Source organism: Polyodon spathula, unplaced genomic scaffold (assembly GCF_017654505.1).
Source record: "Polyodon spathula isolate WHYD16114869_AA unplaced genomic scaffold, ASM1765450v1 scaffolds_764, whole genome shotgun sequence".
NCBI lineage: Eukaryota > Metazoa > Chordata > Actinopteri > Acipenseriformes > Polyodontidae > Polyodon > Polyodon spathula.
Window position 1 is genome coordinate 1 of NW_024472252.1, and position 57188 is coordinate 57188.

General features: G+C 42.6%; 2 protein-coding genes across 7 annotated transcripts; both read left to right on the forward strand.

Moving 5' to 3' along the window:
* Positions 1–733: 733 nt before the first annotated feature.
* On the forward strand, positions 734–12559 carry limk1a (LIM domain kinase 1a). The gene is made up of 14 exons (XM_041241187.1): positions 734–877; positions 3265–3374; positions 3661–3867; positions 4130–4235; positions 4399–4568; positions 5002–5188; positions 5911–5997; positions 6777–6908; positions 7295–7354; positions 7701–7766; positions 8001–8172; positions 8275–8330; positions 8460–8617; positions 9178–12559. The coding sequence occupies exons 1-14, from the start codon at positions 803–805 to the stop codon at positions 9338–9340; spliced, it is 1749 nt and encodes a 582-aa protein (XP_041097121.1). The 5' UTR covers positions 734–802; the 3' UTR covers positions 9341–12559.
* A 711-nt stretch (positions 12560–13270) lies between these two features.
* Positions 13271–51748, forward strand: LOC121308663 (septin-4). 6 transcript variants are annotated; one of them, XM_041241196.1, is made up of 13 exons: positions 16191–16437; positions 17701–17708; positions 43129–43437; positions 44182–44278; positions 44596–44682; positions 44762–44885; positions 45253–45387; positions 45936–46053; positions 46510–46611; positions 47507–47603; positions 47904–48066; positions 48865–48964; positions 51346–51748. In XM_041241196.1, the coding sequence occupies exons 1-13, from the start codon at positions 16392–16394 to the stop codon at positions 51412–51414; spliced, it is 1455 nt and encodes a 484-aa protein (XP_041097130.1). In that variant the 5' UTR covers positions 16191–16391; the 3' UTR covers positions 51415–51748. The 6 variants fall into 6 exon arrangements, with proteins under 6 accessions (XP_041097134.1, XP_041097130.1, XP_041097131.1 ...); XM_041241200.1 differs by lacking the exons at positions 16191–16437; positions 43129–43437 and adding an exon at positions 13271–13403; XM_041241197.1 differs by lacking the exon at positions 43129–43437 and having other exon boundaries at positions 16196–16437.
* The last annotated feature ends 5440 nt before the right edge of the window (positions 51749–57188 follow it).

The following is a 57188-nucleotide window of genomic DNA, read 5'->3' on the forward strand; positions in this document are numbered from 1 at the left end:
CAAAAAACAAAAAAGAAAAGCACTTTTTTAGAATAGCAGTTTTTTAAAAAGTGTTAAAGATGTCCTCCCTATTCTATTTTTAAATTTTCCTTTAAACTCATGATAACACACAAACCCATTCGCTTTGTTAATTACAGACTCAGTTTTATTAATCAATTCTTGGTTCATGGAACTTTTTTTGAAGAATACGCATTTTCAAATCAAGTATTACTTTGATTATTAGTTTGACTTGGCTGTTTTTTGTATTTATTATTATTATTATTATTATTATTATTATTATTATTATTATTATTGTTATTGTTATTATTGTTTGTAATGAAGAAGACTGCCACAGTTCAACTGCTTTCGTTGTCTGGTGTAGGGAAACTACATAGAACTGATTGTAAAACCGATTACAACAATAAGATTCAACACTCACAGCCTGCTGTCATGTTGATGGGAATTAACCCTAAACCTCAAGGCATGGCGAAGGCATAGTCAGGGTTGTGTCAGTGTTACTAGTATAAGATACTAAGAGAAGTAAAAGTTTGCCTGTGATTGGGGATTCCTGTTTTGCTGTGTGTTGTTAATGTTGCTTTAAAAGGGGAATTCTATACAAATCTCTGAAGCAAAGTGAGACAGAATGTGGGCAGGGCTTCACTATTGCAGCAGTGCTCTGAGCGCGTGAGAGGGAGGGTGGGTGGAGATACCGTGATGTCATCACCGCAGGGGTCCAGGCATTGTTTCCATCTGTTGGCTGCTCTCTGTGTTGTGTTTTGAGAGCAGCTCATAGAATGAACGAGAGTGCCGAGTGATTGATGCAATGTTAGGAGGAGTTGTGTTTGGGGATTTAGAAGCGGTGTTCTGCTGTTTGAAATGGCTGAGACCCAATAAAAAGGTAAGGCTGCCTTTGGCAAGCGTGTTAATTATTTTACATAGTGTTTTTTGCTTTTAAATTCGTAAAGATGAGATCTTATCACCATTTGACCTCCTGTGTTGTATATACAGTATGCTGGTATTCTAACCCTTCAAGTGTCTTAGTCCAGTTTAGTTTTATGCTAAAATAATATACACTCTATGGATTAGACACCAGACCTTGTACTGTTTACACATACGCTGTACTTTTACACTGTTTTAAGGCTGTCACCAAATTTCCCCTAAAGGGAAATGTAAATGCAGGAAGGTGTGGCATTGAATAGGATGGTAGGCGAGTAGCTTGAAGTGTTGCTCGCATGGAGAGTCCCTTGCCTGGGGGCTGCCCAAGACCCTGTGTTTTTCAGGCACACTTGCATGCTCCCCCCGTGCTTTGTGACATTTACCAGGAGACTGCACGGTAAAGGTTACCCGCCTTCAGAGACACTGTCACTGGGTTTTATGCGCCCGTACTCGACACTCGGTCCTGTATTGCTAACTTACAGTGCGGCCCACTTTTATAAGGCTATAGTCGGGAGCCGTGGTTACAGGAGTGTGCTATTTGTTGCCTTTTATAATGAGTGGAATGGCATTATGGGGCAAGTGGGGGCCACAGCCATGCTGTCTTATTACTGGTTCTCCACTGTTCTTATGATAGTGGAGGTACTTTTAGGGGCTCATGTACTTCTACATTGACATTTGAGGACCGCTCTTCCAGTAGGGATGAAAATGAGCCCAGGAATTCCTTAGAGCATCTGTTCTTGGGGTATAAGCATCTAGATTGGCTGAGCTTATGAAGGTAAGGGTTAAACGCTTCAATTGTCAGTTGTTCAGGGTTCTCTCTCGCTCTACTATTGAATTGTCTGAGCCTGTAGAATCCCAGTTGCGGGCTACATTTTGAGTTCTTCCTGCTTTCCAGAGAAATAAAGGACTTGTTTCATCCAGGTGGTACTCAAAAGGAGCTGGCAACTCGGATTCTACACAGACAGGTAATGCAAGTTGGAGTCTGATACAGACACAGATGATTAGAATTCAGTAAAAAGCAACAGAACTCTGAATCACTCGGAGAAAATGACATTTGATACGTTTGTTGCAGTTGTTGTGGAGCTGAGGACTGTGATGTATGATTTGACAGGAACACACAATTCTTTCGAAGTACAGTTGCGGTAAACTGCAAAGATGTGTTTCTTACTGCCGTTGAGAATCATTGTAGAAATTACAAGGATAAGACTCTGCTTTTTTAAACATTCATTTAATTGACATGCATCTAGGGATACCTCCCTTTTTAAAAAGGGGAAGGGAAGGTGTTCCTTTTAACCCTCCCACCTCGTTTCCATAGAAACCTTTCTAGACGCACCCAAGGACCAGTTCACCTGTCCTGTATTTTGTAATCCTGTTAGACTTTGAGGACAAATAGAAAAAAAATAAACACTATTTTAAAATGTTATTTCGGAGTACTTTTGTTGAATTTAATTTATTTCTGTATTTTTTGTTTTTTTTGTATTCAAGATGCATGTGTAGAAACAGAGCAAACGCTGTGTCCCCATCAGCAGAGGTATAAATCCAAAATAGGATGGAAATAGGGACGAATATTACATATTACAGTAAAGGCAATCTCTCTGGAATAAAATTAACAGGTACCCTGTCAATTTAGCTGTGTGTTATTAATTCATTCATATTATTCATAATCGCCCTCTCACAACTGTGTTTTTCTGTTGCTGGTTAATTTGTGTTAGTTTTACATTTCAAACCCGCTGTCTCCTCTCTCTAATCTTTTTAATCAATGATTATTGTATTTTGTAACTGCTGTTTTCTCGTGAAAATGCATAGGATTGTATCTGAGCAAGGCTGATCAAAAAAAAAAAAAATCTACCTTCGAGAGCCAGTGGAAGAGTTAGGGTTGAGGAACAAGATCAGCTTTAACCAACACATCAAAACGCGACTAGCTTAAAGATATATATGCAAACTGGCTGTTTCAATGATCAAACTGTGCAGTAACCTCTACAGTCTGCTATAGCACTCTGAATGACAGTATCTTAGATATCCCACGAACTCTACCCTACTGCATCCCTTATACAAAAGTGCAATAGTAAAAGCATTGCAAAGAAGCATGGTGAAGCATAGGTAAGCATTGCAAAGCCCAGAGAGTACAGTATATTAATTTTTTTTTGCAAAACAAGGTAAACTATAGTGAATGCATGTGTAACGTGCAACACTATGGTAAACTTCTATAAGGGATTGAACAGTTAGCTTTGCTAGTTCTCCTGTGTTTCAGCTCTGTCCACGCCACCAGTAGAGGTCACTGTTGCGTAGTTCTCCAGTGCTGAGTTTGATTCGCCCCCCTCATTGTTTGCTGTGCTTTTCGTTTCCCAGGTCGCAGGAGAGCAGAAGTATCACCCCGAATGCTTCACCTGTCTGAACTGCAGGGCCTTCATTGGGGATGGGGACACGTATGCATTAGTGGAGCGCTCCAAGCTGTACTGGTGAGTGCACGGCCCTCAACACTGCAGCTAACAGAATCACTTTAACCCCATTGTGTCTCTTCCTGCTGGTTTATTATTAAGAGGAAGCACGATCCTTACTGAAAACAAGCAGGAGCAATATTAGAAAACATGTTTTTTTTATATCTGTTTTATTGATTTTATTACTAATCAAACAATACATCACATGAATCATTGAAAGGTTTATGGGGGGGGGGGGGGGGGGGGGGGACTTGTTTTCTGTCCCACGTCCCTGATCTTTGCTGTGTTACCTCCTCCTTTCCTCTAGTGGGCGCTGCTATTACCAGACGATTGTGACTCCGGTCATTGAGCAGATCCTGCCGGACACTCCGTGCTCCCGGATCCCGCACACTGTCACTCTGGTGTCCATCCCCGCCTCCACCGACGGCAAGCGTGGCATCTCCGTGTCCATCGATGAGGGCTGCAGCTCCAGTGGGTGTGCAGCCGACCACACACACACAGTCAGAGTCAAGGAGTGAGTCTATCAGCCAGGGATCCTGGTCCTCGGGGTTGTGCAACATGCTTCTATTAAAATAAGAAAGCACTTCTTTCTTTTAGCATGTTTTATAAACGGCTACAGTAAAAAGAACAGGTTGGAAATCTGTATGACAAACAAGTGGTTCTACATTTCTGAATGGAAAGAGGTGGTTTCAATGGCCCAGCCCGACAGCCTGCAGATCCTGCAAGCATCGTGACTGCTTGAAATAAACGTTACCCGTGTATTTTACCTTTTACAGATTAGACACGGAGTGCATCAGCCCGGATGTGAAGAACTCGATCCATGTCGGGGACAAGATCCTGGAGATCAACGGGACGCCGATCCGAAACGTTTCTCCAGATGAGGTGAGACTCTTAGCAGGTCCTTAGTGTGCAATCATTGGGGGTGAGGTCACAAGCTCTGACCTCAGAACAGACCTCGGAGGAATAGTCGCTCTGGAGAATAGACACTTGGGTGCAGTGACAATGTGTGTTTTAATCCAGACTCCTGCCTCCCACCCCCCCTCAGATCGACCTGTTGATCCAGGAGACAAGCCGGCTGCTGCAGCTGACCATAGAGCACGACCCCCACGGCTCAGGGTCAGAAGCGAGCCCGCTGTCCGACCTGTGCAGCCCCCTCAGATCTCTACCTCGCACCCCCTGCGCGGATACCAGCGGCACCCACTCTCGAGCCATCACGTAAGGGCAGCTTCACCCCGGGCACCCCGCAGGGTACGGGAAGGAGAGATACAGGGAGACAGTCAGTATTAACAGTGTGACATGGGGGGTAGTATTTATCAGCAGGTATTCAATAAGTCCTTTTCGTTAACATGTTGATTTTAAAAAAAGAAAAGCTGTCCTCCCTCACATTTACAATGAGAGGCAAGTAATCTTTCAGTCAGCTTTTAAAACACTCAATGCAGGAGTTAGTTGCCATTGATTGGCACCCAGATTGTAAACATGAGGGAGGACAGATTTTCTTGTTTTCAAATCAGTGTTTCTGCACACCCCTAATACGACGCATCCTGTTTGTTTTGGTTCTTTGTTTGGTGAGGACCCCAGAGGGCGGTGCTGACCCTCCTGCTGCCTGTGTTTTCTGACCTCCCTTTTCCTCCGTGTTTCGCTTCTCCAGGAGGAGCTGCAGTATTGACAAGTCTCCCTGCTCCAGCCACACAGCCTCCCCCCATTCCCAGCGCAAGGATATCGGCCGCTCCGAGTCCCTGCGCGTCGTCACCACCCAGACTCACCGCATCTTCCGCCCCTCGGACCTCATCCATGGGGAGGTGCTGGGGAAAGGCTGCTTCGGACAGGCCATCAAGGTACTGCACCTGCCTCGCTCACTGTTCTGCAATTGTGAAATGAAGACCAGGGCCCTTGTACTGTAAAGCGTAGTTAGAAATAAGACTCCTATGCATAGCAGTTTCGCCCATTCCAGGTTTTAATACAAGCTTGATTAGCCACAGCGCATCAGTAACAAGCTCAGGTGTGTCTCATTAAGCCCGTAGTAAAACCAGGAATGGATCAAAGTGCTCTGCAATGGGAGTCTTATTTTCATCCTTGGTACACATGTACAATTTACTGAATTTCAGCTCATGTCTTCATCAGTGTGCTGTGGTTAAATCATTAGCCAAATGCTTGGTTACCTTCTTATACATTTTACACCAGAACTTATGATTTTAAGAGTTTGAAGTTATGTATAGTGGATGTAGAATAAGTACAGACAGCAGGTGGCGACAGGTTGAGGTCGCTTGTTTTGACTCCCATCCAATTTTAACTAGAAGATTTAAATGTGTATTTTCAGTTAGAGTACATAAAAAAAATTCTTCTGAACTGCTTGTTTATTGTAATGTGTCATTTTAGGGCATTCTTTGCTGGGTGTAACCAGCAAGCCTACAGTATAAAGAGACTGAAATTCTTCATTTGAGAGTCCACTTTTCTTTGCCTACCAAAAAAACTGTGCAGAGGAACAGAATGTGCTAAGCGAGGTCGAAGAGGCTACCGCGAATATGTCATGCTGATGTCACTTCCTTCCCGCTGCTAGGTGACGCACAAGGATACTGGGGAGGTGATGGTGATGAAGGAGCTGATTCGTTTTGATGACGACACTCAGAGGACCTTCCTAAAAGAGGCAAGTCTTCACCAAGAGAAACCGTTGTTGAATAGCAGTGCAGCAGTAGTGCTGTCTGAATCACGTTCGGGCAGTTTAGTAGTTTAATATATCCTGGAATGCAACATCATTTATGGGTGTCACTAAAACATGTCAGTCTGGTAATAGTTTACTGCAGAGTGGCCAAGTCACATTACATGTTATAACCCTTACACTGCAGGGTGTTGCCTGTGCATTGTTTTAAGCACCATGCTTGAGACTACGCAGTTATAGATAGCTGTGCGTTCAATTACAAGACAAAATAAAGAGGATAATGTCACTCTATAGCAAATAAAGTCCTTTTTATATAGAAAAAGCAGACGCTCAGGTTGGACTGGGAACAAGTAGATCAATCAGCAGTGAGCGTGGATCTGTGCTCTGGGCTTTTTTAAATTGCATTGGTCTTCCATTAGTTAAGCCATGTTCAGTTTGTAGGCACGTTTCATTATTAGCTCCAGAAACTTCCCTGTTTTAGAGATTGTTGAGATTGTGGCTGTTTCCGGTACTAAACTATGCTTTAATTCCCAATTGCTTTTAAGCCAGGCCAGGGCATGCATGCAGAGTCAATATACATATATATTTTTTAACAGAGATAGATGTTTGCATTGGTATTTATGTCACCAAAACAGCAAGGAAATGGATGTTAATAATTGTTCTTGTGCACAAGACGAGACTCTTAACAGAAGTGTAGCTGCAGCTGATGGGATCCACTGTGGACGTGACTCCTAACCCCAATAAAACCATGTGCTCCTCTCCCCCAGGTGAAGGTGATGCGTTGCCTGGACCACCCCAACGTTCTGAAGTTCATCGGGGTTCTTTACAAGGACAAGAGGCTCAACTTCATCACAGAGTACATCAAAGGAGGCACCCTGAGGGACATCATTAAAAAAATGGTGAGCATTGAACTTGCTTTCATTTTCATTCCGGGCACATATTTTAACCAAAGGCAACGCAGCGAGGGCGGAGATGCTGTGGGCTAGGACCGCGCTGTACTGTAGCCTTATATTAATAGAACAGGAAACCATTCAGAAAAGTGCAGTGGAGACCAGCCTTTGCACTATGATAGATAAATTCCGTTATTTAATTTTGGAGCTGCTACCAGTTTTGAAACCACTGCATGCACAATTTGTGCTAACCTGAAAATAAAGAACAGTGAATATAGAGCAAAGGGGTGAGCTGATGCATCCGTTTGAAGCACAGCACCGTGCATGTGATAAAGATAAGTAGAAATAACTGCACCATCTCCTTCACTGTAGTATTGTCTTTATTTCTCCTTTAGGAGAGCAAGTATCCATGGAATCAGCGAGTGAGTTTTGCCAAGGATATTGCAGCTGGAATGGTATGTTTGTGCGTGGGGGGGTTGGTAACAAGGCTGTCTGTGTAATGAGCCTTACTGAACTTTTAAATGCCTCATGCAAATCAAACAAATATGTTGCTGCTAAATACAAACTGCTGTCTGTTTGCATTACGCCCCTCTGCACGTACACAGATAGAGGAACAAATGTGACCATCGGAAATGCACTCCTGCCGCTGTGTGGTTCTACGCAGTACTGCAGCTGCTTTTTTTTTTTTTTTTCATGATCTGAAAGAAAGAAAATGTCAGTTTTAAGAATGTGCACCTGCACTAAATTGTTTACCAAATGTGCTTTTGATTAATATTGTTGTTTTTTTTGTGTGTTTTTTAGACCTACCTGCATTCCATGAACATTCTCCACCGGGACTTGAATTCATACAACTGTCTTGTTCGAGAGGCAAGTCTTTCTGCCTGTCTGTCTATTCTAATTGCAGTCAAACCTGCCCCTAGCAACCATTCAAGAGACTAGTTTCACAGACCCTCGCTGGCACGAATCTTGGACTGCTTTACCTAAGGTAACATGAGGTTGTCCATCAGTCAGGATCTGTGAAACCAGTCATGGAAGTCTAGAAAGGGGTAACATTTTCACACATCAATGACCCCAATGCATTCCTTTCTCCTGCCATTGCAGAACAAGAGCGTGGTTGTGGCTGATTTCGGGCTGTCCCGGCTGATGGTGGAAGACAAGCACCAGACAGACAAGCTCTCCGCCAACAAACTGCCGACGCTGAAGAAGCGGGACCGGCGAAAGCGCTACACTGTGGTGGGGAACCCTTACTGGATGGCTCCTGAGATGATCCACGGTAAGAAGGGTTGAGTTACACTGCAGTTCAGCAACACACGCTGTCTTCCAATAATCACATGAACCGGCTTTAACCTCCGCGTTGCATTTGACATCCCTGCAGGAAAGAGTTACGACGAGAAGGTGGATGTCTTTTCCTTTGGGATCATGCTGTGTGAGGTGAGCGCATTCGGGAATTTGAAAAAGGAATTTGTGCTGAAGCTTGCTTTTACAATCGGTATGGGCTTAATGAATGTGCTCCAGCGACGCTGCATGATAATAAACACGCATTCAAACTGATTGTTTCAGATCATTGGCAGGGTCAGTGCAGACCCAGACTACCTGCCCAGGACGATGGATTTCGGTCTCAATGTCAAGGGCTTCCTGGACCGGTTCTGCCCCCCTGACTGCCCGCAGCCCTTCTTCCCCATTGCAGTTCTGTGCTGTGACCTGGACCCAGAGAAACGGTAAGAACCTTGACTATAACCCCTTGAAGAACTGTGTTCACAAAACACATACAGTGCGAAGTCTGCACAGTTTGATTGCGAAGCAGAAAATCGAGCTGATGTAACATCATCGTTTTTGTTTACAAAGCTTTGTGAGTGTAGCCCATACTATTTATATATCCACCATGGATCTTTTCAGCATTCTTTAGCAATAACACTGCTCTGGGTAAACAAGAGAGGTTTAGAAACAGTATTTAACCCTTTGAGGTACAATGTGTCCCACAAATACAAATGATGCTGACTTTATTTTTTCAATGAAGTGAACAAAACAGGGTTTCAAATGTATTGACTGGTTGGATTTGGTCATCCAAATTTGTCAGTTTCCTAGAGCTACTCTCAAATGTATTTTAATAAGAAACAGTTTAAACAACTGCTCAAATCCTTGTGCACCATAAGGGGGTTAATGAAAACAGAAACAGTAACAGGCACTTTCCTTAAACAGTCTCCAGTGAAAGTTTCTACAGCCGCTGACCTGTGCAGTTCCGACTCTCAGTTCATGTATTTTCTCATTGTCCTTCCAGACCCTCGTTTGCCAAGCTGGAGCAGTGGCTGGAGAACCTGAAAATGCACATGGAAAACCGGCGTCCGTTGACCTCCGAACTCGACCGGACCACGCAGGACTTCTGGCAGAGCCACACGCGCTCCGAGAACGGGCTGCACACACACCCCGAGCAGCCTGAGTAACTGGTGGGCAGGCTTGAGCTGAACTGGTAGCAATGGACATAGGAGGTGGGGTGGGGCAGGGGAGAGGGGTCCACTCACATCAAACTGTCTGCCACCATACAGGCAGCTTGCACCCAGGTGTAGCTAATGGAAGGTGGAACTGGTTTTCACTGAGACAGACTCGGACTTGGCTGTCAATTCTGGGGGTTCGAAAGCTAATCAAAGCGCACTTTCGTTATCGAACACAGAATGTCACTTCACCATCACGGCTCTAGTCTGCTGAACGTTCATTTTAATGTTGTTATCTTCTTAATCATAGTACAGGAGTAGAGAAGTCTTTTAAAAGCTCCCTGTTACTGGAATCAGTGGGGTTTATTTATACAAAAGGCACCTGTGAAACACTAAAAGTGTTGGTTTAGGTTGTGTTGAGCTTAAATATTTAGAATTTTGACATTCTATTACGTTTTAAATAGAATTGTAAAATTTAAAATATTTAAATGGGGGGGGAAAAGTTTTACTTTTAAATAGCCCTAAATGGTAGATAGCAAGATGCTTTGGTAGTTTCTGAAGATTACAGTAGAGGGCGGTATAGCATCATAACCTCAAATAGAATTCCACAGCCTCTTAGCCCCACGCAACTGTGTCTAATAGGTTATAATCATGCATTGCAAAGCACGATTATTTGTGTAACCCGATCATTTCTGATTCTGATATCCAGCTTGACTGTAAATAGTTATCGCCATCATGTAAATGTTTAAAAGATTATAACTGTACAGAAATATTTTATATATTAAGGCTCCATATTTTTTCTTAAGCTATACATTACATGAATAGCCTGGCTACACTTTTAAAGCAGCTTGCCTGGCAATGAAGTCTGCACTGCATTGTAGAGACATTTCACTGTAAAAACTAAACTGGAACTAGCCAGAAATAATGCATCTTCTACATATGTCTGTATATACAAACCCAACTACTGTCTGTTTTTTGAGGGGCACCTATTGAAATGGTTACAGTTCTAGTGCATAGATGGCACTGTGATACCAAATGTTTTCATGAGGAGTAAGGACAAAGATACTGTATCCAAGTTAGAAACCTTGTTCGGTCATTGGCCTTTCTTTATTTCAGCCCTGGCTTACTAAGGTTATTTTTACATTGTAAAATGCAATACAATTATCCCTCGATAATTCACACATCTGGTTAAGACAGTGAATTGTACAAGTACTGTATGAACCCTTTGTGTGTGTGTGAAGGCTTCTGCAAAATAACATCTGGTTTGCGATGCTTCCTATAAGCCTGTGATTCTTATCAACATTGGTGACGGCTTTGCAAAAATCAGAACTGAGAACGAATCATCCTGGAACGTGCAGAATTTCACCCCTGCGCAGAGTGGCAGCTGTGTTAAGAGCTCAAGAACACACGAGCGTGGCTTTTTCATTCATCACTACACACAATACCTAACTTTTAAACACTCGGAAGACTTTTGAGATCTAGTCATTGATTATTCAAAGCCACACTGCCTGATGCAAGGATGGGAATCATAGCTGTTGCATATAGCGACACAGAACTGATTTTTCAACTGTACTGTAGCTCACTGCGACAACTTTCAATAGACAATGTTTAAAAAGCCAGATGACTATAAATACTAATGTAAATATCTGTATTTGGGTGTATTTACACACACAAGCTGTGGATTAGCGGCATTGCATGTTGGCTTAGTGTTAATACTTCCAATGCTTCAAAGCTGTTTCTGTAATCTTTAGCCGCTTATAAACTAAAAAATGAAGGAATTAATTTAAAAAGTTGTGTACAGAAAGCAGAGATCAGCTAAAAAAAAAAAAAAAAAAAAAAAAAGTCAAACACAGAATTGCTTTAGAAATATAAACCACTGTTTTTTGTAAAGGTTTTTTTTTTTTTTTTATTTGATTTGCACCAACCTTGGAGCCTTTTCAGTTAAGGGAGACAGGTGGAGTTTTCTGTGTTAGAGCTACATTTGCCTGAGATGAGGGCTCAGGGAAAGCAGCACATTGCCACCTGCAAGCCATGTGTTGCATTTGCTTACAGAGCAGAACTGTAGAGGGGAAATTTGTCTTTCCACACTTCAACAACTGGGACGCTTGTAGTGTAGCTGCCCTTTTATTCAGTCATCATGTCTGTGCCTCCTGATTTAGCTACACAACCTAGTTTGCCAGCTATTGGTATGCATGTGTTTGCATAACCCTGGAGTCTAAGACAGGTGAACTCTGAATGCAAGACAACCGAAGTGTACGTCTGCTACAAACTGGAAAGCTCTCCTGTACTTCCTAACACCTGTAGACAGGTCCCCTATGAAAGCTGTGCCATGGTAAGCCTGCGTTCACTATAGCACTGTTTAATAATCCGTACTGTTACGGCCTTTCCTCAAACAGACTTCCCCGTTACTGAAGCACTTCAAACATACACTCGTCGAAATACTAAAATAATAATCTATAGCATTACAAGAAATAGCACTCTAGATGCACACTCTAGAAACTTTGCGTGCACGTTCATTAAAGAAAGTTAATGTTGATGCCTCCATTGACGCACGCCATGATATCAGAACTACTCGTGGGATTGTGATGAAGCTTCATGTACCAAGTCTTTACCACCAGAGATTATTGTTTGCCCATAGCCAGGGGACTGACAGTAAAGAATAGTGTGAAACACTGGCTGACATTTTGCAAGGTTGAAACATGACACCTCTTCATAAGGGACCATTACTGCTGAACGGAGCTGTGCCTTTCTGTTAAAGCTAGCCTTACCAACTACTTGTAGTTATTTTATATCATAAAATGTCCACCTGTATAGGTTTTATACCATTGCTAATAATTATGTTTTAATATCTTCTGTACTGTAACTTGTTTTTTTTTTTTTTTTTTTTTATTTGTCATATTTCCATCGTCCTGTTTTTTAATTGGTTGTATTTTATTTTGTTTTGCACAAGCTGTGAAAATAAGAATATGCGCACTTTAATCTGGGAAGTGAAGATGAGGAGGTCCAGGGACAAGTCTCTGTATTTTAGGGATGGGAAAGAACTCCCATTCCATAGCAGTTTGATCCATTCCTCGTTTTCCTGAGTTTAATAGCACACACTTGAGCTTCTTACCTTTGCACTGTGGCGAAGCAAGCTCGTAGCAAAACCTGGAATGGGTGAAACTGCAATGCATTAGGAGTCTTATTTCTGGTATTTCACTGCAGCTGGAATAAAATGGCCGATCCCTCAAAGCCTTTTTTGTGTATGCCTGTTTCTTTCACAGATTGTGTTTGTTTACTGCGGTGTGTTGGAGTTCACTCTCCAGAAGGATGCAGCATATATATATATATATATATATATATATATATATATATATATATATATATATATATATATATATATATATATACACACATGCCTTTGTGACAGTAGTTGCAATAGTCAACCTCAAACCCTGGTATTACGTCATTTGTGTATGTGCAGCGTTCCAAAGTATTCTCTATTTATTTGCTTATTTGCAAGAAAGATGGGAATATACAGGAAATGATATATTTACCGTTACAAAAAACAGGACGTAAACAAGCGTGGGAAATGACCAGGCGTTTGTTTATATTAATTGGACATTATTATTGTTATTATTTTTTTATTTAAAACACACGCACACACACCTGGATACTTCTGTTGCACATCGATGCCGAACATGAATGGGTTTACTGTGGCACTACCAAATCTTTAATAAAAAAAAAAAAAAAAAAAAGCTACAGTAATAACACACACGACTTAAGTATTACCCGGTCACAGCAACCCCATGGCCATGGTGAAGTGCCCATGTGCTATTGTTTTGCTCCTCCTGCTGCTGAAGTCCCGGCTTTGTGACGTCGGCAGAGTACGGCTGTATCTATCCCCGCAGAGCTGCAGTGGAGGACAGAGGCACCGTGGACAGCAGCTGAGTGTAAACCGCCATCTGCTGTGTAGACAGGGAGGAATTACTGCAATCAAACACGAGAGAAACAAACAGAGCATTCGCTTTGAACTGTGTGTGTGTGAGAGAGAGAGAGAGAAACGGCAAGAAAGCCTTCGCACAGATGTTCAGCGGTAAGTCTGCAAACTATATATATATATATATATATATATATATATATATATATATATATATACACACACACACACACACACACACACACACACACACAAGCCCCCCAATGAGGTCGCTGTGGCCCCTTTAATTACAGTAGCTGCCTGAGTCTTTTCAGGAGTTATTTTCCCATAGTAGCTACACAACATCCGTTCCCAGCACTCTTTTATGTGGTCGGTCTCTCTCTCTCTCTCCAGATGTTTGTGCGCTCGCTTTATTGCTAACAGCAACATCTGCAGCGTGTCGATCCTTTCCCCTGCCTGTCGGTTTATTGTAATTACCCACAGCCAGCAGAATGGACCGTTTTGTAGACGGTCACTTGAATTGAATCTCAGCAGTTCAGTGCAGTTCCTTTAGCCGAGTCAATTTTTCTTGTTGATAATTTAAAATCCCCATGTTAGATTTATTAAGGCGTTGCAACAGCAGCCCCTGCTGGTCAGACGCTTAGGCTGAATTTTTACACCCGATAATGGGATTGATGAACTGACTGACATTCATCTCTCCTGTGCGGATTGCTGTGGTGAGGGAGCATAACTGGACACTCTTATAAAGAATAACTGCCTCTGTACATTTAAAGAAATTCAATTAAAAAGTAATAGATCACGTAGCTGGGTTAAGAAATACAGTAAACAGATTTTCTTCAGTTTAATTCAGAGTGTAAGGTTTTGTTTCTCTTCATATTTGTAACTGCGTTCCACGCAGCCCTTAATCTTCTTGTGGAATCTGGTAAAGTGTATCCAGATGCTCAGAATGGTGTGAGCCCCCCGTATTCTGTCGTGATATCAGCAGATTGCAGGAGATGTGCGAGTGCTCACTGCTGCACAGCTCTGTGAAGTTATTCCAGTTCTAGAAATACAAACTCAATGGACAATAAAGAGCACTGGGTTTTCTACAGGGCCGTTTTGCAGCCGTTTACTTCTTTTGCAGTTCGTTTCCAGTACATTAGGCATAATGATCCAGGCTGAGTTTAGTGAGCGGAGAGCATCGTGCGTAGGCTGCATGTTATGGTTTACTACATCAAATCAGCCAATCAGAACGTGTGGTGCTTTAAATACTGTGCATGCAGGAATTGCGTTACTTTGTTTAACAAAGTTTTATGCATCAGACTGTTTCTCTCTCGTAGTTTGGGAAGCAAAGGGTTAAGGGCAACGCGTTATTCTATTTTATGGGGGACTTGTCCCCAATCACTGTTTGATTGTAACTGGGTAGCATTAAACTAATTGCAAATGGCTGTGATCTTCCGAGAATATCACATTAAATTTGCAAAGGTTGAAATGATCTGAGGCTAGTAGATGATTAAATGCGATCAGCTGGTGCTGTACATTCCCGTCTGAATAAAGCCCTGGAGGCAACGACTGATTTATAAAAACTGGATTGCTAGCTGGGACAGTTTTATATCCCCAAGTAAAAATGTCAAGGAACGACACAGACACTGTATTACACATCTGGCTCCTTATCCAATAAAGGGGAGGGACCTATTAACTCCACCTTGAGGCCTGTGTTTCGTTTTTTTCTGTCAGGCCGAAGATGAAAGTAACTTTTTTGCTTTCACATAATACTTTAATGATACCAAGAGAAGATTCCATAAAAGCTTGGGCTTGCTCCTAATCTGATAGACACTGTGTGCCATGTTCAATTGAACTGTAAAAGCTACAAAAGCATATCAATCTAAATTAAACCCAGCCTGTGTTTGTCCTTCACGGTGGACCAGGGAATCATTCAAGCTTCAGGTTTCTAATGGCTAAAACTGTATTTAACAGATCATGTCCTTGGTTTGGGTTGTAGGGATAGAAACAGAGCAGCATGCTATGAGATTACCCCTTATAATGCATTGACATCTCATTGAATTGAACAGAAAGGCAAGGGCTTGGATGCACATCTTACCATTCAACTGAAGAGCAAGGTCTAGCTGAGAGGCAGATACGGGTCTGGTAATGTCAGCATTGTTACTGGGAGGAGATTCATTATACCCTCTCTCTGTGGGTACATAGTGGGATCAGTTCATCTGATTTTACAGTCCATGATGTACAGTAATTCGCTGCCATTTGGACAGTCAGTAGGAGGATATGCACAGAGGCTCTAGCAGTAAATCAGCTCCATTCTTGTGTGTAGAGGAATTGGCTTTTTGCGAACCTGCCAACTTAGCGTAATTGACACAGATGGGAACGTTCCCATAATAATAAATACAAGCTCTGCCTGTTTTGAGAGTCTGGCTAATTGACTGATTTGCAGGGAGACCAGGGATTAATTCTAATTCTTATTACGCAGACTTGTAGCTGCACTGTGCCAACATACTATGTTGAATTTAATGTCTAATGCATTTCTTAACTGTTTGGAAAAATAATGCACCGCTAGTTAAGGACTAGCTTTCAGCTACATTGCCTTCCCTTGTATTTCAATAATCTTAAATTGATCTGATTATTACTGTGGAGATTAAAACTTGAGACAATGTTGAGCTGCCACCCAAACCCATCCTTAAAATACACTACCTTCCAATTCACAATCCAGACCCATTTGAAGTTTGTGAGAAAAACACATTTAGTAGATTCCCTTAATTTGTTTTAAAACTGTGCATGAATAAGGGATTGAACTTAATTGCTTACCAAAATATATCCAAAATATACAGGTAAGCACACATAGGCATGCTGGAGTCCCATCCCCATGTGCTTTTGTTTATATCCAGCTGTGGGCAGGTGATGTCATCGCTGGGTGACATCAGCAGCCTGTGGCTGTGCTTCTGTGCGGCGCAGGCTGGAACTCCAGAGAGTCCAGCTTGAGACAGCAAACAGAACTGAGCTCCCCCATCTGCTGCTTTTACTCCACCCAGCAAAGCACAGAGCAGAGGGGAAATCCAAGCACACTGCAGACAGCAGGGAAATACAGTCCCGGGCAATCGATAGATCTCAACATAAAAGCGAAAACTGTGAAATCAGATTGAGAACTGCAACATGAATAACGTAACGACCAGCGGCAGATTAAGAGGTCTGTACATGGGTAAGTTTTAAATGTCTAGACAGACGGATAAGAAAGGTGACCTGCAGTATAAAACTAATTGAAATAGAAACCAGCAAAAGCTAAAATAGCGTTAGCAAATTGTGCAGTAGAGACGAGTACTGTTCCTCTCTAGGTTTAGCAGTTCCATTTGTTTCACACAGTTTGAAATCTAGGTCTCCTAATTAAAGAAATTGATCCCTTGCGGACAGATTTACTGGAGAAAGGTTAGCTTGCAGTGGCTTAGGAAAGGTGCCTGTAAAAAAAATTCAATGTGACAAAAGATATACTGTATTGCAATTCAGACGTTTTACTAAGTTTCTGCCAAGGGCCGGCTGTAATAACAATTGCAGGTATGTGATAAGTGTATTGAGAACTAAAAAAAAGAGACGTGTAATGTTTGCAAGTTAGTGTGTTTGGAAAACTTGTGGCTTAGCTGGATTTGTGCTTGCTGGTCCACTGTTTGCATGCAGAAGTAAAATATGTTCTTGAATACATACTTTTGAATGTGTGCATTAGCAATTGTTGGAAACAATGCACACATAAATATACATGATAAGAAGTTTGTATTTCCTATATGTGTTGTACTGCAGCAGTTTCTTTGTTGCGAACAGCCTGTCGCAGTAAAACCCTTTTTTAAAAGCATCAGATTGGCTGTGCTTTCTAAGAGACTCTTTGAAGGGACTGCAGTTAGTTGTCATTTTTTTTTTTTTTTTTTTTTTATATTCTGTGTAAGTGGCTCAGCACATGAATGCTAAACTCCCTTACACATACTGTACAAATAAACACAGGACACTGAAACTGGGGTTTAGGAAATAAGAAACCTTGTTCTGGATTGCAGATTTAATTCCTACCATTGGGGGAGGCAGCGAGCAGACCACACTGCAGTATGCAAGTAAAGCTGATCTGTATTTCTGGAAGTGACACGGTTCCAGGGAACGGTGGTTTAAATCCCTATGTTTAAAGCATTGCTTTTCATTCCTGTAATGAAATACTTGGTTGGGTTAAGTGTCCTGTGCTAGTGTTATTTTGAGAATAGGAAACGCACAGAGATAAATGTGACGGTATGAAACGCACCCTGTCGCAGTAGAAGTGCTTTTTGTTTCTTGTTTTTAACGTGTTCTCATGTTCTTTGTTTTTTTTCCCCCTGATTTTTGTAACACGACTCTTCAATAACCTGCTTCTTCTCTCTCCTGGGTTTTGGGATGCTCTGCTCTTCTTCTACCTGCGGCCCTCTGACTGCCTGTGGAATCTCCACTCTTCCAGATACCGAGGTAGGAAGCTGGGGGATTTATACTTGATAGCTCAGTTTTTATTAAGATGCGTGCATAGTTGCAATTCCAGGAGCTACTGCTGGAGGAGCACGTATGAGTTATGCCTCGCCACCATGCAGTGTTTGGGAAATTGCAGCCAGCATCAGAGAAATATTCTGTGGGAAAACTCCATGATATTCCAGACAGATATAACCAGTATTTAAATTTCACAGGATTTGCGCTACAGATTTGCTTGGTTTATTGCACAAACTTACAGCTAACAAGTGCGTGCAATTGCTCCAAAGGTCTGGTTTTGAATGCTTGCTACCTGTACTGTCATTGCAGTTTTGTTACAGTGTTCTGAAGTGTACAAATAAAGTGCTGAGCAATGCCTGGTACACATTTGCTTGGTGGTGCATGAACAGGTCTTTTTCATGTTGAATGGGATCGTCATGTAATACTGGCATAGTGCACAGACAGATGAGAAATTGTACAGTAAAATGTTTTGTATTAAAGACTGCAGCCCCAGCGATGTTGTTTATTGGTTTCATTGCCATTTGTCACATCATAAGGGCAGACCTGTGATGGATCTCCCTTCAGGCTTTCAGAGCAGAGCCTTGCGATCGCAGGTGTTGCTCACAATTGGGGACAAGCAAAACAATGTGGTAGAGACACATGCTGTTGGAATTTTTTTTTTTTTTTGTAATAAAAGGGATATGGTAATTTGATCCTGATCTGCTGCTGTCAGTACACAGCCTCCACACCCCTTCTTTGTTTCAATGTGTACTCTAATGGTAAGCTCTGGGGTATGTATTCTGTTTAAGTATAGACAACAGCATTCTACATGCAAGGTTTTACCAGATACAAGCTTATTGTATTAAGTGTTCAATCCCAAATTTTATATATATATTTTTTGATTGCACAATTAAAGTGTGTGTAATATAAAACAGTTCAGTTAGCACAAATGTTTGGCTATGAAAACATGTCCAGTGCAGATGGTGCTGATATGTGGGAGGGTTATCCTTTGCAGAGAAGATTTAAATGGTTTTCAATGAAGATGCATCGTATGTCAAGGATTGGTATTTTACAATGCATTACTTGCATAAACCCCACTGAGACCAAGAGATCAACAGAGAAGCTCCTGAAGAGGGTCCTGCCTTCCAAAATCAAGTGTCCAGTAAGCAGACTCCCAAAGTCAAGAACATCTGGCTGCTGCAGAGGCCGTCCTTGATTTGCGAAGGTGTTGTGTTCTCACCTTTGTGCAAAACCCACATGCCTGCGTTTGTGTTTGCTCTGCACTAAAAACAGGACTCAAGCTGGGTTTAAATTCAAGGCTTTACTTCCAAACTTTACTATTGTAGCAAACAAACTAGTGTGAGAAAAGGCCTGCGTGTCAATGGCAGACACAACCTTGAAGAAAAGGGATTTCTGTAGAACTCTGGCCCAGCCCTGAAAAGGTGCAGCGCACATGTAATGCTGTTATTGTCTCAAAGTTTGCTACCACAGAACCATTGGAAACTCAAATTAGACTGGTGATTTACTCTGCGTAATGGCTTAATGCAGCTGTTAGAAACAAGATAGCCTTATTTGGTTCTCTGTCAAGACTGGGTTAGATGTGGTTGACGCTTGGAGGCTGGGTGGCAGAATGGATTGTCAATGGGATGCAAAGACTTTCCAAGTTAATGGTGTCTTAGTTTTGGGTGGTCTCCCTGTTTAACAGGTGATCCACTTCATAAAAACTGTCAGCTTTGCAGAGAGACAGTAGACTGAACTACCTCTGTTCCCTCTAAGAGGGTAAAAGCTCCCACTGTGGTTCCCAAGTTAAAATAATCGTACACATTGACATTATTTTTAAATGCTGGCATGCTTTAGTTTCTCCGTTTAGCTCATGCAACATGCCAGCCAATGAACACATTCACGTTTTGAGTCAGATTGGCCATAGCTTCTTGGAATGTACAGTATGCACTTCGTTACCATGGTTTTCCCATTGGCAGGCTTCTTCAATGGGGACGGCTTTCAGAACTGGAATCTGAAATTCGCATTCCATTTGCCCCCACTATGACATAACTATGTTTACAGAAGTTGTGTATTTTAAAGTGACAGGGCAGAAGAGATTTAGTATTGTTGAAGATGCCCCCGAAGTGTAACTGACTGTTACAGCTTGCTCTGCCTGCAGCAGAATTAGAAGAGGATTAACCACGTCTATAAATAGTCTCCAGGTATTGCTTGTAATAGGATGTGACACTAATGAGCACCTCACGTTGTACACAGCCACTCAGATTTAACCCTTTCCCGATTGTCAGCAGTGATTAATGGAGGATGATCAGGGATTATAGTGGTCTGTAAGGAATTACTATACTACAAGCCCACAACAGGGTTTGGACAGGGCTGAAGAATTGCACAGCTATGGCCAAACCATTCCACCTGCAGAATGAACTAATTTTGCTTCATAAAATCGAATGAAATCTGCTGAATGACTTTACGGCAACAGATTGAGCTACATACCACCTTTCGCTCTCCGATGAAGCAGCGCAGGCAGGCGTCTATTAGCCGCGCACTGGAGAGCCTGCCAACTCTATAAATATCCCAGCCTCTCGTTCTCATGGCCCCGGGGGCATCGGTGGCACGTCATGAAAGAGAGCGCTCTTGGGCTTTGGTTTGTTTTGTGTGTGGCAATGAAAACCTAAAAATATAACTCCGGAGTCAGACGTTTCTTTGTTCTGGAGTCCAGCGCCCTCCCTAGTATGTGTGAAAATTCTTCCACCCGTCTCTTTCCTTCTAGGGATTAATAAGGAGGCTATAAAAGCTAAAACTGTCCCTCCTGGATCCTACTTGACTTGTATTTGCAGAGTGCGTGCGAAGGCTGAACTCCCTCTGTGCTTTGTCCAAGGCTGGGGGTATTATTAATTGCTTTCAATGGCTGTGTAACCAGATGTATGTATTACCATTAAACAGTGTTAGCCAACGGTTCAACCGCTATGAACATGGTCAACCCTGATTGGTTGTTTGAATGGCCATGCTTGGTCAGTGGAACCACAGCCAAACCACGTTCAGCTCACTGTGGTTGATTGAATGTCTGGGTAATCTATTACCCACCCAAACCACAGTTTGCATCACTGAAAACAAACTACTGGGCTATGTTTACAGTTTATGGTGCACATAAACCAGTAATAGAACACTGCAATGTTTCAGTGGAAAGGACAGTAGTGAAATCACCAGTTTTCTATTGTTTATTTAGACAGGTGCACAGGCTCTTGTTACACAGACCTGAGTAAACCTACTGTACTTTTCAAGGTATACTGTACAAGATTAAATATGGCTTGGCTTAACTTTTTGATTTGTAAGGGTCTATTGTCTTGAAGCAGCTTACGCAACACAGCATCCTGGTTTCAATCACTTGCTTGCTGCTTGGTAGTCTGTAGTGTTCAGTGGCAATCTTGGGGAAAGGTGGTTGTGTATTTCTGCAGCTGTGAGTTCTAACAATGTCCCAGCTGTGAGTGGAGCTCTTCCAGATGTGTAGCGGTCAGAGGAGGAAATACCAGACGGTTTGGCACGTAGCCTGGATACTGCAGGTCTCTACACAGGCAGGGAGCGAGAGGCTGTCCCTCGTCTCCCGGAGAATATCACAGACACCACACCGTCAGAAATGACTGGGGCAAGGACCAGCCAGGAAAAACAGGGAGCCTTCCTGTGATCAGGACAGGGAGGTCGCAAACATGAAAGGCCATATTTTCCAAAAGGGTTTTTAATTAACTTCCTATTTTTTGAAAGCAGTAAAAATGTATTCAATTTTCATTTTACCAAACTGAAACCAAAACTACTATGTTATGTATTTCAAGTTCTCTTAAGCACTCTCAGTGAGTTTTGAATCTCATTTTGTAACATCAACATGATTTATTTTATATCTCCTTCCAAAAACTTAGGAGTAAAGTTATTGGCACTTTAAAAGTAGAAAAAAAGCTGGATACCCCACGAGCGATTTGATTTTGTTCTTTCTTTAGAAGCACTGGCCTTGGCAGGCCCAGCCTCTGCCCTCACAGAGACCCACAGCTGAAGCAGCTTAGCCAAAACAGTTGTGCTAAATCAGTCCGCTTTTACACACGCACACGCACACACACACACACACACACACACACACTCGGTTCCATATCTTAAACCTGGTGTGCATTTCCATCCGATGAAGTCAGGAAGATCTGTCCAGGTGGTCTACAGGTTCAGTCTCCCCCTTTCACAGGGGGAAAAAAAACACAGCCAGCGTTTGTTTTGAAAAGATGAAAGCCTACCAGAGTTTAATCATGTGACTGTTACTCTACAGGCCAGCGGTTAATGCCAGTGCCTCTGGTCATGTAAAAAGACGGCAAGACCGTGCGGTTAAGGTTTGGGGAGTGGGGGTGCACCAGTCATGCAAAATGATTAGCGTCTTTAATGGAGGCTGTAGTGACAGAATTCAGATGTGCGGTTGCAGTATACACACACACAGTGAAAAGTGAGCCATGCTATTCCCTTATACTAGGCGGAACTGCAAAGCCTTGGAACTGCACATTGTTTATATATGTTTTCTTGTTTAGAGGTTTGTCTGGCTAATAATAGATTTATGAGTATAACCACATGTTAGGCAAACTCCCTTCTATTGGGCATTGCTTCTGCAGTGCACTGTGCTTAATCTGGACAAGATTAATGTAGACAAAAGGAACACAACTTTTTTTATAGATTTATTTAAAAAAAAAATAGACTTTTTAATTCTGTTGTTTGACAAACTGGCTTTTTAATCTTAGCTTTCCAAAACCACCTTTGTCTGTTTTTATTTCTGTTTTATGAACATTTAAATTGAGTGGTTTAGTGGTTGATTTGGGTGTGTGTGTTTGAAGCGCTTTGGGAACCTCGTGATGAATTGGGAGTTGTTTAGTAGCTTTATCTGGACAATTTGCTTAACATACAGTATACACTGGCAGACTGCGTTTGTTCTTTATTTGACACTGAATAAGCACTGTATTTAGCTGTATAGAATTTCTGTATGTAAACCTCTTTCCTGTTTTAAACGTACAGGTATAGCTCTGACTACCCGAGTTCCCACTGCAGACTGTGTGTGTTCAATGACAGAAAGAATACTTTGTGGATGTGTCTACATTTTAAATGGGAATCTCATTTATCTTTCATGTCCTTTTTTGTTTTGTTTTTATTGTTGATGATGGCTTTGGCTCGAGGTGTCCTCTTATTATAAAGACTGTAGGCAGTATTAAGACTACACTGTGCAATATCCATTGTGTTGCTCTTTGAAGTCGCCTACATTGAATGGCAGGCTTCACTCATTGCCCAATGGGAAAGGTTTCACTGTGCTGTTCCAGACACCACCACGTGTGCATGTGCTACCATTTCAATCAGTGTCTTGGTTTATTAGAAACAGACAGAGGCTTCTCTTTTAAACAGTTGTAAAATTGCAGTGCTAGTGTGGCGTTGTGGCTGGACTTGTTTTTCTTTGCGAGATCAGTGGAGAGGCACCTGGTTTCATTTCACCACCCCCCCAGCCTCGGTTCCCATGTGCACTTCAAATCCTTTTTGAACTTTTGCAGTATCACTTTCTTTCCCCACGGGAAACACATCACTGCAGGGATGGATTATGTGTAGATACCTTTAACCTTTAAAAAAGGTGTAATCGGAAAGAAATTTCCTTATTGAATATCAGACGGAATAAATCAACACTATAAAACAAACCGATCCATTGAGAATACTTTAGTATTTAAAAATGAAGAAGCGAAATGTGTAGACTCTTCACAAAACACCACTGAAAACATTTCCTTGGGTTCTGACGTTTCTCATGACAAATACAAATGGAAGAGCTTTAGTCTAGCAAAGCACAAGAAAAGCTTGTGTGTGTGTGTGTGTGTGTGTGTGTGGAGGGTGAGTGTGTGTGTGTGTGTGTGTGTGTGTGTGTGTGTGTGGGTGTGTGTGTGTGTGTGTGTGTGTGTGTGTGTGTGTGTGTGTGTGTGTGTGGAGGGTGAGTGTGTGTGTGTGTGTGTGTGTGTGTGTGTGTGTGTGTGTGTGTGTGTGTGTGGGTGTGTGTGTGTGTGTGTGTGTGTGTGTGTGTGTGTGTGTGTGTGTGTGTGTGTGTGTGTGTGTGTGTGTGTGTGTGTGTGTGTGTGTGTGTGTGTGTGTGTGTGTGTGTGTGTGTGTGTGTGTGTGTGTGTGTGTGTGTGTGTGTGTGTGTGTGTGTGTGTGTGTGTGTGAGTGTGTGTGTGTGTGTGTGTGTGTGTGTGTGTGTGTGTGTGTGTGTGGAGGGTGTGTGTGTCTCTGTGTGTGTCGGGGTAACAGCGCCAGCACGATTGAAATCAGTCGATAAATCGTTAATTGAGGCTCGCAAAATAAAAGCAATGACTACTAATAATAATGACGCTAGATGATCTCCCAATGGAAAAGGTGTTGTTAATGAGCAGGAAAGCTTTAAAATCCCTTGTTGCCAACAAGCCTCTAAAGTCCTTTCTAGTCACGGGACTAATCCCTAGATCCCTGTGAATGAGTTCCACTGGTTTACAATATGAAATCACATTTTTGAATTCTGCGATATCAAAAAGGTGTACGCTTCAGTACAGGCCAAGGAGATTGCCTACAAGTTGCATTTCCTACACGTTCAATTTTATTTATTTGGTCAGCTCTGTGATCTCCGGGTGCGCGCTTCTGCATTTAAAACACAGCAACAAAAGAGCAACTAAATAAATATACTTGCTGAATACTAGGGAATATATGGGATGGGAGTTGTTTAACCATCTTTAGGATTACTACTAAAATGATCCAGAAACTGAAGTGATCGGGTTCTATATAAAATCAGCTCTAGACTCAGTTATTACTAGTCGTGACCAGAGTCTGTAGCTCTTTAGTCTTTTACCTGCTGGAACAGCTCCAGCCAACCATGGAGTGAAATCAGCTTTCATTATCCAGTTCAGATCTGAGTTCAGCATGCAAGCACAATATGAAGCCTTTGTTAGAAGTGCAACAGAAATTGATGAGTTTAAAACAGAATTGTTTAATTAGCAAAAAAACAACTGCGTGTAGGTAGTATTTGGTACGGTTTGTTTAGCCAAAAAGGATGGGCAGCTCTGCTGTCACCATACACTGTAATACAGCATGGAGTGGATTGAGATTTTGACATGAAACAATTCCATGCCACTTTCTTTCAAGACTTACGTTGAAAAGCACTGATGGCTTTATTAAGGGAAATAAGACTCCTATTGCAAAGCAGTTTCACCCATTCCAGGTTTTATTATGAGCTTGATTTGCCCCAGTAAGTTATTGGCTCGGATGTCTTATTAAATGCATAATAAAACCAGGAATGGATCGCACTGCTATGCAATGGGAGCCTTATCCCTGTGGCTTTGATTGAGTTCGCTTGACGTTCTGATTTATAACCCAGTTTCTGTCATTACCTGACCCTGTTGCAATCAGTGGGGTGATTTCTATTGTAGATGTGTTGGCTTTCTGAGTGCAAAAGTGTGCGCCAGCAATTTCTTCAGAAGTCCAAAGGGAGTACTTTCCATACTTTTGTAGCAAGGTATGTTCTGCCAGGTGCCGTAGGCTTTCAACACTAGTCGATTGTGGTGGTTTTCAAAGCAAACAGCCCGGAAAGGATAAAAGACGGAATGGAAAATAGCGTAGTTCAGTGGCCTGCAGTAATTAGCCAAGGTGAAAAGGGAGCACTGTCGTTAATCTGGTTTAATTCGGGTTCTCGTGGCAGACCCGGTCCCGAAACAGCATCTGGAGTAGATTTGAGTTTGCAATATTGTTTTTCTCAATGCTCACAACTCTGGGGTTTCTGTGCCAAGTGCTGCTTGGGAGATTTCTCCCCGCGTCTCGTCTATAAATAGAGGCAGCCCTGAGAAAACGGGCCGAGGTCAGGAACAAGATTCCTTCCCTCATTCCGACAAAACCAAGAAAAAAAACCCAAAACAAAACAAAAAAAAAAAACCTGACCTGCTGTTGCTATTTTTATATCCTCTGGCGATTTACAAAAAAAAACGAAACACATTTAAGGTTTACGTCCAGTTTGGGACTTTATTTTGTATTTTTCTGTCTTTGGTTTTTAACATCAATAGCTGCTAATGTACTCTGTGGAGTGGCGATCTCTCCCAAGCTGCTAGCGCTGGGATCCAGACTCATATCAGAGGGATGCAGGCTCTGGGCAGTCTGTGTTTTGCAGCCAAAGCTCTGCAAAGACTGCCATTTGGAGAAGGGCAGGTTTGCAAGCACTTATGTAAAGGGCAATTCAGTCATCTTTCAGCTTGGATGAATTAGTTTGTGTGTGTTTGTGTTTATTCAGGACACTCCCACGCCTGCAGCTGAATGTTAGCTTTTCAATCATCTGTGAACTGCCACCCTTCCTCCTCTTCATATGGCAGCTGTGTAAGGCTGCACTGCTTGATATCTGGGGGTACAGGCAGGTTATCTTTAGGTGGCACTGAACCTAAAATACTCAACAGGTGGCCCTGTTGTTGTATAAAGCCATCAGAGTGGGCACTTGGTTCAGTGGCACAGTTGAATAATCCACTTATAACCCTTTTACCTCTGGATAATGTTTTTCACTTTGCTCCATTAGACAAGTTTAAAAAAATTTAAAAAAAAAAAAAAAAAAAAAAAACACAGCACACAAGCACAGACAATAGAGTTCTTCAGCACCCCATTCCACAAACTGCATACCTTGCTAACAACCCTGATCGTCCAAACGATAAAAAAAGAAACGTTAATAACTGACACTCAATTTTTAAACTGGGCAAAACACTCATCAACACAATCTTCTCCTCCCCCCTTCGGGCAGACGGCACGTTATGTGTGGCCCTGCTATCTAGCCACTTTTTTCAATCATTGTTTCTCGTGGTATTTCCTGCAGTGTATTACAGCAAGCAGGGTCTCATTCTCTCTGTCTCCCTGTCCCTCTCTCTCGCTCCATCTCCCTCTCCCTCTCCCTGCTGTCTACATCAGCTCGGCAGTTCACATTTCCACCACAGGTTGTTGTGTGAAGCACGCAGCACATTGCCCAGACACACACAGTGGCTCGCCTCCGCAGAAAGAAAACATCGAGCCTGGAATCGAGTTTCTCTCTGTTCGAGCCTGCAGCATGGTAAGTCAGGCTTACAGTCTGGCGTTTTTTTTTTTTTGTTTTTCAGTACAGTGATAAAAGTCCTTGCAGGTGTTTGGAGAACACTACAGTGTCATTCAGTAGCGTACGAGCTTGTTTTTCTAAGTGCTACTGTAATTTGTTTTAGTGGTTCAGCAGGTATGAAGCAGCGATTGCTGTATAAAAGGGGGCTGCATGATTACCATACAGAAACAGATGAAGGTGGGGAGGGTTTATTTTATTTCAATAAACAAAGTTTGTGCAAGCTTTGATTTTGTAACTGCATTCATGGCCTGTAGGCGCTACTGATCAAATATAACAGACGTCAGCAGTGCTAAGTGATGCATGTCGTATACTGCAGTGGCTATACAGTGTATGGAGGGAGCGCAGGTAGAGATCAGGCTCAGTTGTTTGGGCATAGGCATGCCTGAGAGGGTTTAATGCTAGTTGCATGCATGCAGTTCTGTGTCTGGTGCAAGTACTATACTGTGCTAGGGTGTGTCGTAGCTGAAGGCTGAACTAGTTCTATGTGTGTATGTATGTATGTAAGTGTGTATGTATGTGTGTGTATGTATGTATGTATGTATGTACTCGTTGCTCAGGCTGTTGGTACAGCTGTACAGGCAGTAAGGGGTGGGGTGAGGTAGGGGGGAAGCCTCCAGTATTTATAATGGAGTTCTGCTTTACTGTCTGTAAATTGGGGGGTTTACATACAAGGTGGCAGCACTGCTGTGGATAAACTTCCCCATTAAGCATTACAAAAACTAGTCTGGTGGAGCCAGGCACCAAATACCGAGCAGCAATATTCTATGTAGCAAACTCCAGCCAGTTTGAATGCATGATATAGGCATCAGGATGGATAGGGTGCATCTGTGTGTGCATCTGTAGTGTATCTCCGAGGGTGGGTTAGATACCCACACACACACACAGCTGGTGCTTATTCTTTTGCCATGCATTGCACTGCCATTGCTGGCAAAGAACGGATTTCCTACAATTAAAAATTTCATGAGAAACTGCAATCTTAACGCCATTTACTAGGAATCAGAAATACTGCACTACCACACAGTACCACTGTATTACCACAGATACAGAGCTCTCGCTTCACCACGGCATAGAAAACAACAGTAAAGAACACTGAAACAGCACGGAACAACAAACAAATCTGCAATGTCCTGAACGGGAAACCAAAGCAAGACAGGAATACTGTATCCAAGAGTAAAACGATCATTCACTGCCAGTCTGCCACAAAAAGAAAACCGAAATAGGAAGGACAGATAACCAATAAGACAGGTCACCAGCAGACAAAACACAAACTGAATCCTGAATCCTTTTAAAATGCAGGTTGATTGTCAAAGTTTAGGCAGACAGGCTACCGAAATCTGGGGGCACGTCTGGTTTCAATGAACACGAGTTTGACAAGGGTTGCAAGTGCTGCCTGAAGAAAACTATTTTTCAAGAAATAATGAAGCCAACTACTTGCTTAGATTCTAGTATTTATACGAGGAGGCTTGGCTGAGGCAAGAGATGGGAGAATTGATTAGCAAGGGAAAGGAAATGTGCAATTACCTCAGTTCACACGCAGTAAAAGCAGGCTGTTAAAGGGTGTGTGGTAAAGGCCTAATTCTTGGTGGTTTTGTTATTTTCAAACATTTAAATAGTATTGTGGTAATAATAAAAGGTGTTTGTGCTTTTGCCCTCTGTTACTGATATTTATACACTCCTGCCCACTGTTGCTCCACTGTACCGTGCTTTTGCCCTTCCTTACTGCACTCTTACTTCTCCACCGTTTCTAGGTTTTTCCGCACTTGTCCTGTTTTTCCGCACTCCCACCAGCCATGTCTGGCAGGAATGTTCGTTTGGGGGCCGTGTCTAAGTTCTACTACACTTCCCATCCATTACTAGGCCATTTCAAGAAGTAGTTGCTGTGGGACGGCAGTAAGCATAGCTTTGGCAGCTACTTCATCCTGTAAACTCTTGTGGCCTGGGACAGTCAGACTGTTTCCTGTGAGGATTCCTGCGCTTCTTCGTTTAGCCTAATTTAAGCCCTGGAGGAAGTCATTAGCTGGGCTTTGGATCAAATATTTCTTCCAGTTCTCAAAATATTTTAGTTTAGTTTAAGTGCAAGTACTCTTAACTGGCGAGTTCCATCAAAACAGACAACATACACAGCTAAACTTTTCTTGATATCTGTTTGCCAGCTCCTCTATTTCAGATTAGATTACACACCCACCTCGTCTGAGGTCTTCAGTCAAGTTTCCATTTCCACGAGGTGTAACCAACCTGATAAAGGTTACACCCGAATACGGCAAACAAGTAGAATTAGAAACAAGACAAAACTCTTGCTCACTAGTAAGGAAGCTTCAGGCTTCTGTTGTCAGGGGGGAAAACACAGAGAGGAGGCACCAAAGCTTGAGCTGCAGTAGATGCCTTGAGACGTTCATGCCTCTCTGTGAACAATGAATTCCCAACCCTGTCAGAGGTGGAGGGGCCCACTTTGGTGGTTAGGGATTTTCCAAGCAGCATCCTTTAGGGCAGTATTACATGTGGCTACATTTCAGCAGCCAATGATTAACCTGCACAAAACACAGAATACATGGATAGATATTGTTGGAAGGTTGTCAGGAAGCACATGGTAGTGTGTAAATGGGTACCTGGGAATTACTCAAGGACAACAAATTGAGAACCTCTGCTGTGAACACTTGACATGGAAATCATTCATCAAGGAAGGGTTTGTGAAACCTTAAAAAAACAGCACAATTGTCATCGGGGAAACACAAAAAGTAAAAACACCCCCCAGTGGATCCTTCCATTAAGTAATTGTTTGGGCTGTCCATAGCATTAGTGGCCAAATAACTGAGGTGTGGAGTGGAGCGTGGCACTAAGTGCACGAGAACCACGTTTACAGTTTGTGGATTTATAAAAGGCTAAACTGAAATAGTTTATTTCATCTGCTTAATCAGCTCGTATCCCAGCCATCACCTCTCCACACACTTGCTAGCAGTCTTGGAAAAGGGAGCTGTAACTGAAAGGGAGCAACGTGCTAGTCACCTCCAGCATGTGTTGTGGGTTGGCTGCCACATGCACACCAGCATACAAATAGAGGAATCTAAACAGAAGCACTGAACCTTGCATCTTGACAACAAACATTCACCAAAAAACGGGTACCGTACTCCTAGCATTTGTACCACGCATGTGGTTTGTTACAACGATTACATCATCAGTTTACATTGCAGAAAGACAGGGTACATGTTAATGAAGAGGCTGCTGTTATTTGTTGTGCCAATATTGTGGAAGTAGCACAGCATCCACTGGGATAGTCTTAAGGTTGGATTGAGATGATCCTTTAGTAACATATGGAACACAAAAAGCGTGGATACAATTTCTATTAAGATTAGACTAATCTGGACCTTTGCCATATTCAATACCAAAGTATTGGTTTTTTTTTTTGTTGTTTTTTTTAAATGGCCTTCAATATAAACCACAACTAGAATCATATCCACCACAATGATCGACAGTAATTCTTCAGTTTTACCTAGTTGTATCAATATTTTGGGTCCTTCAGGTAGACTCTTATTGCAGAGCAGTTTCACGCATCCCAAGTTTTACTACGAGCTTGATTAGCCACAGTGTATATGTAACAAGCTCAGGTGTGTCATATTAAACTCCTAAATAAAACCAGGAACGAATCTCACTGCTATGCAGTGGGAGTCTTATTGCAAAAGTTAGTCACTACAGGCAGTTTCCAGCACTGAATTCTCTCTCGTATACTGCATGAAAATGCTGATAGAAGTATTCAGTTTAGAGCAAGCCAGACAGCTCCACCGTTTTGCTCCAGATCTGTATCTGTTTTATAACTCTTCCCCAGAGACTGCCTTATGGACTTATTAAAAAATCTGGCAAATAGCGGCAGAAGGGAACCGTCATATATCAATAGTATGCGTATAAGTTTTTTGCAGTTTGATTTATGGGTACATGTGGAAGCCACTTGTCTGTCAGAGTTAAGATGTTGAGGCTTCAGTGTGGAGTTTATACTGAAGGAATGTTCCCCAGAGGGGTCAGGGATACAGAAGAGTCCTGCATATGCTTGCCTAGTTAGTTTGAAAAGTTGTACTGCATGTATATGATTTCAAGCTATGGTCAGTATGAGGCTGCAGCACAGGGAATATCACTCCTACCACTTCGGATGAATGAGCTTCAGATATCAACGAGGCATATTCTCTGGCCTGTTTGTATTGCTTTATACCTTCAAATGTAATTCTGTGTGAACACATGCAATTCCCCGCCCCCATTCACAAGAGTCATCCATGAGTACTACAGAACTCAGCAGTGCCAAGAAACTTCATAAATCAAACTGACAACTTCTCACATCTTGGGAGTTTCTAACTGAATTAAAAAAACAAAACAAAACAAGGGTACAGAAATGAACAGGAAATCCAAAGAGAAGAGCTTTAGCAGCATGCAGAAAGCATGTGTCGCTGGGTAGAATACAAGACATGCTGATGAATCGCTTCTCTGGGGAGAGAATAATAATAATAATAATAATAAATAATAATAATAAATAATAATAATCTAGTTGCAGAACCCTCCTTAACAGTTACTCTGCTTCCTCCATTAATAAGTTTCCCATGGGAACTTTAAAAATGATCTTATCAGTATAGACCTCATTTCAGAATCTCATTAATCGTGTCTGTGTGTGTAAAGTAGCGTGGGTACGTTATCTCCATTCTCCATCAACAGTTCTCCCTTTTCATTTACACTGACAGACCACGATGTGTTGTCATCTAATTTCAGACCCCAGCAGTTCAATAACGGTCGTCATTTACCTGAAAAGTGGAAAACTGAGCAGTCCAGTATACATCTCCATACAAAGACTGGTGTCTCATTTGAGTGTTTGTCTCGGTTTACCACAAAATGAAATGGTAGAGGTGCATATGTACATGATATCAGAATGTCATTTTGGAGAAGTGGAGAGAGACAGCTGTTATTCCCAGTATGCGTTTATTGAAAAGAAGCTGTGCCCTCGCATGAATTAAAATTCTGCTGACAAATAAGAATGACCCACAATGCGAGTAAGAATCTGCCGTCTCATGAAAATGATTGGGAGCTGTATCTCTCGGAGAGCGAGGGCGTCAAGCCAGGCCTGTCATCTGAGGTCACAGCTGCTTCTGGAAGCAGACGAGTCTGTATTGAGTTTTTGCAGATGAGACTTGTGGAGGAAAGATGGACCAGAATCTTAAGCAACCGTTTTGAGGAGCTGGTAAAAGGCGTTTACAATCCAGTTAAACCTCCAGGTTTACACAAACCCTCAGTGCTGGCCTCAGAGGTTTCTCATATACCGGTACAGTTTCAGCCTCTTGTTTAGTCTGGGGGATTTGGTTTCTAAATCAGATAATAATTGAGAGGATAGACAAAAGGGTGTGTCACAGCACAAACAGGAAGCAAGAAAACACAACAGCTGGCTCCTCAGTTGAACCAAATACCATTGTCCAGATCCATTCCAGACTGATTTCACAGACTAGAAAGCTTCTGACCTTCGTGGACGAACAGTTTTGAGAAAGTTTTCTAACTGATGAACACTGCGCACTGGGAAGGAATTTCGTTGGCTTAAAAAAGAGATTACTTTGCACAAGCAGGATAGCAGTATCCCAGTTATATTATTTGAACGGCATTAACCCTATACCGTGACCCAGTAACTCCTCACCAGGAGTTCCACGCACACAGCAGGTTTGGCATGGATTATGATTAGATCAGGAGAAAGCCATGCAGGCAGAATCCAGCTGTCCCTGAACGGGTCTCATTAACCCGGGAGCATGCTGTGGTGCTTGGGAATGGGAACTCTCCCTTTCTTTCATCACAGCTCAGTTAGTTTTTTACCCCTGTTGATTCCTGGCTGGGATTAAAGCCGTCAGTCTGTATATGACTGACAGCCCTCAGACTAGCTGGCTGAGCGTTTTTTTAATTGACTGTCCTTATTTACAATTAAAGGCCACCAGCTCCCCAATTAGTGGAGCATCTTTAGTAGGTGATTTTGAATTACATTCCATGTTTGCAAATAGTTCCTTGCTACTGTGAATCAGTTTAATAAATTAAGTGGGTTTAATCAAAGCATTTGGGTTATTCCCAATGCACTTGGAATGATCAAGTGGCAAATGCATTGGTAGCCATGTGTACTGTGTGGTGGTAGAATGGTTAACTTGGGTAAATGATCCCAGTTTGGCAATGCATGTATTATTGATTGGCTGCTGATGGAATGGGTTTTTCTATTGGATATGCTGTGGGGGCAGGTCATGGTTGACCTGCTTTCTACCTGCAATTTGTTCTTTAAACCCTTTATGGGAGATCCATGTAATATTTGCATACCTTGTTTTTTTTTGTATGGTCTGAAGTGCCTACTGTGGTACAAAATAGTTAAGCTGGATAAAAATAGCACACGATTTTAAAGTTGTCCACCAGCTGGGAGACTTTCGGAAAGTACGTCTAAACTTTTAAGCAACTCCAAGACTGCTTTGATTTATACGCAGAGGAATGTATTTAGTTTTTCCTGTTAATGTGTTTAGGCTAAATTCTCCAACACTGGACTTGCCCTGAGGACACTCTTTAAATACAGATATTTCAAAATGCTATTAACCCTTCCTTATCTATTCCAATACCGAGTCAAACAACCGGCAAAAAGATTCTAGGACCGCCACCACTGCAGTAGCCGGTGACTGTACTTTTTCAGTAGCTGCTTAGTCAAGTAGGAGTTCCATCAAATAGCACCCTTTAAAAGTTGCAGAGAATTTGCAGCTGTAACACTGTTAGCAGTCAAACAGCCTCCCTTTGCTGTCTTACAGTAGATGCTACAGTAGTCATATCTTACCCAATTACTTACTGCTGCATCCAAGGTAATATCCATAACTAGCTGCCTCACTGTAGCCACAGGGTATTAAAGCAATATCCCAGTTTGAAATAATTTGCAGAGGTGTTTTAAAGCTGGTTGGTTGGCTGCAAATACATTTGCATTTAAAATTTAGAGTCGTGTCTATCTGTAGTTTGCTTTTATGAGCCAGAAGGGTTCTTAAAACAGTCACTTGAATTTATAGCTGGGTCTCTTTTTAAAATCACTGTTTTGTCATGTCTGAACTCATGCCTTCTACAGTACGAGATTTCAAACTGGTCTTCAGGGGTTTCTTCCACCTGAATGTAAATTTTTTTTCTGGGAATAAAGAGCTAATGTGGAGAGAGTAAAAGAAAAAGCCAAGCCTTCAGTCCTGGTAACTTCCCCAGAGCACCCTTGAGGTGACTTAGTGATGGACAGCTTTCCCATAAATCATAACTCACAGCACACTGCCAGCACGGGACACGCACCCAACTCTGTCTGGAACGTTAACAGGCAGGGTATGGAGTATCTGAGCCTGTCACTGATTAAAACCCAAGCCAATCAACATCGCACCTGGGGCTTTAACCCTGTGTGGCCTCGCAGAGTAGGCTCGGCTCAGGCATGGGTGCACCTTTCATCCCTTTGAACCCGAGATGACTTCAGGGATTAAACAGAAGAAAAATGAACTGAGTTTAATGTGTTAGCGATGATTCTGTAAACCACATGAGAGAGAGAAGCACCAGCAAAAGGCAGCCTGGAAACACCCAGGTACCGGATTCTACAGCACGTGTGGCTGGAGACCATCAGTTCAGAACAGTAGGGTTACAGAAGCCAGATATAGTATAGCATTTTAAAAGCACATCAAAATGAACATAGAAGTATGATCAAGCCATTTCAACAGGCTTGGGAGGGCAGCAGTGATATGCATGGAAAAAAAACGAGGTAAAGCACACAATTACAGAGCGTATTTGTAGAATATTACTGCTGTGCTCCATTGTGCTTGCCAGTGCATTTCATATGAGAGCACAGAGGCACTCCAGTAGGATCAGGGCTGCGTTTACTTTATTTCTTGACCGCAGGCTTGGGTCTCTAGCAAGGCTGAACAGCCCTGTTCTTGGATGATACCCAGGTTTGTTTTTACTCAGGTGCGTCTTATTAAACTCTTAGTAAAACCAGGAATGGGTCAGACTGCTATGCAATGGGAGCCTTACTGCCATCCCCGCAGTCACACTTTTAAAAGAGCAAATAGCTTCAAAATGTCTTCAAATGTCACCTTTCCCTGTCTCTATGATATATCATATTTTGGACTTTTGATAAGCCTCTTTTCCTGCGATCAATTCTCATTAACAAAATCACTATGAAGCATTTTAAATTACATCTTGATTGCTTTGACAAGGTGCCCCAAGCTGAGGCCAACTGTGTACAGTCACTTGCGTGTCACCGGTCGTGGAACACTGTGCTCTTTCATTCCAGCACCGACTCACATTACCACTTGCATGCACCAGGGGGCGCCAGATCTGCTCGAACGGGAAAAGCACACTAGTGATCGACTGACCTGACCTGAGTTTCCTAACCTGTCGCGATACGTACAAAACCACAAAAGAAACAGCTTACATGCACCTGGGCCCATTACATTTAATTCTTGACATTTTTATTAATAGAAATATTTAAACTGGAGCAGAAAGATGTCCATTATGACCCAGTATCTCGGTTCTAGTTTCAGAGAAAGGTTTAACAGCTTCTGTGAATCCAGCAACACTTGAGGTCCTTGCTACACACTGCAGATGTAAGCAGTCTGGGACATTAGGCTTTTCCGCTCCTAACTGTCTGCATGTTTCGTTATCAGTAACTTTCTGGCCTGGAGCCCAGAAACCTCAATATAAACACTGATTAGGCATTTTAATGATGTTTGGGAGTATGAAGCTCTGAGCCCTGGAAATGGACAGTGTGTTATTGCAGGGGTCTGTCTGGGACACCCTTTCTATGCAAACCACAGTCCTTCAGGGGGAAGGAACTCGTCCCTTTTGCGAGGGGAATGAAGATTAGGGAACACTAGCTTTCCCCTTCTGGGAATCCCGGTTCATTGAGCGGCTTACAGTTATTTATTAACGTGCTTCTGGGTCGGGTTGGGTCCACTTTATTGGACACAAAAGCTCAGTGCAATTGTATTGCACGATAGAGGGCCAGTAATTTGAACAGACTGTACAACAGACCTTGGCTCTCCTTGCAAGTAATTCAAACCGTTATCCTAACGGTTTTAGCAAACAGCTGTCCCTCTCCGAACCAGCACGAGTGCAGCGCAATCACTAAAAACTACTTCCCTCAGCTGTGGACAAATGAAAATCAGAAACCAGTATTGATCATCTTGGAGCACCTCAGCATGTTCTAAGCGGATGTGCTTATCCTATAGCTGCCAGTGTGTTAATCACACTCTGCATGATATATAGGGAGTACATGGCTGCTTTAGTGCCTTTGTGTAAAAGATTTGACTACAAATTTAAATCTGTCGCTAGTTCAGTATGCCATTTAATGAAGAAGTAGCATTACAGCACTAAAGTTTAGCGTGAGATCAAGTAATCCGGATACTGTGACCTTGCACGGATTAGTACGAATCCTCCCCAATCCCCTGGCTCACTGGAACTCTTATCACAGGGATTTCAATCCTTTGTTTGCTTGTTTCTTAATCAAATACTGTTGCGTATTTCTATCATGCGGATTAAGTTGAGGTCCCAAAACATTAAGCTACTGCAGATTGCATTTGGAAAACAGATTGCTATTAAATGGCATGACAGTGTTTGTTTTTTTTTAGAACAAAAAAAATTTGTATGGAGGCCAGAACTTAAAATGAAAAACTTTTCATAAAAATGTGCAATTCCGAGCTGAGATTCCAACCAGTGAATGTGTGTTTCTCCCAATCCTGAACTGCTTCTTGCTATTGCAGTCTAACAATGAATCACAGTTTTTGTCTGGAGAATCCTAACTGCCCAGGACTTCCTCATTCCTTTCACATCATAAGAAAAAATGAGGCCTTTCAACGTGGCCGGCCCGCCTCCTCACCCTCTCTGTGTATCTGTAGCGCAGGTTGGGCCAGCAGAGTCGAAAGGTCACATTGTATTACAGCTTGAATGGAATGAGGGTTCAGTGCAAGGCAGCTAGGATTCTCCAAGCAAGGTAAAGACAGAACTAGAGAATAACTTCATAGTGGAGCCACAGAACCCAGAACCACTGGGATAAAAACAACATGACAATTGAACCTACATACCCTTTGGGGTTAAGGAGCATATATACACTTTTAAGTTTCTTGTTCCAAGTGTGATCGTTAATGATCATTTTGCAGGAGTTTGGATAAGCCTCATCTTTCATTGTAATCATTTCTCATTGAGACGACAGGGAACGTGAACAGAGACCGAGCTAAATGCTGTTTTAAAAAAAAAAAAAAGTCTGGAAGAGGGTTGGATGCATGGGCCCTTTGTCCTTGCACTGCCAGATGTGCCCTCTTTACAGTGACTGGCTTATTCAGTGACACAGTGTGGTACCAGCGATGCGATCACACTGACAAAGGAACTGCTAAAAGACACATGCTTTACACTTTGCAGAGGACAGCATGGTTTGATAAAAGCAAAACTTCAACTGCAGACCCCACATGTTTAGAGGGAACTTGGTAGAAATACCCTGAGCAAGTATGCCCGCCCCCTCGCCCGTGGTTTCCTCTGTTTCATGGTGTTGCTGTTTCAGCTTGACTGGGCGACAGTGTTGGTGCCAGGTGGGCTGGCGTGGAGTGGGCAGGCTGTGAAGTGCAGAGGCTGGGGTGGGGACTCTTAGTGGTTTAGCACAGTGAAGGATGTCCTGATCAGATAAGACCCGTTGAAAGGGTTTCATTCATCTTTCACTAGCATGCATTAGCCAATTATTAGAAAGCCTGAAAATGGAGGACCTTTGTAAATTGTAGTTACAGGGATGCAAATAAGACTCCTATTGCATAGCAGTTTGATCCATTCCCGGTATTAAGACACACCTGAGCTTGTTAACCTATAGACTGTGGCTCCTCAAGTTCGTATTAAAACCTGGAGTGGGTAAAACCGCTATGCAAGAGGAGTCATTTCCTTCCCTGATTTTTATTAATATACCAATTCAAGCTTGGCATTCACATTTGAACAGGGATCAGAGGTTATTGTCAAAGTGCTAGAGGATCTTTAGTGTCAATAGTAAAGGTATTTAATAGCCCCCCCCCATGGTGAAGGTCACATGTTGCAGCCTATGAAATCAAAGCCAGCTCCATCCATCCATCCATATGGTCTTTGCACTGTGTTCACTACCCCAGTGATGGAACTTCCTAGCTTGACCATAGATAAGATCATTAGTTACATACACATCAAAAAGTTATCCTTCAACACTTATCTTTTCAATAGTCTGCTAACCTTAATCAATTAGAGAACTGCCAAATAAAAACCAGAGTATTGACACAAGCCGGCAAAGACATCTTAAGATGGCTCTGTAAAGATAAGGCAGCTGTAAAAACAGAAAATATATAATAAAGGGTTAAGAAGATTGAATAGGATAGTAACAGAACAGGGGGCGGGGTTATGCAAATCCGAGCAGACTGACGTGATGGGAGAGCAGTGCCACGCAGAGGTCTGTTATTTTGCCTCCCGGGTTGAATTATTTATGGTTTACAACAGAGAGGATAATGGCTACAAACCCAGAAATAAACAGCGACTACAAGGTATGTGACTAACTTACTGCAACTCAGCCCCCTTTACCATTACAGGTCCGAATTCTACTACAAGCACCTTTCCAAGGACTATAAACCTTGTTGCTTTTAGTCTTAGCATAGCATAGTAGTTACCTGATATTAGCTGCACCTGCTTTTTACAAGAGCTATTCAACAGGGTTAGGGGAGTAGCATTGCTAAAAAGTCATTATGTTAATCCTACTAAAGATTGATTTTATTGAAGCGCAAAGTAAAACCAATTTAAATAAGCACCAGGCTGTGTGGACCACTCTCTATGTTCCATTGTTAAAACCAGCTAGTCTGAACATCAAGCTCACTTTGAATGATTAATAGCAGGTTTGACTGTACGTCGTGAGATCGTGGTGAAGTTGGGTGTTAAATTGAATCAACTGGATTTTCTTGAAAGCAATCCCCAGCCTTCACCCTCGAAAGATGTTTGGTTCCACCTCTGTTGAATTAACCGTCAGACTGCAACAGGTGACTCAGCGCTCCCGGGTGTGCAGTCCAGGTGAAGTGTGTCGAAACGCACCAGGACCCCAGGGAGCAGCATTTCAATCCCATCGAAAGCAATGAAGTGAGCAGCAGTACTGCTCGCGTCTCTTGTGCTTGTAGGAGAAGTGGTTTAGGTCTTCCTTCAATCTTGGGGTGTTTCATTAAGCAGTAGGAACTTCAGAGTTTGTTTCTCACCATGGTTAACTCAGGAATTAGATGTTGTTGGCTAACCAGTTGGTTTATGTTACTTAAGGTAGAAGACAAGCTTACTCCATCCTTAACATTTTCTGGTCACTAATGTGAACTTAAGTCGTATTTCTAATATACTTGCAGCGGCAGGGGGGTATAAATCTCATGAGCTTTAAGTAAACATGGGCATGTGAGGTTACAACCTCCTTAAAATATGGAAAAAAGGTCAGTTTTTACTTTGAGCCATATGGTGCACTGAGGTTGAACTTGCAGCAGTGGGATGTTTCAGTTATGAGAAGCATGTGTCCGAATGTCAGAAGGAAGCATCCAGCCCCTAACTAACACACACACACACTTTCTCAGTTTGTTTTGCGCGCCACGCCAACTTGATTGTTCAGCACCACAGAAAGGCCGAGTTAAAGGAAAATATAACTAACCAGTCAAGGTTCGGTTTCAGTTTTCTAATCAGATGAATCTTGGCTCATCGCTGCATTTTGACGTCAAACAATTGTAGTGCAGTCAGTGGGGCTTATTTTGAACTTTAAAGTCCACCACAGTGATGGAGGGATTTTAAAGGTTTTTATTTTCAAGACATCGGACCTGTAATCAGCATTCAGAATAGAGCTTCGGAGCTTTGATTGAACCCTAGTTCCGAACCTACCTACTTAGCACTGAAATGCTAGTAAAACATTTTGAATGCAGAGGTGCTATACTGCACTGTATATTGGTTACACTGGGATTACTTTTCTGATTTCAATACTGCTTATGTTTTGCAATATTTCTTGCATCATAACAGGTAGATTACAAAACAAATATTAATGCGCATTAATATTTAAAATATTCAATGACCTCACCTAAACTGCAAAAAGCATTCATCAGGTAGGTCGAGTTTGACAAACAGAGGCTGATCTGTTCTCCGTTCTAAAACGAACAGACATTAAAGCATTTAGTTCGTACACAAGGGAAAGGGTTTGGCATTAAAATGTTACTCACTGTTAGGGTTTAGCTGTCCTTGCTGAAGCCTTGATTAATCAACCCTATTGACAGAACATTGCTTCTGGCATAGTCCATTTGAGCTGTCAGGAGGGTTGTTTCCGCTAGCTTTGAATGCATTGACCTACTCCCTTCTGCAGATAGGGTGGTGCTACGGTCGAAACAAAACTATTACTGGGGCAGCAAATGGCCATGTTCAAAACTGAATGCAAACAGGCGCTTTATTGGTAAACAGCAAACGAGTTAACTAAGAACAGAGCAATACAGGTATTTGAAAACATTACGAACAAGAAATGAAAATGACCAGTTTCCTGAAACTGCAATAGAAGGTGCATTTGTTCATGCAGCTTCACACAGAATAGTAGGACTGACGAATGAATGGTCACCAGGAGCATGTTTCAATATTTTATTGATGTGTTTCTTTGAAATTGAAACTGTACAAATTGTACAAAAGATGCAATCTACCTGCAGACCAGTTTTCATTGCTCTCCAACAAATCACTTCATGCAAACCTCAAAATCTGACATAAGGAAAAATATTATGGAACCGACAAATGCACCAGGGCTGACGATAAAGAACTTTACAGCACCGTGCAACACAAGTACAAGCAACACGCTACAGTAGGTTAATGGTGGCCTGCAGGCTTGGCAGCGTTCGATAGGGACGAAGGACACAGTGTCCTGCCACCGGGTATACAAAGGGACCTCTGAGAGCGCTCTGTCTCTTTGTGAAGTCCAATGGATCAGTGGGCAAAAGTGAGGAAGAAGCAGGCTATCCTCCAAATGATCAGGATGCCGCAGTCTGGAGGTGAGACTCTTTAAATTAAAAGGGGGGATTTACTTCTGCAGCGCTGCTTGAATGATTTGTACGTGTGTATTTAGTGCGACGCACAGACTGTTTTTTATAGGTTTTCTTTGGTAGGTGGATGTTTTGTCTCTACAGAAGGCTGTGAATATTGTAAATGAGGCGAAAGAAGGAAGGTATAGCTCATTTTCTAATACTGTCTGACCCATTTTTTTCTGGATCTAAACCGAGTTGTGCCAGAGAGTACAGGTGCAGTATAATGAGCTTGACGCAGCATCGCCGGATCTCTTAGCAGAACTGTGGAGGTGGGCGTTGAGCAGGCTTCCAAGTTTGATGATAATTAAGTTAGCCTTTCTTCAAGTCAGTTAATCGAATTGAAACATCAGGTTGATCCCCGGTGTACCCTTTTAATCCTGTCGAAGAGAGAAGCATAGCAGCCTCTACTGCGAGGCTACAACACTCACAGTAGGAGAGAGTCTACAGCGTGCCTAATTGCTGTTAATCCATTTCAGAAGGGTTCCCACTTAACCATAATAGGCGATTCACTGAAATATATTATTCAGGATTAGACTGTGCCATTTAATTAGCAACCAAGATATTTAATCATTTTAAACAAAGTTTGAGGGACCTGACAATCAGACAATGCCACCAGGTTAGTTACTGGTAAGTTTGCAGCTGTTGCCACCTGTACCCAGCTGTAGTGCTTAATTGTGGAATTTATTTGTAGCGATCTTGTCATTGCCAGCCTGGCACACAGGAACCAATTACCGAATCTCTATCTTTTCTAGTGCAGTAGTCAGGAGGATAGCAGCTTTCGATACGGTTTGGTCCAAGAATAGTTAACCGAAAATACTGTACCATTGTGTAGGTAGCAAACAAACCTTCCACAAGTCTATAAAAAGACTACCCATTTAATCATGTTATTTCAATATATATATATATATATATATATATATATATATATATATATATATATATATATATATATATATTATATATATATATATATATACCGATATATAGCGAAGACAAAGGCACTTGACATTTAGTCCCAGTTTGGTCTACATTTTCCCAAATAGAAAAACCAAGAAAAATTTTAGTAAATGCTAAAAGAAAAAAAACAAAATGAAAAAATTTGGGGGGGATGAACGAAAGGTGATTGGATTTTTTTTTTATTATTTATGTTAGGTGTGGGCTGCCAAAGAAGTTAAGGGGGCGGCGGGGCCCCCCCCCCCAACGGGTGGACCTGCCCCCTGCCCCTCCACAACACTCGTTCCCTTTCTGGCTTGAGATGGCAGAATGCAACGTGGCTCCGGACGGCCTTGAAGACTGCGATCGCGAGTCCGAATCTCACTCCGATGACCAGGACAGTCCTGAGGATAGCCCTCAGCCCGAGGGGGTAAAGCAGTGCTGTGCCCGGCCGAAACAGGTATCCCACGCCAGTGCCCACTGCGCCCTGCCTCCACCATCCTCAGAAACACTGACCACACATCAACGCACCCGCCAACAAACACTGCGCCGTGCGCACAAGCAGAAACGTGCTCAACCAACTCAAAACACAAGTGAAAACCCAATCACGATTCATTACGACCGGTTACCTGAAATGTTTAGAGATGTTCTGAAATGTGGTGGCTCTCTTTCTAATCTTTGTAGAGTAGAGTGCTTGAGTGTTTGTGTGCCAGACTGCCATTACAAAAGCCGTAAACGCTGTGAATAAATGCAATTCCACATGACTTCATACCAGCCAATGTAGGCATTACATCTGAACAGCTTTAAAATCGTTGGTGCTTTTTCATTTAGATCTTGGAATACGTTAAGCTTGCAGAGGTGCGAGTTCAAATTAAATTGAATAAAGACTTATAGACACGTATTTACCAATAAACACACACAGAGTGAAAGAGCTGGGTCCATTTGCATTGGTAATGAGAGAGAGAGAGAGAGAGCGAGAGAGAGAGATGCTTTGTGTATAGTTAGTGCAACCGACCACTGTTTTGTAGGCAGCTTCCAAGAGCAGTCAGATAAAACCTGATTAAAAGCCATTGCTGCGCAGTGTTATTAGGGAATAGGATCATTCTGCTGAGAAGCATGCAACAGCTTTAATGAATGCTTCTTCATTACAGCACTCACAGTACTAATGCATTAATTAATGTTACTAAAAAACCTTTTCTTTTAACACTCCTGTTTTTCTGTCTTTCATTCCTTTTACCTTATTTCTCCCCACCCGCCCCTTTACTCTACCCCCTCGCTCATCCCCGGTCTCTCTCGGTAGCTACCGTGCTTCTTCAAGGACGACTCGGAGGACTCCGAGCTAGAGCGGATCATGAACGAATTGCCCAGCGCGGCCGACCGGGAGCAGTCATATGGAGAGGAGAGGACCACCAGCCCCGACTGGCTGGGGATTCCCTCTTTCTTGCGGCCCCCCACGACAGGCAGCGTGTGTCCCTCAGGGACCGAAACAGAGCAGAGCAAAAAGCTGCTGCTGCCGAGCGTGGGGCAGGATGGTAACCCACCTCAATCTCCCAGTCTGTCCCGGCCAAAGAGCCCCTGGGGGAGATACGACCCATACGATTCAGCAGAGGTAATGTAGGGTAGCAGATAGAACTAGATAGATAATACAACCTGGTGTAGTCTAGCCTTTCTGAGACTGGAAGTGAAGCCACCTAAATCTCAGTGAGAGTGTTTGCAGGCTGCTTCGAATAGATTTGCAATGCATCTGCGAGGTTTGCAGATAGAAACTTCAAGTTGACCTCTGAAAGGATATGGTGGCCACATTGCAATCGCTGTGACTCTTGGGTTTCCAGATAATAGATCAGCTGTTTGAGAAGCTGGAGGATGGGTAGATGTATTCTACCATCCCTTTTGTGCTACTTCGTTCATTTGGATGATGAATCCTCTTCCATAGTTATTGAGGTCTCATCTACAGATTAATGTACAAAACCAGTTGGATGCTTTGCCATCTCCTCTGGGGTAGGAGGTGTAGTGGAGTTGCTGAGACATGCATAAGTCTTATGCCATTAGGAGCTGCAGTAAAGGAGGTAGCATGCTGGTTGGAATTTGGTTCAAACCCAAGCTGTGAGGTGGTTTCTTCTTGTGGTTTTAGTCACATCCCTTTTTAAGATCTACGATCTAAGACTTTTGAGATCGTGGACTCCTTCACTGGTCCAGACAAAATGATGCCACGCTCACATCTCTTTGAAATCAGCCCTATCCTTAATTCGAGTTACTTTGAATCCCTCTGGAAACTGAGCGTTCTTCAGCAGACGACCGTCCTGTTCCGTGATGAATGCTTTTATATATTGGCTGCTTCTTTCTATCCCTACAGGACCAAGAGAAAGAGTATGTGGGCTTCGCTACTCTACCCAACCAGGTGCACCGGAAGTCAGTCAAGAAAGGATTCGACTTCACACTTATGGTGGCAGGTAGGAAGGATCAATCTGTAGCATTGAAAACACTGGTTCAGGGCAGAATTAATTCCTTTTACTTGTGGCTGGGTTACAGACCCTGATGAGTACTAGCCTTCCACCCAACGTTGCCTTTGGTAAGAGAGAATCTGGATCTCAGAAACCAGCCAATCATACCTTGGTCATTGTGATCTTTTGAGGACTTTAACAACATGTAGGTTAATTTTGGAGGCCACTATAGATTGATTACATTTTTTCGTCTCACTGGACTAGCTGTTGACTGATCAATGATTTCTCGAAGATGAATGTTTAAAATCCCTCCCGTTTGTTTCCAGGCGAATCTGGTCTGGGGAAATCCACTCTAGTAAACAGCCTCTTTCTGACAGATCTGTACAAGGACAGGAAGCTGCTCAATGCTGAAGGTATGCTGCCGCGGCTCTGACTTCCTCCCGCTCCTCTCTCTGTCTCTTTCTCAATACTGACCTGCCTGTTTCTGTCCAGAACGGATCACGCAGACTGTGGAGATCACCAAACACTCTGTGGACATTGAGGAGAAGGGGGTCAAACTCCGACTCACCATAGTGGACACGCCTGGCTTCGGAGACGCCGTCAACAACACAGAGTGGTAAGTCCCTTATAAAAAAGTGTCCCCATCGCTTTCAATTGTAAGGTAAAAATCTAAAGAAACAAGTGGACAAACTTCTAATAAAATGTATAAACACACACACCCAATTTCAAGTTGTATTCACTGGAAGTCTATTAATGACTTATCTGTATTAAATTATTAAGATTTATTCATCACAAACTTTTTCTAAAGTGACAACCATCAGTCTAAGAAAATATCATTTCCGAATGAGAGCCCTGCACACCCTTAATAACTTCAAGATTTCTGGCAGCCAGTCGCTCCCCCTCTACACTCCACTAACTAGGCGCTGTCACTGCTGAAGTTGTGTAACGCACAGGGACGCTGTTTGCTCTCCTGTCTCGCTCAGCTGGAAGTCTGTGGCAGACTACGTTGACCAGCAGTTTGAACAGTACTTCCGGGACGAGAGCGGGCTGAACCGGAAGAACATCCAAGACAATCGAGTGCACTGCTGCCTGTACTTCATCTCCCCCTTCGGGCACGGGTAAGGGGAGCGAGCGCCCGCGGGCTCCAGAGACAGTCCCGGCGGCGCCCCTGATAATCCGTTATTAATGGAGCCGAGTGGCATTTTCATCCAGAACTATAAAACCATTGCAAAGTTCAGAAATACTAAAATAAACTGGATAAATTCAGTAACAAATCTTTAAATTAATGATCCTTTGCTTACATTTATTTTCATTCATAGCCCATATCTGCCCTCCTACCCACCCATCTTTGCACTCTTGGTAATTTTGTTAAAACAAAAAATTTGTCTTGCCCTTTTTCAAGATTAAAGTTAGTCTAAACGCACCTTACACAGTCAGTTCACCACGTTCATATTGTATAATACTTCACTTTAAATAAATTTAAGTCAGTAGCAAATTTAGCATCATTATAGTGTAAAAAAAAAAAAGGAAAAGTAATACGCTTGCACCATCTACTGGAGACATCAGGAACATGCACATTAGCAGCAATCTGTTCAGCCAACTGCTGCAGTGGTTGGCAGCACTGTACCGATCACTGAGAGATGTATGAAGCATTGCTGTGTTTCAGATTGAGGCCGCTGGACGTGGAGTTCATGAAGGCACTGCATGAGAAGGTGAACATCGTGCCCATCCTCGCCAAGGCAGACACACTCACCCCTGCTGAGGTCAAGAGGAAGAAAATGAAGGTGGGGGGGGTCACAACCTACCTGGAGGAATACCTGTGTAAAAAAAAAAGTCTTACTTAGATGTACTGATATACAGACACACAAGGCGATCAGTCAATTGGCCACAGAGCCCTGGAGGCAACACGATTGTTAGACTACCACCATAAGTGAGCGAATTAGCTATCGCTTTCCTAATTCTCTAATTCAGCATCAGACAGGTAGCAATCTACAAAAAAAGGGCAGACTTCAAATCCAGCTGAAAACATGCATGCACATCTTACTACACACAGTAATATACTGCGTGCACCGAGAACCTTATTAAAAAGCAAGACGACATTCTGCCATTTCTCATCACCAAACAAACAGAGAGCTCTAGTCTAGCAGCACAATGAAAGCGTCTGCTACTGGAAGGAGGCTCCAGCTCGGACAGCAGGGCAGTGAATCAGTTAGCACCGTTTCCATTGCTTTTCCCTGCAGATTCGAGAAGAGATTGGCCAGTACTGTATAAAAGTCTACCAGTTCCCTGACTGCGACTCCGACGAGGATGAAGATTTCAAACAACAAGACCATGAACTGAAGGTGGGTTCGGCTGCCGTTGCGATAACCACACGACGAGAACGAGGGCTTTCAACAACGTTTACAGCCTTTATTTGTGACGCTTTCAGTTGTTTAGTGCGATTCACAGTAAGGAGTTTAAAAATGCAGCGATTTTTGGATTTGATCATGTTTTGCCGGAGTTAACGATTGCTATGCTAAGTCTGGTGTGGCACTACAGCCAAATCATTCTCTGCTCTGAAGTTTCATTTGCAAGACCCTGGTCATTTTTGGCAAGCTGTAAAACCATTAAGCCAAATATATTTAAAAAGTCATATCAGACCAGATGGAATAGACCATGCAGTAGAGTGCAGTGGATTGAATGGATAGTGTATAAGCAGATAGAGACAATAGCTTTGGACTCGCTCCAGATTGGAGGGATCAAGAAGTCTTCGGAAAGCAAGAGTATCAGCCGACCGGAGACACAAGGGGAACGGGAGCCCCAGACAGTTAAATACAGCCTGCTGGTGAGTTTGAGCAGAATATAGATTGATGCCCTCCATTAGAAAACGCGATGAGATTGGCCTGTGCACTGTTCAGAAATGGCAGTGAGTTTGATGTTCATAAAGCAACTCGGGAAAGGACTAGAATAATACATTTTAAAAAATTCGTTCTTGACATGAATTTGCATTGGAGACTTCAGCAGTCAGTAGTGTGTATAGATCTGTGTGTTCTCCTCAACATTCTGGAGGTGAACCTGGAGAAAGGCATTGCGCGTATACGAGAAATGAAATAAAAGATCCGCAAGCTAGCGAGGTACGAACCCCATCTTTCCCCCGCACAAGGTAATTAACACAGAATATTAAAAAAAAAAAACTGCACCATTTCAGACTGCATTTCAGGTCTTGATCTTCATCGTTTTGCTTTGTGTTTCCTCCAGGAAAGCATCCCCTTTGCAGTGATCGGCAGCAACACTGTTGTGGAAGCCAAAGGGAAGAGGGTTCGAGGGCGGCTGTACCCCTGGGGCATTGTGGAAGGTACCCTGAGCTTGCAACACTTCCAGCTGCGCTGCATGCGCGCGCGACTGTGTTTGTGTTTAGCCATGTGCCACCACACAAACACAGGACACAGATATACAAACGTAAAAAAAGACTTTCAAATCTACTGTATGGTAATACAGTGGGTGTCTCCCAATAACACTTTGAAGTCTTTCACTTAAGCAGGCCCAAAAACCCAATTTGTCAGCATGTTTTCCACTCTTAATCTGTGCTGGCAGCAGCAGCAGCTTTGAAGCGTGTCCTGGCGTGCTGAGGGCTTTGTTGCTTGTCGATTTGCAGTTGAGAACACGGCTCACTGTGACTTTGTGAAGCTGAGGAACATGCTGGTCCGCACGCACATGCAGGACCTGAAGGACGTGACCCGGGAGACCCACTACGAGAACTACAGAGCCCACTGCATCCAGAGCATGACCAGGATGGTGGTGAAGGAGAGGAACAGGAAGTAAGACACCTCCTTCTCAAGGAGGCCCGGGGAAGCAGTTCCATTTACAATTCCAGTGGCATTGTTTGCTGAAATTCCAGTTATACAAATGTTGTGTTCAATTACAATTATGCTGCTGTAATTGCATTCTTACAAGTACACTAAAAAGTAACAAACAGCTACACACATTAACATGTTTACTCTGTTAAACCAAGCAGTAACCACAGGCACAAATACACAATCATACTAGATTTGACTTTTCTTTTTTCATACAAATGGGGCCACTAAAAAAGTGGTTGAAAATACGAGAACAACGTTCGCTCGGTGTAATAAAGCACAACATGGAGATGCGAATGATTAAGCTTGGACAGGTGTGGAAAAAAGAGCATCTGTATTGAGAGCCGCTACTGTGAAAGAGCACGTCACTGCAGATGTTATTGTATGCGTTTGTTCTACCTTCCCCTGTCTCTGTGATGTTTCCGGTCATTGAGCGCGGTTCTTGGTTCTGATGCTCCAGTAGTTATTTTCTGTACAGCTCTGCTCACTTTGAACTTGCTTGGAGTTTGTCTGGAGAATTGCCAAGCACTGAACTGACTTCCTCATCTCTTTCAAAATCATGTGCCAGTGTGACCTGTCAACTCTGCTGGCCCAACCCGCAGTACAGAAAGAGGGTGAGGCGGTGGGACCGGCCAAGCTGGCCATCTGTCACGTGATTTTTGACTAGAATGAAGAGGTCTGTTCAGTCGTAGACGGTTTCAGGCAAGCTCGCAAACAAGCACTTGATTGAGTAATTCTCTGCTGGTGCTTTTGTGTGTGCAGCAAGCTGACAAGAGAGAGCGGCACAGACTTCCCCATCCCTATGGGGCCAGCAGGGTCGGACAGCGAGACGGAGAAACTGATCCGGGAGAAGGACGAGGAGGTACGGGAGAGCGCGGGCTCATGAGTCACTCACTAACAGGGCAGCCTGGGCTCTTTCAAACAGGTTCCTGGTGTTGGGGTGTTAGGTGGGGGAGGAGGGCTTGACCCGGATTACCCAGAAGCACCCTGGCTTCCGTAACGGATGGAATCCCGGTTTAGGTTTCAGTGGAAGAATGGCACCCATCTTTTGCATGGACATTTTGGGAGAATTTGTTCTACTGCTAACTAAACCACTAACTCCTACCTCATTCCTAATGGATTGTATTGCAATATCTCCTTGCTTCATTATTCAAACATGTAAAACCCAAAGTTGGAGAGGAGTGGCACCCACGTGGCTGGAATGGTCCAGAACGACAGCGCTCTAATGAAGAGATTCTCACAACCTGCTTTTCTCATGCAAATGGCTTTATTTCATTTGGTTTTCTTGCAGGATGTGAAGAGCATTGCTGTGCATTTCTTTTGCCCAACCTTACCAGTAAACTTCAGAATTTTCCCAGAATGCACCGGCTCATTGTGTTGTCTGTAACCATGGAAACTTGGTGACATCATTCTATTCCACTCTCCCCATTATGTGTAAAAATGTGGGATGAAGGAGTTTAGCATCAAAGTCTCCAGATACTCAAATCCATACACATTTTATTCCTTCACTATTGAATCATGCTGTTATTAGTGATGCACAAAGATGCAAGGAAACCATCAGAATACTATTGAATTAAACTGAAGAAACACAATAAGCATAAGCAGATTATATTAGAAAAAGGCACTAATATTGCCTCCCACTGTAGTAATCTACCAATGGCTGCAGCCAAATGCTCCCCTTTAAAGAGACAGCCTCCCCTCAAACACACCCCTGGGGTCATTTCCAGCAATGTCTTTCAGTCACTCTGCTAGCTTCAGTTGGATGTTTTGCATGCATGGCTTCTATTGGGCATTCATTTGTTTCCAGGAAGATCCACAAACACCGTTCCATACTGTTAGCACACATCAATAAACTGACTGCAGGGAAAACACACTTTAAAATTCCCCTTGCGTCAGTCCCTAGCAACACCACTATGCACTCCTAGAGACCAGAGAAAGAATCTCCTGTCTGTTAATGCTGCAGTTTTCTTGGGAGCACATGAACTGAAAAGCCATAGCATACGAGCAGAAAAGCAAAAGTCTGTCAACTGAAGAAAAGGGGTAGCAGTGGCAAGGTTTAAATGCATTGCAAAATGGTTGGCACTCCTTTAAACTGTGATTGGCTGAACCATTACAGCATCCCAGGAACACAAAACTACGAAGCCAACTGATGCACACGACTGCTATGCCAAGGGCAGAATTAAGCCGCATGTATTTTGCCCCAGTCACGTGATTTCTTGCATGAACTCCCCTAAACAGCGGGTTTATAGGTCAAGTTGTATGAAAGACATCCTTAATAAATAAAGTTGTAGAAACCAGTCCAGCAGCAGCAGCACAACAAATACAATATCAGGACATTCAGAATATAACCCTGCACACTCCCTCAGAAAAGTCCAGCACACTATTTTTGCTGTGTTACCATGTTTTTATACATGCTTATACTGTGCATTTACTATAGCTGACCCTGTTTTTTAAATATGCTTTACCATCCCTCATTCTTTACCATGCCTTCACTGTGCTTCATCACACTTTGCTATGCTTTCACTATGGAAAGTATACCACACCCTACCCTCTACTGTGTTCAGATTTCAGATAAAGGCAGTATAGTTCACATAGACATGAGTAGCAATGACAGTTCAATAGCCACCTGCGATTAAGACATCTTCAGTATTGTATTATATTTAGGCACTATGTTCTCAACCATTCAGTAATGTTTACAAAATTATGAATATTCAGGCTGTTGCCAGCTCTTGCATCTACTGCAGCTGTGCCAGGGCTATTAATATTAATGAGCTGTGCTTTATGAATATGTATCCTTGACCACCAGACTCGAATCCCTACACTCCCAGACGTTTTACCCCAAGCTGATCAATATTCCTCGTCTACAAGTCACAGCATTACATTTGTACCTTCTAAAGCTGTCAAAGTAACCCATGCAATCTACAGTACAAGAATGGGACAAACATGAGCGTTTTAGTGTTTGAATCAAACGGAAACGATATTCTTTGGAAAGCCAAAGTAGAATCTGTACCATATTATAAATCTACAAACCTGTTAGAGGAAGGAGAGAAGCACTCTTCTGTACAGTAAATTGTGTTTTTTTTTGTAGGTGTCATTAACACATTGGTTTTCACAGCTACAAGACTACCAACGGTCGTTTTTCCCCCTGATTACATTTCCAGTGTTTCTTCTCATATCTGTCCCAGCACTAATGTCTTACCAGTTCCCCTGAGCGCTTCTCATTTGTATTTCTTTGTTTTTCAGCTGCGGCGGATGCAGGAAATGTTACAGAAGATCCAGGAACAGATGCATGGGCAGAAGGATGGATATTAACGCCTTGCGCCCCGCCCCAACCAGCCCGCTCTCTCATTCAGGGATTCACTGTGTTTCTCTCGCTCTCCGGTCCTGAACAGACCCTGCATTTACTCCCAATGCACCTTAAAAGAGAACAAACAAATAAACAAACAGTGATCCTCTCGAATTCTCATTCTCAGCAAGGCCACAGTAAACTCGAAAGGAAACGACTGCAGGGCTAACTGATGACACTCGAGTCATGTGTGGCTCACTGATCTCTCCAGTGTGGCTCTCTTCGGGGATGGAAATAAGACTCATTGCATAGCAGTTTGATCTATTCCTAGTTTTCCTATGAGTTTAATAAGAAGACACACCCGAGCTTGTATTAAAACCTGGAATGGGTGAAACTGCTGTGCAACAGGAGTCTCATTTCCAGCCCTACTTTTAATTTTTGTCAGACGCTCTTAAAACGGTTGGAAAAGATACAAGAGCAAAGTCCAGTCAAGATGCAAATAAAGCGATGTTCTGTTTGAATTCAGCATATGTTTAGTGAGTACACACATGCTGAAGCTGTGTCTTAGTGCAGCTGCTTAAACATCAGCACAATATATTTTTTGAATTGCTCTTAACTTCCTGGTCATTGGTCTAACGTGTGTAAGAAGTTGGCTGCTCTGGTCTGCAGTGTGTAAGAGGCTGGCTGCTCTGCTCTGCAGTGTGTAAGAGGCTGCTCTGGCAGTGTGTAAGAGGCTGGCTGCTCTGCTCTGCAGTGTGTAAGAGGCTGGCTGCTCTGGTCTGCAGTGTGTAAGAGGTTGGCTGCTCTGGTCTGCAGTGTGTAAGAGGTTGGCTGCTCTGCTCTGCAGTGTGTAAGAGGCTGGCTGCTCTGCTGTAAGAGGTTGGCTGCTCTGCAGTGTGTAAGAGGCTGGCTGCTCTGCTCTGCAGTGTGTAAGAGGTTGGCTGCTCTGCTCTGCAGTGTGTAAGAGGCTGGCTGCTCTGCTCTGCAGTGTGTAAGAGGTTGGCTGCTCTGCTCTGCAGTGTGTAAGAGGTTGGCTGCTCTGCTCTGCAGTGTGTAAGAGGCTGGCTGCTCTGCTCTGCAGTGTGTAAGAGGCTGGCTGCTCTGCTCTGCAGTGTGTACGAGGTTAGTGTTCAAGGGTCTCGTTTTCCTGGCTTGTGAAAGATGTGCTTTTCCTTCTGCATGCCATCATCGCATTGCTCGTTTGGGATGATCCTGGAGGTTTGGTCAAAGTCACTCATAAATGGGGAATGGCGTTGCTTGACTTGTTTTTATTATTACTATTTATTTTAAATATTTTATTAGAGCAAATACATGTACCATATCATACCTCGAACCCCCCAAGCCTTGGACTAGCTAATGTCAGGAAAGGTAGTCAAGATTAGTGCTAATGAGTGCCTATGAAAGCAGCAGTGATGGGTTTGTAATATTGGTAATTGTTCTTAATCATTTGCATCCATTATAAAACTGATTCTCCTATTTTTTCGATGCCCTATTTTACATTAAAAAACAACACTTTCATTAGAAATATCTCATTTCGCAAACGTGTTTTGTAGTGTTCTGAGTGAATAACGTAACAAGAGCGATTCATAAAAAAGGAAAAACAAACAGTGCCGTGTTATTTACCTAGGTCTACAGGCAGTGAGTGGGTAGCGATACACTTTTAGATTTTGGCTTGGTTAAACATGCTTCAGCAAGGCAAGAGTTTGTTCAGGATTCGCTGTCCAGATTGTGTGCACAGCGTGTGTTCAAAGGGAACGTTGCATCCTTTATACACCTGTACAAAGGGGACTGCAAGGAGGAGGGTGCCCTACCCCTACCCCACCCCGTACCCAAAAACAAGTGATTTTCTGACTACCCCAAGAAAGTGACGACAAACAGTTTACGTAACACAATAACAAATGTCTGATTTTCATAGTTATTTTGTTACAACCCCCCCCCCCCCCCCCCCCCCCCCCCCCCCCTCTCCCCTCTCCCTTTTCGTACAAACAGTTTACGTAACATAATTGTATAATTCATGTAACATGATAACTTTATAAGTTCATATAGAGGTTAAAAAAAAATACAAATATTTCTACTTGCAATAAAACATTGTATAAAATAAAATTGAATATATCAGAATTTGGTTCAAGGGGGGGGGGGGGCTTGTGTTTGCATTACAATCACTGTTTTTTGTCTAAACACCTAAAATTCTTAAAAAGGAAAAAAAATGCAATTATAGCATTGCATGTGTGCATTTTGCACAGCAAACTGTTCTGAAATGCATTGTAAATCTAAAGCTTTAACCTAACAAAAGCACAGAGCAAAACACAGGATTTCTACAAACACTGCTGCCTGTGCAGGTAGACAGCCACTGTGCTCGGTACACAGTTGAAATAGAAACGTTATGACTTGCCTGTCTCTGTTGCTGCTCTCTCCCGGAGCCTTGGAGTTGATAAAGGAACGACCTTGGCTCCACGCCACCGTTTTTTCATTTAGGCTTCTCGTCCACGGAGAAGCTTGTTTCCCAGACCGAAAAAAAGGCTTTGAAACACGCCGCGTGTTACGGGAACTTGCAGGGGAGCTGTCAGCCTAATATTCTCACGTTAGCGGGACCGAGTCCTACAACCACTACTCATTTTACATAAGGAGTTTAAATCCACCATACAGGCTTTGTAAAGGTTGTTTTTGTTTGTTTTTTGTAAGGTATTATAGTGTCTCTATCATTCACTGTAACCAGCAGGACTTGCAGTTCCGATCCGCTGTAGAAATATTAAGCAGTTGTCATGCGTAACCACTGGAGGGAGATATTTAACTTGTTTTCAAGGCTCGGTCTTTGCCGCAGGCTCCTGGAAATGTTATGAGATGCCGGGGCAGCGTGCTGTTAGATACATATGCGCGATCCAATAAAAGTCTGATTGCACGGAGCTTGACCACAGCATTTCAGAAATAATTTTTAAAAAGGTAAAGAAAACCGAATCCAGCAAAAATCTACCTGCAACCTTGATGGAAAACAATCAGTTTGGACACGTGACCTAGTATACCGCCCGGGGGGTGTGTATCATGACGGCGCCATGGTAACTCTCTTGTGCTCGCCGCACACTGTGCCCTGTCTAAGCTGTATTCATGTTCTAGTGCGCACACACGCCGAGGCGCAGTCACAAGGACCTTGCCTTCTGCATGAATGGAAAGTGGGTTGCAGTCCTCCGTGCTCTAGCCACGCCTGATTCTTTCAAACCGGGGCAGCAGGCTCCCTTGCGCCAGGCGACACGGCGGGGACGTCAAGTGCATTCTCGTGTGTGTCCCCCGGGTGCTTTGAGCCGAGGTCACAATGCGTTCATTCAACAGTCTTTTTATTTATTCCAGCAGTATTTCCAATTGGACAAGAGATTCTTTTGGAATGCAAATAGATGCAGAGGAATGAGACATGCAAATGTGAAGTAGCTGTTGAATAAATGCATCTGACGAACTAAAAAATAAATATAAATATATAAGCAAAGAATGAATGATTCCAACTAAATAAATGTGTACTCAACTGAATCCAGGAATGTCATATTAATAATAATAATAATAAAATAATAATAATACAAATGCATTTTGTAAATGTAATAAGATTTATTAAGAATCTTCAGATTTTTTATATATATATATATTTTTTTTAAACATACTGAACAATTAATCTAGATTTACGTCGGGTTTTAAATGTCCGTTATATATATTGAATTTGAAAGAGGTATCCCTTTTGTGTGTTAATATATATATATATATATATATATATATAATATATATATATATAATATTATATATATATATCTATATATTATATAATATTATATATATTATATAATATATAATATATAGTATACGCCCATAGTCCTATCATTATAATCCTTTCCCATAAAAGTTGCCCCATGGTACCAGGGTGTACATGGTTCCCAGAAAAAAAAATTTGTCCTTTGTATTCAACATTTAAACAGAGATGTACGTTTGTCTTTTTTTCGTTTGTTAATTTAGATGTTTAAATATCTTTTTTCAAGAAAAAGTTCTGACATGTAAAAAAAGGGTTTTTCAAACAATTAATTTTTTCTTTTCGTATAATCTTTTTCTTATAAAAAGAATATAAAATACCCCCCCCCCCCCCCCACACACACACACACACACACACGACACAGGAACACAACTCCTTACAATATGCAATCAGCTCTACACACAGTTGTCACACTGCTTTGCAAGGGTGGCGTCAGGGAGTAGCAATCATAGTGCTATTGTTGAAGCCGCAGCTCGTGTACAGAACGGTTCCTGTTTGTACGAATAGTAGCTGCGAGGCCGCTTGCCTTTACTGTCTTTGCTGTACAGGAGGGGTCGAGAAGAGGTTGTCTCCAGTAAAAACGAGGCAGCGTTTTGTGATTTCGCTCAGCAGCTGGCCTAATCAGTCCTTTCGTGTTTAAAAAGAGGAGGCTACAGGCTAACTAACAGACATGCACTTGTCCACGATGCAGGGCTTCATCCACACCGATGCCCTACAGGAGCTTCAAACAGGCCATACAAGAGGCTTCTTCAGGGTAAAAATAAAACAGAGGCTGCAGTCTACAATTACACACTCCAGGCAACAAGACATCACCACTTCAACGCTGATAGACCACACACATCTGAAATAAACAATCCCTGTTCTCCACTCACAGGGAATTCTCACAGGCAGGGCAGGAACCGAAGCTCCTATGTGCTGAGACTCACGTCTGGTTCATGCAGAACGCACTTCCATTGCCTGTGTAGCACATCTCCCCCATCACCCCAAACAAGGGACCCAGGAACAAAACATTCTACTGTTTCTAGGTGTGCACAGCCTCCTTCACACTGGCGGTCAAAGGTGGTGCAACCTGCAGTCAGCTAAAAATCAAAAGGCAACATGAAATGACTCTTATGAAACAGGACTCTTATCAATTTAAAACACGTCGCCTAGCGGGATACAAGCTCTGTGTAGGAAGATCAGCTTTTTTTTTTTACAATGTATTTTTTATTCCCCCCCTGACATAAGCACATTTGCAACACTCACTGAACTCAACTCTAGCCTTTCACAATAAAAAAAAAAAAAATCTGTACGTCTTTCCCCCATGTATACAACATGTACAATACATACACACACACACGCAAAGCACAAGCATGCAGCAGAGGCTCTACGTCACATACAGTCTCTTTTGAAGATGTGCAAATTGAAAGAAACTGTTTCACAGCCCATCCTATCAGTGTTCTTAAATTGCCCCACTATTCCAAAAAGCCCCACACAGGGAAAGGTGTCACACTGCCAGATGCATAAATGCATTACTGTGAAATCAGAATTTTAAAAGTTACCAAGACCAGCCATACGTTATCAAAACTCTAGCCCAAAGGAGTCTAGCCCGACGAAGTTGACTGCAGCTGCAAGTCCGCTACACCTTTGTCTAGTATATTTACACAGTATATAGTGTATAAAATGAGAGTGGGGATGGATTTCAAAAGACTCAAATTAAACTTACTGCATACCTTTGCAAGCGTGTTACGTTTCCCCAGCTGAAACCACCTTTACAATAAATACAGGATAAGACTGACCAAACTCTTTACAAAGCTCTGTCACGCCCAAGCGCTGGTTTAAAAAAATATATACTGTGTGTAATAGCTATATATATAGAATCTGAGATTCCATGCTCTTCCATCTATCCTCATTCCCATCCCAATGACAGATACACAGCACGCCACTGCCTCTCGAGAGTGCTTCAGTTTCACAACTGAGACGATAGGTGCCGCAATAACCGTTTCTGAGAAGCAGGGGGCAGCAGAGTGCGAGAAC

Excerpts from the sequence above, each read along its gene's own strand:
- LOC121308663 (XM_041241196.1), top strand. The coding sequence starts at position 16,392 with ATGAATAACGTAACGACCAGCGGCAGATTAAGAGGTCTGTACATGG. Across the intron at positions 43,438-44,181 it reads ACCCATACGATTCAGCAGAG|GACCAAGAGAAAGAGTATGT; the intron begins GTAATGTAGGGT and ends CTATCCCTACAG. Across the intron at positions 48,965-51,345 it reads TCCGGGAGAAGGACGAGGAG|CTGCGGCGGATGCAGGAAAT; the intron begins GTACGGGAGAGC and ends TTTGTTTTTCAG.
- limk1a (XM_041241187.1), top strand. The coding sequence starts at position 803 with ATGTTAGGAGGAGTTGTGTTTGGGGATTTAGAAGCGGTGTTCTGCTGT. Across the intron at positions 3,868-4,129 it reads CACACAGTCAGAGTCAAGGA|ATTAGACACGGAGTGCATCA; the intron begins GTGAGTCTATCA and ends TACCTTTTACAG. Across the intron at positions 4,569-5,001 it reads ACCCACTCTCGAGCCATCAC|GAGGAGCTGCAGTATTGACA; the intron begins GTAAGGGCAGCT and ends TCGCTTCTCCAG.